General features: G+C 38.2%; 3 protein-coding genes across 3 annotated transcripts; 2 read left to right on the top strand and 1 right to left on the bottom strand.

Annotated features, from left to right (window-relative positions):
• The first annotated feature begins 34643 nt into the window (after positions 1–34643).
• LOC113291816 (putative F-box protein At3g16210) lies at positions 34644–38093 on the top strand. The gene is made up of 2 exons (XM_026541307.1): positions 34644–34889; positions 37786–38093. The coding sequence occupies exons 1-2, from the start codon at positions 34748–34750 to the stop codon at positions 38091–38093; spliced, it is 450 nt and encodes a 149-aa protein (XP_026397092.1). The 5' UTR covers positions 34644–34747.
• Positions 38094–45358: 7265 nt separating this feature from the next.
• Positions 45359–48730, top strand: LOC113291815 (F-box protein CPR1-like). The gene is made up of 2 exons (XM_026541306.1): positions 45359–45803; positions 47700–48730. Exons 1-2 carry the CDS (start codon positions 45359–45361, stop codon positions 48635–48637), a joined length of 1383 nt encoding a protein of 460 aa, XP_026397091.1. The 3' UTR covers positions 48638–48730.
• Positions 48731–49053: 323 nt separating this feature from the next.
• Positions 49054–50061, bottom strand: LOC113291814 (nicotianamine synthase-like). Its single transcript, XM_026541305.1, has one exon. The coding sequence runs from the start codon at positions 50059–50061 to the stop codon at positions 49195–49197; it is 867 nt and encodes a 288-aa protein (XP_026397090.1). The 3' UTR covers positions 49054–49194.
• Positions 50062–72089: the final 22028 nt, after the last annotated feature.

The raw sequence follows: 72089 nt of genomic DNA, 5'->3' as shown, positions 1-72089 counted from the left end.
TTCGTTCTCGTCTTCTCATAAGTAGTGAGGATGAATTTGTCTGGGATGCAAAAAAATTTTAGATGATGCTAGAAAAGATTTAGGCGTAAATGTTAGTCTCCAAGTTGAACATACAACCTTGATTAGAGACATGATTTCTGACAGAGAAGGTTGCTAATTGCTCTTCTTTACTAATCTTTTGCTTCTTATGAATTTTCATCAAGTTAATAATTAATTTTATTTTGTTCGCTGATTCTGAAAATAAATATCGTGAGAAGATTGAAGAACTTGAAGCTGAAAAGGAGGAACTCGCAAAGAATCTTTCTTCTCGCAACGACAAGTATTCTAGATTGAAGAATCAAATCAAGATCACCGTTGCGAATTTTCAGAATGACGCTATGCATTTTCGCAATCAAACCATCCAAATGGTTTGTGATGATCATAATATCCCACATTCTGATTATCCTTGTCTTTTAGAAGAAATCCCACAGAATACTCCCAGTTTGATTATCTCTGATAGCGAAGCTGGCGATGAAGAGTCTGATTGTGATGGAAGTTCTGATGGTGATGAAGATTCTGACGCAGATGGAGAAGGAAACAAGTCTGATGAAGATAATGAGGATTAACCAAGAAATAGTCTTTACTTCTTTCTTTGGTTCTTTGTAATACATGTACACTTATTTCTTCTTTCTATATATTTGTGTTTCTTTCATTTTGACCTGCGTAAATGAAAACAATTCTTCTTTGAAATATAATTATTAACTCTTGAATTTTTGAGTAAATCTCTCATATGGAGATAAATAACATTTTCTAATTTCATACATTCCCATATTTGCCTCTGTTATTTGAATCCAAATGAGAGATTTCATAAAATTTTTCTTATTGTATAATTTCACAACTTTTTGCGAAGTGAATTTTGTTTCTTTTCAAAATCTCATTCCTGTGTGGTCTTATTTTTCCTTCTAATTAAAGGTCTTATTACGCCACCTCTTGTCATTGCGACAAAATCGAAGGACGTCCTTGCATTTTCATACAAAAACCCATTGATCTTGTCTTAACTTTTTCTTTTGTATTATGGCCTCTTCAGGAATGTTGCGACAATATGACATGCCTAAATATTCTTGCGAAAATAAAGCCCCATGACATTGCCGTCTTGCGACGAAATCGCAGGACGTCTTCGCACTTTCATGCGAAAACCCATTGATCTCGTCTTATCCTTTTCTTTTGTATTATTGCCTCTTCATGATTATTGCACAAATATGACAAGCCTTAATATCCTTGAGAATAAAAAGCCTCATGACATTTGCGTCTTAAGACACTTATCAGCTCCCTAATGGAGGGTGCCGCCCTTATCTCCCCCTGGTTGCCCCTTCAAGGAGGCGTACTTCTACCATACAAGGTTAGCTCCTCCCATCCAGTCTTAACAACAACCAGTTGTTTTCGCAGCCTCTTATCCCTTTTACCTATAGGGCTTATGGTTACGAGACTGCACCCTAAGTGGGGTTTTCTTCAGGCCGAGTGCAGTAAGCCAAGACTTGTCAAGAATGGCAAGGACGCTTCAAACGCCCCGGCACTCTTGACTCAACCGTGTACCTCGGCGCCTTGATCAGATCTGCACTCCTTGGGAGAGTCCTTATTACCTTAGTCGCCCAACCTAAGTCATATGCTTAAGTTGAGAATCCAAGGTGCCTCTCCCGGATGGGCTTCATTGACCCCAAATCTCCATGACTCAGGTTCCGGTGGCGGTGTAGCCTTTCCCTGATCATGCAATAGGTACCCCCTTATATGACGTACTTTAGGTCTTACATTTGCCTCTTGCGAAATTGTATTCGCGAACTAGGGTGTACGCCATAAAGGTTCGCCTCTTTCTCTTTTGTCATTCTTCTCTGATTATTTTCTGTAAAATTCATTATCTCTGCGAGAGTCTCGCAAAAATATATTGTATCTGAATTTCGCAATCTCAATTTTGTTGTTCAATCAAATGTATTTTTGAGAATTTTACTTATTGCGAGATTATCGCAACAACTTAATCATTCATACATTTCTTGTTTTTATTACTTTGCCATCCTCTGCTTTTTATTATTTTCTGCTACTGCTTCCTTGGTATGGTATGTTCATCCTTTTATTCTGAGCTAGCATTAATTTCGCAACATCTCTTCTCCTTTCTTTTCGATTGTATCCACCATCAACCTCTCACTTCTTTGTATCTTGATTTTGTGTCGCCAGTTTTCCTTCTTGTTTGCTCTTCCTTCGCAAGATTCTATCTCAGTTTCGTAACATTCTTTCCTTCAACCCAATCTCCCTTTATGATTCCTACACCATTGGGGTGAGGGAATTTGATGCATTGGTGGAAAGTTGAAGCTACACCTAGAATCCCATGTAGCCAAGGTCGACCAATTAATGCATTGTAGGGTGATTCTACATCAACGACACAGAATGAGATTTCAGAAGATATTCCCTTCAATGGAATTTGCATAGTAACCTCCCCTTTAGGCTTGTTAGCAGTACCATTAAAACCATATATCTTATATGTTGATGGTATAAGATCATCATCTCTTCCACCCATGGTTTTATAAGTATGATAAAATAAGATGTTCACAGAGCTTCCAGTATCGACTAGAATTCTATTGATTGCCCATGAATCTTCAGCTTCATCATCCTCATCTTCTTTCGGTTTTGGATTAATTTCTAATTTTATTACCAATGGATTGTCATGCACCTCTTCTCCTTCGGGAATTTCTTCTGCGGTAAAAGAAATGATCTGTTTCTGCCATTCCTCTAGTCGCGAGATTTTCGCAATATTCATAATTTCTCTTCCATTATTATCTCTTGCGAACACTCTACTCAAAACATTATCATGAAAATCTTCAATTGTCTTATATGAATGTACGATAGAGTGACAGAATAGATTTTTTGCTTTTGCACCAACTTCTATGAAGAATGTTTCTTTCTTTTTCATCGTATTCACTTTGTGATGTTCTGGCGGTGGTGGTAATGGTTGAGATTGCGGATGCCCTACCAGAAAGTCGTTTAGTTTTCCTTGATCTATCATTCTCAAAATAATTCTCTTTACATTTCTGAAATCGTTTGTGGTATGTCCATGAAAATGATGATAAAAACAAAATTCATGACTTCTGTGGTTTGGGGGTGGTTCCGTTCCCATGTTCCATGGTGTTGGTATATTCTCCATCAAAATTATAGCTTCCCATATCTTCTCCACACTTGCATTTAGAGGTGGTATCTTGATTTCTTCCCATATTACCTTGTGACCTCCTTGTCCTCTATTAAAGTTTGGTCTTTGACCTCCATAATTTTCTTGCGGTTGATCGAATCTTTGAGTCTTGTTATTTGATGAGTGCCAAATATTGTATATATTTATCCCTTTTTGTTGGCATTTAACTCATCTTTTGTGCATTAATTCTACATTTTATCCCATATTCTGCATTTTCATTGTTTTCAAGAATAAATATTTTTCTTACTTAATTTTGCATTTTTAGGTAATAAATAAAGTCTGGATGACTTGCGGAGCAGAAAAGAGCTGAAGAGTAGTGAAAAGCCGGAAGAAATTACGCAAGGAAGACGCAAAGAATGGTGCGCACAAGACCAAAAAGCTAGGAATGGGCTCAAGAAGGAAGAATTGTTCTTAAAGAAGATATGGGCTTGGCATACCCAAGGCCCAAAACCCTTACCCAAACCCATTTTCTATATCCATACCCGCCTCCATTCTCAGCCGTTAGATTGGATCCATCTCATCATCCAATGGTCGCTTCTTCATCGTGCATCAAAATCTGAAGTCCCTGCAAAACACCATAGTGCCTAAATTCCAAGCCTTCAGATTAGATCACATTTAGATCCTACGGTCGCTTCTTTGCCTGCGCATCAAATCTCGATACTTCCGCTTAACACTTCAACACCTAACCCCATCTAGAGCTGTTAACTTCGTTGTATTTTACATCCTACGGTCGCTACAAGCTGCTTCTTCCTTATCCGTCCGATCCACCTACCATGTCCATATCCAGCGGCTTCAGATCGCGGTACACCCATCTTGATACACCCGCCTAACACACTAATACTCGAACCCTATACCCTAAACCAAACATCACCTAATCTCTTCTCCATCGACTCCATCTTCTTCTCCCCCATTCCTCTGCAGAAATACCCATTCCGCCACCATCACCTCCACCTGCTACTTCCACTGCCATCGCCACCACCTACACCAACTGCCACCAACTACCCCCCATATCTGCGAAAAAAAAAACCCATCCACCTAGCCTTTATTGTTTCATCAAACCCAGACTCACGCCTCTGAACCCTAGGGTGTGGAGTTGATGAAGTAATTCATACTAGACACAAAGCAGGAGCGTGAGAAGAATCAGAGCAGAGAGATAAAGCATGGGTCGACGATGTGGTGAAGACCTGTCAATCAAATTAGGTAAAAAAATCAAACCCTAGGTCTGTAAAATTAGGGTTTTTAATTTAGGGTTCATAGGTCCCTTTTTGTATAAATTGAACACAAGGGTGTCGAATAGAAGGTGTTCTTGGACTAGCCAAGTAACCAATTAGGTTCAATTTCATTTTCTCAACTGTTCAATTTAGGGTTAATTTTAATTTTAATTTCAATTTTATTTAATTTTCAATTTCTGTTTTATTTCATGTTTAATTCCATGTTCATTTAATTTATGTTCTTATGATTTCTGTCTGTTTCTAATTTCAATTTAGTTTTGTGTTTAATGTTAGTTCACTTTTAGTGTCAACTGTTAGTTCACTGTAGTGTTTAAGGTTTAGTTCCTCAAATGTTAAGTTTGTTCATTGTGAAGTGATGGAATGTTAGGCTAGAATCCTTAGAGCATTGTATTGATTGAGCAGTGGGGAGAAACTAGTGCTCACTAGTGACTGTGAGCAAACTGGTTCTCTTCCCAGTCTAGTTGTATGCCTAGGCTCAATTGTTTTGTCAACTGTTAGCTTCCCAAATGTTAGGATTAGTCTACTGTTGTGTGTCAATGCTAGGTTAGAGCCTTAGAGCATTGAGTTGATTGAGCAGTGGGGAGAAACTAGTGCTCACTAGTGACTGTGAGCTAGCTGGTTCTCTTCCCACTCTAGATGAATGCCTAAAGCCATTGCCTTGGCTTTGCTTTTCCTTCCTTTTTTTTTACTTCACTGTCTTCTTCACACCCCTGCCCTTGGCTTAGGCCTTGGTTCCATTGTTCTTGTTTAGTTTCATTGCACTGTCACTTTTCCTCATTCCTTCACTGCCACTGTTTTACTTTCACTTGTCCTTCATTTTGTTTGCTATTTTCTCCTGCTGCATTCACTGCCTTGTTCTGCTGCTGCTACTACTTGCTGTTGTTGTGCTGCTGCTGTGCACTGCTTCTGCTGCTGCTGAAGCCACCACCACTGCTGCTGCTTCCTCTCAAAGGCCCAGCCAACTGAGCCCAAGGCTCAGTTCACTCCAAAAAATAAGGCCCAATTCACTGTTACATTGAGCCCAATTCACTGTGAAAGCCCAGCTCAACCCAAGGCTCAAATCACATCACAAGCCCAATCCAAATTCAAAACCAAAGCCTAGTGCACTGTGAAACCAACTAAGCCCAAGCCCAAATTCAAAACCAAAGCCCAGTGCACTGTGAAACCAACTGAGCCCAAGCTCAGTTCATTTCATTAAGACAACACCCCAATTCATTCCAAAGGGTATTCATAACCCATTGGTGCCACAACCCTTTGATACCTAAAGCCCAATAGCCAACTAGAACCCAAAATAGCTAAACACTACAAAACACACCCAGTCTCTGTGGATCGACCCGTACTTGCACGAGCTACAACCGACGACCGTGCACTTGCGGTATTACTGTAGGCTCGTTTTCATTACACTCAATTTTATACGCTTTCCCGGGTCCACCAAGTTTTTGGCGCCGTTGCTGGGGATTGGTGCTGTGTTTTTCTTGTTGTTTTATTAGCTATTTTTGCATTTCACTGCATAGCATTTGCATCTGCATCTGCTTCACTTCATTTGCTGTTGGACCTGCTGTTCTGAACCTGTTTTTCCTTTGCTGGGACGCCACCAAGGAAAAGAACCAAAGCCCAACTGGGTTTTTGCAACAATATCAGAGCAGCTGGGCTGTGCTTAAAAGGTAACCCATTTAAGAGAACCCGAATTGTGGGCTTCCAATTTTTTAATTGTGGGCTTGTAATATTAAAGCCAATTTTTGGGCTTCTCTTATTTTCTGTTGGGTTTGTAATAATTTATTTGTGGGCTTGTTTGTTTACATTGATTATGGGCTTGTGTATTTAATTTTTGTGGGCTTGTTTAAATTGGACTTGTATCTTGTATTCTGGGTTTAAACCCAGCTGAGCTTGTGACCGATCACGCTAGGTTAACTCGTTAGTGGGCCGAGTACCCAAATTCTAGGCCGAGATTTTGGACTCAGTTTCACCAAACGTTTTCAAACCAGCTGAACCACAGCAAACACAAAACCAACAGTGGGCGTGCTCCCATTTCAAAAACCAAATTTTTTTTTCTTCATTTTATTGTTCTTAAAAAAAAAAAAAAAAAAAAATCCAAACCCATTAAAACCAAACATTTTTCCCAAAAATCCAAACCCATTAAAACCAAATAGTGGGCTTTGTGTCTTTTCAATATGGGCCAACCTCGTGCTCTCCATGAATACATGTATCCGACAATAAAAATTCCATTATCATGTATTGTATTACCTCAAACCAATAACCCTTTTAAAATAAATGCAAGCATGATACAAATACTTCCTATATTTCGAGGGTTCGATTCTGAGAACCCCTATACTCATGTAAGAGAGTTTGAAAAAATTTGTCGGACTATGCAACCTGATCATATGTCCGAAGACTCTCTGAAATTGCGTTTGTTTACATTTTCTTTAAAGGAAAGGGCCAAAACATGGTTTTACGGTTTGAGACCACAATCAATCAACACTTGGGACCAACTCACAGATCTATTTTTCAAAAAATTCTTTCCACATCATAGGACCATCGCTATTCGTCAAAGTATCAATTGTTTTGTCCAATTGGATGAGGAATCTGTTTTTCACTATTTTGAACGTTTTAATGATTTGTTGAGCGAATGTCCGCACCATGGATTTGAGAAGTGGAGACTTGTCGTCATCCTCTATGAGGGACTAGACTTTAAATCTCGAACCATGGTTGAGTCTATGTGTAATGGTGAGTTTATTGATAAATCTGTGGATGATGCATGGAATTTTTTAGCCGAGATTGCAGAGAAAACCCATCAATGGGAATCCGTTAGGGAAACAGGAACAACACCACATGATATGAGTCACCCCCTTGAATTAGAGTTTTATTCTTGTAATAGCTCCGACCTTAGGATTGAAAATTATCCTAGATGGCAAAATCCCTATCATGATGATGATGATGACTATGATGTTATGTTAGAAGAACATGTCTATACTGAAAATGTTATGGAACCTTTGGGTTCAAATACATTAGGCTTCTCTGCCCCGACCTTAATGCATGATATTTCTTCTAGTATTCCATGTGATGTTTCCCCTGATGTGCCGATACACGAGAATAAATCTGTTGATGATGTTGATGATTCTGATTGTGATCTTGCCAATTTGATTGATGATTGTGAGCATGATGTGACATGTGTAGATGAGTTAGGAGATTTTGATTTGATTGATAATGATATGCCTATTCTTCTACCTAAGTCACAATCTGATGGCCTTCCACCCAACCTAGATTTGGTTTGTACCCATATTGTCAAACCGATTTTTCTGAAAATTCCTAATCTAGGTTTGGAACTGTGTGCTTCCCAAGTCCTTTTGGACTATTTTGCTTCTAAATATAATACATTTGAGGAACCACAGTTGGAATTAGCATGTTTTCCCGTCCCTAGCACAGTTCACTTTGAGTTAGACCTTGTACATGATGAACCCCCAAAACTGCGAGATTTTGTTTCCAAAATTTTATCCGTTGAAAAATCCAGGTTTGGGGGTAGCTCATTTTGTTTCACAGTTTCACTTGCGTTTCTATCATATTATTATTGTGTGAAGCTGTTGAAATGTCTACACTTTGTCTTTTGGGTTGATCCTCAACTTTTTAGATTGTTAGTGTATGGTGAATTTTTTGTATATAATCCAGTAGATAAAATTTCTTAAAAACCCTTTTGTTCCTTTTGTATATATTTTGCTAATCCAATATGATCTCGGCTGACATATGATGGATTTTTGCCTTGAATAACGGAGTTCTAATATTGCTTTCGCCGAAATCGGGTATTCTCTTTCCTTTTTCTCTACTCAACATGATCCTCTTCATATGTTGTATTATAATTTTGTTCATATTTTGAAACATTGAGGACAATGTTTAGTTTAGGTTTGGGGGTGAAAAGTAGATACTTTGATAATATGCCATAATTGAAAACAAAACTCCATCTTTTTGAAAAAAATTGAAAAATTCCAAAAAAATTGAAAAATCAAAATAAAAAATTAAAAAATGAAAAAAAAAACATAAAAATGGAGCTCATTTACCTTGAAATGTTGACTCTTGTGCAAATATGTAATTATTAGGAGTCTTAGTCTAGATATTTAGGCACCCTGATTCTAGCACAATTCACATAGTGATAAGAAATTTGCACGCGCACGATCTACCAATACATGTATGGCCTCGATCTTCAAGGTGTTTTATAGGAAGTTACGATTGCCAATCACTTTAGAATACTGAACGAAACTTGACTAGCTTGTTCTTTGGTTGGTTGGGATAGAAGGTGGAGGTTACATTAAGAAAGACAACCATCGAATTTAACTGGGTGCATCAAAAAGGGCTACCTCTTGCAAAGTGTCATGTAATCTTTTGTTTCCTTTTGTATATGTATCAAAAGTGTTTTCTTTTGCAAAAAAAAAAAAAAAAGACGATGTATATATTCAGAAAAAAAAAAAATAAATAAAAAAAAATCAAGTATTTATCAATTCCATCCTCTCTTGTTCCAAAAATAAAAGAGAGTAGTCAATGTAAATAAGAGTCATGTAAAGAGTCATTTTGTTGTTTCATTGTAATAAGCAAGGAGGGTGTATGCCATTGATGTACAACGCGAGTAATTGTGAAATACCTCCAACTCATTCACAATTCTCGTAAAGTCCGGACAGCTAGCTAGATTTCGACCTTGGTTCTTAGCCTGAGAAACTATCTCTTGGTGATTAGTAGTCATAACTTCAGATCTTTCTTTACACATGTGTAGATACACTTTACACTCTTATCACATGTCTTTTTTTGTTATCAGTGCTAGGATTGTGCCTTTGATAGCTAGATTGACATCTCCATTTTGCTGTGAGCTTAACTGACTTGCACATGTCACATTTGATGGAATCTGAGCTTATATTTTGACCTAGAACTTTGTAGGTACGTTCTAAGCAAACCTTCACGAGACTTCAACTCGTCCACTAGGGACACTTAGTGGTTTAAAAGGCTTAGTGCATATGCTAAATGCATTCGAGAGACCAGCGACAGTGGTATAGGTAGGATTTCCTTAGTTTTGTTTTACTTGAGGACAAGTAAAATTCAGGTTTGGGGGTGTTTGATGAGTGCTAAAAAGTGCATATTTCTATATATTTTTCTTGGCATTTAACTCATCTTTTGTGCAGTAATTCTACATTTTATCCCATAATCTGTATTTTCATTGTTTTCAAGAATAAATATTTTTCTTACTTAATTTTGCATTTTTAGGTAATAAATAAAGTCTGGATGACTTGCGGAGCGGAAAAGAGCAGAAAAGTAGTGAAAAGCCGGGAGGAACTTCACAAGGAAGCCGCGAAGAATGTTGTGCACAAGACCAAAAGGCTAGAAGTGGGCTTGAAGAGGAAGAATTGTTCTTAAAGAAGATATGGGCTTGGCATACCCAAGGCCCAAAACCCTTACCCAAACCCATTTTCTATATCCATACCCGCCTCCATTCTCAGCCGTTAGATTGGATCCATATCATCATCCAATGATCGCTTCTTCATCGTGCATCAAAATCTGAAGTCCCTGCAAAACACCATAGTGCCTAAATTCCAAGCCTTCAGATTAGATCACATTTAGATCCTACGGCCGCTTCTTTGCCTGTGCATCAAATCTCGATACTTCCGCTTAACACTTCAACACCTAACCCCATCTTGAGCCGTAAGTTTCATTGTATTTTTGCATCCAACGGTCGCTCAAGATCTGCCTCCACCTAGCCGTTAGATCCAACTCATCTCATATCATCCAACGGTCCAGGTTTGCAAAACATCAAGACTCGATGGATCCGCTCAACACTCTAGAACCCTAACCTATTTACCCTAAACCAAACAATTCCTAAGAGAAACTCTATCGAGTTCTCTTCCTCCTTCCCATCTTCTTCACCCCCATACCCCGTCTGCAACTCCACCACCTCCATCAACTCCACCATCTCTCCCACCTCACCTCTGCAGTACTATCACATCTTCACCAAACCCGACACGACCCATCCCCCTAATTCGAAGTGCTTTAACCCCTCTCACCAACTGACCTAGGTGAGGGTTGATAAAACACCTCAAATTAGGGAGCAATTGCATCAATAGGCGCATGGATAAGAACAGGAAACAGAGATGAAGCATGGGTCAAGGAGAAATCAGAGAGTTGGTGAGTAAATTTCGTATTTTCAAAACCCTAATTTCAAAATTAGGGTTCACAAAAATTGGGTATTTTGTATGATATAAATAGGGGGTGATGTAGAGCAGAGAGAGGGTGTTCTTGGTTAGCCGAGATACCCCCTAATTGGGTTAATTTCAGTTTAATTCCAATGTCAATTTACTGTTAATTTAGGGTTCTTTAATCTTTAATTTGCAATTTCAATGTCCTGTTATGTTATGCTTTTTGCAATTCTATTTTGCACTGTTATGTTCATGTTCTTGTGTATGTTAATGTTCATGTAAATCACCATGTTTGTTAAGTTCTAATTCACCACTAGGGTGAGAAGTCAACTGAACTTTGTTGGTTAGCCATTTGGGTTAGACCCTGTTGAGCTCAAAACATTTAGGTTAGTAACATTCCAAAGGTTCACTGGCTTGTGATTAGTGGTGCTTTAAACAGACCATTAATGCTAGGAGTTAGTCATAATCTAAGGGATTCACAAAGCCATATTAGTTAGAGACCTAGACCCTAAATGACCTGTGATTTCCTATGCTTTAATCAGATAGACAATGCTAGGGGTTATCCAAGGACTTTAGGTAGTTAACTAACCACATGACAGGGATGTAACCAAGGTGAACTAGCTAGGTGAAGGAGAATTCTCATCCATCTTCATACACCTCCATCTTCAACTATTTTGCTTGTTTTCTGTTTTCTTTCATTTATTTTACCTTCATTGCTCACTGTTTGTTTTCCCTCATGCTCACAGTGGTGTCTTAACACCACAATCTTTACTTGTTTCACTCACTGTTTACTGCCTCCATTCAGCTCCATGTTAGCTTAGGAAGCATCTAGAGAAGCTAGAAAACAACATTTGCTCCCCCTTGTCCCTGTGGACTTTCCCTTTCTTCCCATTCTAGCTACAATTGACCCTGTATACTTGCAGGTCAATTTGTAGGTTGTTTATAAAACCCACCAAGTTTTTGGCGCCGCTGCCGGGGACTCGGTTGCGGCGCATATGTTGTTTTTTCTTTCCTTGCTCATTTGCTTGCTGCTGCTTTTAACTTGCAGCTGCACTTGCATCATTTGCTGTTTACAGGGAATTTTTGCTGTTTACATCTTCATCTAGTTGTTGGCTTGTTGTTCTTGCACAACATCAGAGCATCTTCTTGCCTGTTGCTTTAGTGCACTGCTGTGAACTGCTTAGCCCATTTGCACTGCCTCTGATGTTGCTGGTGAACTGGTGGAACTGAGGCTGTTACTCTCCTTGTTGCTCTGCTGCTGAACTGAACTGCTGCTGTTGCTGTGCTGTGGTGTTGCTCCTGCTGGTGCCAGGCCAAAGCTGCTGCTACCCCCTGCTGGTCCTGCTGTTGCTATGATCCAAAGCCCAACTGGGCTGATTCCAAGCAGCTGAAAAAGAACAAAGCCCAACAGGGCTTTGCAACTGAAATACCCAACTGGGCCTCAGAAAAACCAAAGCTTAGGATGATCCAAAGCCCAACCGGGCTTTTGCAACCTAACTGAGCAGCTGGGCTGTGCTTAAGCAAGTAAGCCTAAACCCATTAAGAGAACCCAACCTGTGGGCTTCCATTTTTAATTTGTGGGCTTGTAATAATTTTTGTTTTTCTTTATTTTTTATTTGGGCTTGTAATAATTTTTCTTTTTCTTCTTTTTCTTTCTTTTATGGGTTTGTAATTATTATTGTTGTTTTTATTTTCTTTTATGGGTTGTGCTAATTTATGCTAGGATAATTTCAAAAAAAAAAAAAAAAAATTTACTTTACTTGCTCCCAAATTCTAAAACCAAATTTTATTTTGCTCCCACATTAACAACCAAATTTTTCTTCTTCCTCCTTATCCCGACAAAACCAAAATTCTCCCATAAAAACCAAAAAGTTTTCCAAATCTTTCCCTAAAAACCAAAATTTTTCTTTTTCCCATCAAAAACAAATGTCTCCCGCCAAAACCAAATTTTTCCAAAAAGTCCAATCCCTTAAAAACCAAATTTTGGCTTTGTAATATAGTTACTTAGCTTTTGAGCCCAATCATGTCTAGATCTTGGTCTACAGTTGGGGAATACAACGAATCCCTTAGAAAACTTGCGTGTGGACAAACTTCACGTTATGAACCTCCCATAGACCATGATGTCAATAGTCATAGGAATTATTATGGACATTTTCAAAGTCCCGAGCCTCAATACATGAACCCTAATGACTATTCACACATGCATCATTCGCCACAACGTGAAAATGAACATTTTGCTAATACCTCACTCACACAATCATCTCTTGTGGATCAATTAGAAGATCGAATCGCAGCTTTAGAAATGCAATCACATGAGGAATCTGTCACATCTAATTTTCTTAGGCAACCTGAAATCTATGCATGTCCCGCATGTGGTAGTTTAGACCACCCTGTTGAGAATTGTCATATTTTGCATAATTTTAGGCAATCTAGAGAAAATCCAAGGTATGAAATGCCCATAAATTGTGAGAATGGTAGTCATTGGGACCATAATCAATCCTTTGAGGGTTGCGATCAATCTTTTATAAACCCTAATGACCATGCACACATGTACCAATCACCACAATTTGAACATGAAGAATTTTGTACTCCCATGAATTTAGACTCCACCACAGAAGCTTTCAGACTCAGTGAGCAAAACTTCGATAGATCTACATCACGAATTCAGGCATATTTAGATCAGATTTTGCTTCACCTACAAAAGGAGGAAATTCATGAGGAAATGTATGTTGTCCCTAATGAAGTGCCTAGTCCCATTCATGTAAATGATGTTGAATATGAACCTAATTTAGAGGAACATGAATCGACTAACGACACCACCACTTTTAATGAGGACCAATATGCATGCTACCATGATGATGATTATGATGATGTGTTAGAAGAACATGAAAATATTGTGGAACCTGTTGGTTCAATAACATATGGCTTCTCGCCCTCGACCTTCATGAATGTTGTTTTTTCTAATACTCATTGTAATTCATATGATTTTGATATTGACATGGGATTCGTACAATTATTCTGTGAAGATGAGCATGACATAGGAATAGTTGAATCTTCTGTAGACACTAATGTTATTATGCATGAAAATATAAGTGATGTGTCTGATTCTCTACCTAGGTCACATTGTGATATTTCTCCTGATTTTCCGATGCATGAGAATGAATCTGTTGATGATGTTGATGACTCTGATTGTAATCTTGCCAATTTGTTTGATGATTGTGAACATGTTGTGACACTTGTAGAAGACTTAGGAGATGTTGATGTGATTAATAATGATGTGCCTATCGTCCTACATAAGTCACAATCTGATAGCCTTCCACCCAACCTAGATTTGGTTTGTACCCATATTGTCAAATCGACTTTTCTGAGAGTCCCTAATCTAGGTTTGGAACTGTGTGCTTCCCAAGTCCTTTTGGACTATTTTGCATCTAAGTATAATATCTTTGAAGAGCCACAATTGGAATTAGCATGTTTGCCCGTCCCTAGCACAGTTCACTTTGAGTTAGACCTTGTACATGATGAACCCCCAGAACTGCGAGATTTTGTTTTCAAAATTATATCTTCTGTAAAATCCAGGTTTGGGGGTAGCTCATTTGGTTTCACAGCTTCACGTGCTTTTCTTTCATGGGTGAAGTTGTTAAAACCGCTACACTTTGTCTTTTGGGTTGATCCTCAACTCTTTAGATTGTTGGTGTATGGTGAATTTTTTGTATATAATCCAGTAGATACAATTTCTTAAAACCCTTTTTATTCCTTTTGTATATATTTTGCTAATCCAATATGATCTCGGCTGAAATATGTTGGATTTTTTTTCCTTGAATAACGGAGTTTTAATTCTGCTTTCGCCGAAATCGGGTATTCTCTCTCCTTTTACTCTACTCAGCATGTCCCTTTCCATATGTTGCATTTTAATTCTTTCCATATTTTACATTGAGGACAATGTTTAGTTTAGGTTTGGGGGTATAGAGTAGATACCATGATAATATGCCATAATTGAAAACGAACTCCTTCTTCTTTTGAAAAAAATCGAAAAAATTCAAAAAAAATTAAAAAATGAAAAATCATAAAAATGGAGCTCATTTACCTTGAAATGTTGACTCTTGTGCAAATATGTAATTATTAGGAGTCTTAGTCTAGATATTTAGGCACCCTGATTCTAGCACAATTCACATAGTGATAAGAAATTTGCACGCGCACAATCTACCAATACATGTATGGCCTCGATCTTCAAGGTGTTTGATAGGAAGTTACGATTGCCAATCACTTTAGAATACTGAACGAAACTTGACTAGCTTGTTCTTTGGTTGGTTGGGATAGAAGGTGGAGGTTACATTAAGAAAGACAACCATCGAATTTAACTGGGTTCATCAAAAAGGGCTACCTCTTGCAAAGTGTCATGTAATCTTTTGTTTCCTTTTGTATATGTATCAAAAGTGTTTCCTTATTCTAAAAAAAAAAAAAAAAAAAATCAGAAAAATACAAAAAAAAAATAAAAAAAAATCAAGTATTTATCAATTCCATCATCTCTTGTTCCAAAAATAAAAAGAGAATAGTCAATGTAAATAAGAGTCATGTAAATAGTCATTTTGTTGTTTCATTGTAATAAGCAAGGAGGGTGTATGCCATTGATGTACAACGCGAGTAATTGTGAAATACCTCCAACTCATTCACAATTCTCGTAAAGTCCGGACAGCTAGCTAGATTTCGAACTTGGTTCTTAGCCTGAGAAACTATCTCTTGGTGATTAGTAGTCATAACTTCAGATCTTTCTTTACACATGTGTAGATACACTTTACACTCTTATCACATGTCTTTTTTTGTTATCAGTGCTAGGATTGTGCCTTTGATAGCTAGATTGACATCTCCATTTTGCTGTGAGCTTAACTGACTTGCACATGTCACATTTGATGGAATCTGAGCTTATATTTTGACCTAGAACTTTGTAGGTACGTTCTAAGCAAACCTTCACGAGACTTCAACTCGTCCACTAGGGACACTTAGTGGTTTAAAAGGCTTAGTGCATATGCTAAATGCATTCGAGAGACCAGCGACAGTGGTATAGGTAGGATTTTCTTAGTTTTGTTTTACTTGAGGACAAGTAAAATTCAGGTTTGGGGGTGTTTGATGAGTGCTAAAAAGTGCATATTTCTATATATTTTTCTTGGCATTTAACTCATCTTTTGTGCAGTAATTCTACATTTTATCCCATAATCTGTATTTTCATTGTTTTCAAGAATAAATATTTTCTTACTTAATTTTGCATTTTTAGGTAATAAATAAAGTCTGGATGACTTGCGGAGCGGAAAAGAGCAGAAAAGTAGTGAAAAGCCGGGAGGAACTTCACAAGGAAGCCGCGAAGAATGTTGTGCACAAGACCAAAAGGCTAGAAGTGGGCTTGAAAAGGAAGAATTGTTCTTAAAGAAGATATGGGCTTGGCATACCCAAGGCCCAAAACCCTTACCCAAACCCATTTTCTATATCCATACCCGCCTCCATTCTCAGCCGTTAGATTGGATCCATCTCATCATCCAATGGTCGCTTCTTCATCGTGCATCAAAATCTGAAGTCCCTGTAAAACACCATAGTGCCTAAATTCCAAGCCTTCATAATAGATCACATTTAGATCCTACGGTCGCTTCTTTGCCTGTGCATAAAATCTCGATACTTCCGCTTAACACTTCAACACCTAACCCCATATTGAGCCGTCAGTTTCATTGTATTTTTGCATCCAACGGTCGCTCAAGATCTGCCTCCACCTAGCCGTTAGATCCAACTCATCTCATATCATCCAACGGTCCCGGTTTGCAAAACATCAAGACTCGATGGATCCGCTCAACACTCTAGAACCCTAACCTATTTACCCTAAACCAAACAATTCCTAAGAGAAACTCTATCGAGTTCTCTTCCTCCTTCCCATCTTCTTCACCCCCATACCCGTCTGCAACTCCACCACCTCCATCAACTCCACCATCTCTCCCACCTCACCTCTGCAGTACTATCACATCTTCACCAAACCCGACACGACCCATCCCCCTAATTCGAAGTGCTTTAACCCCTCTCACCAACTGACCTAGGTGAGGGTTGATAAAACACCTCAAATTAGGGAGCAATTGCATCAATAGGCGCATGGATAAGAACAGGAAACAGAGATGAAGCATGGGTCAAGGCGAAATCAGAGAGTTGGTGAGTAAATTTCGGATTTTCAAAACCCTAATTTCAAAATTAGGGTTCACAAAAATTGGGTATTTTGTATGATATAAATAGGGGGTGATGTAGAGCAGAGAGAGGGTGTTCTTGGTTAGCCGAGATACCCCCTAATTGGGTTAATTTCAGTTTAATTCCAATGTCAATTTACTGTTAATTTAGGGTTCTTTAATCTTTAATTTGCAATTTCAATGTCCTGTTATGTTATGCTTTTTGCAATTCTATTTTGCACTGTTATGTTCATGTTCTTGTGTATGTTAATGTTCATGTAAATCACCATGTTTGTTAAATTCTAATTCACCACTAGGGTGAGAAGTCAACTGAACTTTGTTGGTTAGCCATTTAGGTTAGACCCTGTTGAGCTCAAAACATTTAGGTTAGTAACATTCCAAAGGTTCACTGGCTTGTGATTAGTGGTGCTTTAAACAGACCATTAATGCTAGGAGTTAGTCATAATCTAAGGGATTCACAAAGCCATATTAGTTAGAGACCTAGACCCTAAATGACCTGTGATTGCCTATGCTTTAATCAGATAGACAATACTAGGGGTTATCCAAGGACTTTAGGTAGTTAACTAACCACATGACAGGGATGTAACCAAGGTGAACTAGCTAGGTGAAGGAGAATTCTCATCCATCTTCATACACCTCCATCTTCAACTGTTTTGCTTGTTTTCTGTTTTCTTTCATTTATTTTACCTTCATTGCTCATTGTTTGTTTTCCCTCATGCTCACAGTGGTGTCTTAACACCACAATCTTTACTTGTTTCACTCACTGTTTACTGCCTCCATTCAGCTCCATGTTAGCTTAGGAAGCATCTAGAGAAGCTAGAAAACAACATTTGCTCCCCCTTGTCCCTGTGGACTTTCCCTTTCTTCCCATTCTAGCTACAATTGACCCTGTATACTTGCAGGTCAATTTGTAGGTTGTTTATAAAACCCACCACCTGCGCATCAAATCTCGATACTTCCGCTTAACACTTCAACACCTAACCCCATCTAGAGCCGTTAACTTCGTTGTATTTTACATCCTACGGTCGCTACAAGCTGCTTCTTCCTTATCCGTCCGATCCACCTACCATCTCCATATCCAGCGGCTTCAGATCGCGGTACACCCATCTTGATACACCCGCCTAACACACTAATACTCGAACCCTATACCCTAAACCAAACAGAACCTAATCTCTTCTCCATCGACTCCATCTTCTTCTCCCCCATTCCTCTGCAGAAACACCCATTCCGCCACCATCACCTCCACCTGCTACTTCCACTGCCATCGCCACCACCTACACCAACTGCCACCAACTACCCCCCATATCTGCGAAAAAAAAACCCATCCACCTAGCCTTTATTGTTTCATCAAACCCACACTCACGCCTCTGAACCCTAGGGTGTGGAGTTGATGAAGTAATTCATGCTAGACACAAAGCAGGAGCGTGAGAAGAATCAGAGCAGAGAGATAAAGCATGGGTCGACGATGTGGTGAAGACCTGTCAATCAAATTAGGTAAAAAAAATCAAACCCTAGGTCTGTAAAATTAGGGTTTTTAATTTAGGGTTCATAGGTCCCTTTTTGTATAAATTGAACACAAGGGTGTCGAATAGAAGGTGTTCTTGGACTAGCCAAGTAACCAATTAGGTTCAATTTCATTTTCTCAACTGTTCAATTTAGGGTTAATTTTAATTTTAATTTTAATTTTATTTAATTTTCAATTTCTGTTTTATTTCATGTTTAATTCCATGTTCATTTAATTTATGTTCTTATGATTTCTGTCTGTTTCTAATTTCAATTTAGTTTTGTGTTTAATGTTAGTTCACTTTTAGTGTCAACTGTTAGTTCACTGTAGTGTTTAAGGTTTAGTTCCTCAAATGTTAAGTTTGTTCATTGTGAAGTGATGGAATGTTAGGCTAGAAGCCTTAGAGCATTGTATTGATTGAGCAGTGGGGAGAAACTAGTGCTCACTAGTGACTGTGAGCAAACTGGTTCTCTTCCCAGTCTAGTTGTATGCCTAGGCTCAATTGTTTTGTCAACTGTTAGCTTCCCAAATGTTAGGATTAGTCTACTGTTGTGTGTCAATGCTAGGTTAGAGCCTTAGAGCATTGAGTTGATTGAGCAGTGGGGAGAAACTAGTGCTCACTAGTGACTGTGAGCTAGCTGGTTCTCTTCCCACTCTAGATGAATGCCTAAAGCCATTGCCTTGGCTTTGCTTTTCCTTCCTTTTTTTTTTACTTCACTGTCTTCTTCACACCCCTGCCCTTGGCTTAGGCCTTGGTTCCATTGTTCTTGTTTAGTTTCATTGCACTGTCACTTTTCCTCATTCCTTCACTGCCACTGTTTTACTTTCAATTGTCCTTCATTTTGTTTGCTATTTTCTCCTGCTGCATTCACTGCCTTGTTCTGCTGCTGCTACTACTTGTTGTTGTTGTGCTGCTGCTGTGCACTGCTTCTGCTGCTGCTGAAGCCACCACTGCTGCTGCTGCTTCCTCTCAAAGGCCCAGCCAACTGAGCCCAAGGCTCAGTTCACTCCAAAAAATAAGGCCCAATTCACTGTTACATTGAGCCCAATTCACTGTGAAAGCCCAGCTCAACCCAAGGCTCAAATCACATCACAAGCCCAAGCCCAAATTCAAAACCAAAGCCTAGTGCACTGTGAAACCAACTAAGCCCAATCCCAAATTCAAAACCAAAGCCCAGTGCACTGTGAAACCAACTGAGCCCAAGCTCAGTTCATTTCATTAAGACAACACCTCAATTCATTCCAAAGGGTATTCATAACCCATTGTACCACAACCCTTTGATACCTAAAGCCCAATAGCCAACTAGAACCCAAAATAGCTAAACACTACAAAACACACCCAGTCTCTGTGGATCGACCCGTACTTGCACGAGCTACAACCGACGACCGTGCACTTGCGGTATTACTGTAGGCCCGTTTTTATTACGCTTAATTATACATCATCCCCGGCCTACCAAGTTTTTGGCGCCGCTGCCGGGGACAACAATTTCACACACCTCCGGGCCCACCATTATTTCCTCCACGATTGTAGAAATTTCTTTCTCTTTCATACTCTTCTTGATCTCGGCTCCGCATAGCTACCAACTTCTGTTGATTGTTTCCTGTCACCTTTTCTTGTTGTACTTGCGAAGTATTCGCCACTGTGTTTATTAGCTTGGGTAATAAGCTTGCATTCGCTGTTTGTGAGCTGGTGTTCGCAAATGGATATGATTCCATTTCATTTTGTCTTTCCTCTAAAGCAATGTATTCTTCTTGAAGTTCTTGCAATTCAGTCATTGTAATCGTATTATTGATTCTGAAAATTTGGACATACAACAAGTTTGTTGCAAACATAGCATTGATAAATGATAATATGAGATATCTCTCATCTTCACGGCCAGCCATTTCGCTACACATAGTTCTCCATATTTTAGTCAAGTGTTTGAAACTTTCGCCAATCCTTTGATTTAATCCAAACACATCTTCTATACCAGGTCGTGAGGAATTATTACTTATATATGCTCCCAAGAATGTGGTCTGCAAATGATTGAAGGATGTTATTGTATTCTTTGGTAAACCTTCAAACCATTTTAACGCTTCTCCTATTAAACTGGATGCAAAATATTTGCACAATACCGCATCATGATTTTCCCATTGTAACATGCACCTCACATAAGCTTTAATGTGCCGAATTGCACAAGTTGTTCCATCGAAAATTCTGGTTAATGCAGGCAAATTGCATTTCGGTGGTATTCCTCCTAATTGTACTTCCCTTGTAAATGGAGTTTTCACAGCTTCTTCTATTGATTCATCCAATTGCCTTCTACCTAATTCTCCTCTGTTATTTAGCATTCCTCTCATTTCTTCTAATTCTTTCAAGATTTGTTTATTTACACCTGAATCTTGACCCATTGGTCTCTTTAATTTTTCTTCTCTTCTTCTGCGTTCAGGTCTATCTTCTCTTGCGAAATTTTGTATCTCTTCTTCATTATTTTCATCTCGTCTTCTTCTGCGATTCTCTTCCTCATCTCTATCTTGAATTCGCAAATGATGATGTCGTTCATTTTCCCCTCCATAATTTTGTTCATTTCTTATCAATTCAATTCGCGGTCTTTCAACCATTCTCTTTACTCTATCATACTCTTCATTGAGATTATCGTTATTCCGGTTTTGTGTGCGCCTTCTTTCTCGATTATCATGATTGTTCTGGCGAATTGTCTCCTGAAGCTCTTTTTCTTCCATTTCCGATATCAATCTTTCACGCTCGCAAATTAAACGTGCTTGTTCAACATTATGTCTCTCAATTTCTTCTTCAATTGTCTGTTGATTTCTTTGAGTTTCCCTCAAATGTAAAATTCTTCTTCCTTCCTCTTGATTTCCTTCACCATCTTGGTTATTTTGCCTCTGATTTTGCCCGTTCTCTTGATTTCCCCCAATCTTCCCATCATCAAAAGTTTCATTTTGTGGAATGTAACGATTATCAGTTTTTTCTCTATTTTCGCGATATTCTTCATTAGGATTTGATGTTTCTTCTTGAATATTATTTCCAGCATTGATTGTGGGTGAATTTCGCCTCATTTATCTTCTAGTCGATCTTGAATATGATTTTGTGATACTTCTCGATCTTCTATTCTGCAGTCTTATATTCTCTATCCTTAATTCGTAATTTTGCCTTGTTAAATTCGCACGTTCTTCTGCCTCAGCTCTTCTTTCTTCATGTATTCTTCGCCTCAATGTTTCTGACGCTCCAATTTCCTCATCTCCATGAATTATTCCTTCATCTACTTCTTGATTTCTCTCTTCCTGTCTGTAATTTCTATTTTGTTGCCCTTCTTCTATTTCTTCTGCTGAATTTGATCGCCAAGTGTGTATGCTCACTCTGTCATAATCTGTACTCCTCTCTTGAACTAGTGTTTGTTGAATTGGTGATCGAATTAGATTTTCTCTATTATTTCTCATTCTAGTAGATTCTCCCATTTCACTTCTTTCTCTTCCAGCAATTCTTTTGCTTCTTCTAATAGTAGTTTGTTGTTCGGATGTATTTCTTATTCTATCCATTTCTTCAATGCTAACAGTATTGCAAGAAATTATGAAAAATTCTTAATCAATCACTTTAAATTTTCTCAAATCTCAATATCAACCTTTAGCTTTTTCTAGAATAATCTTCAATTTTTCCCGGTTTCTAGCGCCATTATGTAGTTGCAGGAAATCCTACACTACACCCCGCATATGATTTCATTGTTGATCAACTCATTTTTAGGTTAACACTCTTAATTTTATTGATAAATATTTGGATGTTCTTACAAGAAAGATAAAGAAATCAAGAATGGTCTCTGCTCTGGACTTTCTCTATCCTATTTGCTTGTTTCTTCTCCAAAAAAGATCTCTCCTTCCTTCACAACTCGAATGACTATTTATAAGGAAATACATAGTGGATGACAGCTAATCTGTCCTTTATTTTAGGATATGGTTTGCGATATTTTTTGAACCTTACAAATGTTAATTTCGCAAGCTCTCTAATTTTCGCAGGACTATCACATCTTTCTCATGATCCTTGCTGACGTCGTTTCTGAATTTGTTCTGCGACACTATTGTGCTGTACCAGTGATAATTTCGCTGAGACATAATTGTTGCGAGATTCTGATCCTACATGTCTCAAGAGTAGGAGATAGAGTAGATAGACTTTTGAGTGACAAGATGATTTCAAGTCTCCACATACCTTTTGGTCGGATGAAGTTCCACTGGTTCCTTGAGTAGTTCTTCGTCTTTGCAAGATAATCGCCATGGAGTCTGGAGCTCAACTATTCCTAACTATCCTAGACCGATACTTAGTCATAAGTATATTAGAAATCAAGACATATAATTTTGATCACTAATATTGACAAACATGTTTGAGATAGCAACACATGCGAGTTCGACCGAGAAATGCTCTAACAATCATCCTTCGACTCGAAAGTATTATGTTAGTATGGATGTTACGTTCTCTGAGCATGAGAAGTTTTATTCTACATATGTACCTAGTTATCCTCTTCAGGGAGAGAATAGTAACAAAGAGTTGAGTTGGACGGATATATTCTCAAGTAATAGTGAGATAAACATCCTTGAAACAGAAGCAAGTCGAAGAATTCCTTTAGTTCATGGTGAGGATACATGAGGTGATTCTGTGCGAACCCCAGGGTCAGCTAAAAAGTCGAAACTCATATAATACAAGACTCCTCTCTTTCTTCACCAACAGTACCTACATCCAGTTATTCTCCGGCTGAGATTCCCGAGGTAAGCATAGATACTATGGTTAGTACTGACAATACATGTGAGTTAGTTGATACTGACAGGTACCAATTGCCACAACGAATTAATCGTGGAGTGCCACCAGATCAATTTTCACCCGAAGCAATAAAGAAGGTGAAATATCCTATTTCCAACTACATGTATACTCATAGATTGTCATAAGATGGCAAAACATTTGTCAGTAAAATGGTAGATGTTACTATTCCCACAACAGTAGAAGAAGCATTAGCTGATCCGAAATGGGATAGTCCTATGAAAAAGGAGATGGTCGCACATGAGGAATATGGTACATGGGATATAGTCACACTACCAGAAGGGAAGAAACCAGTTGGGTGCAGGTAGGTATATGCTATCAAGCATAATCCCGATGCTTCGATTGCTAAGTACAAAGCAAGACCGGTGGCTAAGGGATTTACCCAAACTTATTGCATCGATTATCAAGAGACATTTGCTCCTGTTGCGAAATTTAATACTATTCGGGTCTTGCTTTCTTTGGCAGCAAATTTAGGATGGCGTCTACAACAATATGATGTAAAAAATGTCTTTTTGCATGGTGATTTGAAAGAAGAAGTGATAGACACATTTTTGTGTCTAAATTGATCTCAATACTATATATTGTTGGCACTCGATTTCGTATTTATTTACAGTGTTTTTTCTGTTTGTAGGTATTTTTGGGGAATAAACATTTTTGGAAGAATTGGCTTAAAAGTGTTAAAGGAATCCTCATTTCAGATACGAGCACCAATCTTGTTAAAGGCACCCAACAAATGGATAGAGGCACCCTCTCCTTCTTCATTTTGAAACAAATTCACGGAATTTATGGGATATTTTAAAGATTCGAGGCAAAGATATCTTCTTGCCTATTATACATAAAGTTTCCATATCTTGAAGGTAAAAGAGATAATATATTTATGAGTTGGTTTTTATTGAAAAGGAGAAAGAAAATCTGGGGTTTTATTTAAAAAATAAAAAAAGATAATATCCCTAGGATTTTATTCTAGTAAATAAAGAAGATTTGTGATAACGGAGAAATAAATTATTCATGAGATATCTTTCATTAAAGAGAAGATCTGATGGAGTTATGGAAGAAGATTTTGAAAAGATGTTTGAGTAATGGGTTATTGTGTATAAATAGGGTGCTAGTAGGACCAAACAGAGGGATCGAGAGAGGGGAGTTTTGGGAGAGCAAAATCATTGTTTTATTCTTCTCATTACATTTCATCATCTCGTAAACACTTTTTGAGCCATGAATAAATATTTTAAGTGTGTTTTCGACGTGATGAGCTAAACCCCAACACTGAGACGACGGAGGAAGACGAATTTCATACATGGGTAAAATTATTTAATTCTTTTTAAGACTTTTGCATTAATTTTAGTTGAAATATGATTTGAATTAATTGGTTGTCATTTAATTTGATGAGGTATGCTTAGCTTAAATGTTTTGATACATCATGTTTAGGATTTACAACTAATCTTTTGAGAATCTACCTTGGCAAAACCAGAGTCCATGTTAATTTTATTCGTTGAGCTTTAATTGTTGAGAATAAATAAATTGAACCCTGTGTTATGAATTCGACGAAATCCTAGTCCAGTAACACTCTTCATCCCGTGACAATATTTTGCGTATATTTTTTCTTTTCTTTTAGTTTATTAATTCTTAAAATCAATTCATCAAGTCCGAGTGAACGACAACTCTATTTACCACTATATAAAATTCGATAAATTTTTGGCGCCGCCGACGCGGACTTGTGTATAGATTTGTTTTTAGGTTTCTTTTTTTTTATAATTTTTTTTGTTCTTTTTTATGCGTTTTGGTATTTCTTGTTTGCTTTCAGATTTGGAGCTGAGCTAAATAAAAAGAGACAAAATGACGAAAAGAAAAGCGCAGCTAAAGAAGGAAACAAAGAAGGAATCCAAAAGGAGTGAAGAAGAAGATTTTGTATATTATTTATTTTATTTTTTTTAGAAACTGTAATTAAGGTTTTTTTTTTGTAATATTTTATTTTTGGACATTTTTTTTCTTTTCTTTCGGACATTGAACATTAGACTTTATTTTTAAAACCCTAAGGAAGGGTTGGTTTAAATATAAACTGCACAGGGAAGGACGACGGTTACGATACTGTCTCGGCCCCTCGGGTTCGTACACTGACATTGGAGTCGGTGGCCCGAGTCGACCTCAACGGTTCATCCCTCGTCTGGAACGGGAGGTAAGAATTCTAAACACCCGCGAATCCCCTGTCAGTGGGTTTACTAGATGATTTTTATGAATATATGTTGAGGACCTGAAATCGGATTAAACTTTCTAGTAAAGGGAAAGGCCTGGCCAAATCAAGATAAGGACTCAGATTTCATCACCGTTTCCTTCTTGCCCGCCTTAGGAACACGTAACCTACGCGAACCTAAGCTTAAAATACTGACTAGAACGAGACCGATATGGTAACGAGCTTAATAGGAAAGTCATTCGAAAAATATTGGTTAATCTTTTAAGCATACTTCGAAGTTCATGATGGTTTCTGTGAGTTGAATGCGTGACTGCGCCGCCTTGTAATTCCGGTGAGGCCTTGGGTATCAAAGCTCCACTGAGCTTCCCTTGCCTCAATTCAACTTACTTTAACTCGGATTGATTCCAGAGGGGTTTTATCAAATTGGAACGAATTCCCTTTCGAAGGATTAGAAGCTGGTCTAGAAACAATCTAAGGGATCCATCATGCTTTTTGTTTGCTAGATAAAATAGGTTTGTTATGGTCGAGTCATCCTTGTTTGTGCTTGTGTAGAATTCCCTTGCAGTTAGGATGTCAAACTGGTATTATAATAGCCATCACAATGAATATGATTATCCAACTGAACAATATGGACATTACTCTTACCATAGTGTGAATAGTCGTTGGGAACGCCAACCTTTGGAAAGATATGGGTCATACCCTGGTGATCCCAATTACTATCCACACGTGCATCCGTCTTACGAGCAAGCAGATTATAGTACTAGTTCTTCGTCTCTAGAGGATACAATCAAACTATTGAAAAGTAGTCCTTTTTATGATCCCCTCTGTTCCTATTCCTCCTTTAGAAGAGTCCCTCAGGAAGTTAGCTGAGTCGACGCATAAGTTAGCTGAGATGAATAATATAATTATAGACGAAAGAACTACAATAATGAGTGAACCTTCTTTAGAAGACCACCTCAAGCGGATAGCTGAGACGAACGAAAGAATTACTCGAAATTATATAAATTTCCAACACAGTGTTCCCAGTTTTACCCTTGAAAATGAGGATAGTTACTATTCACCTAATCAAGATGACGAGGATATAATTGGAGACACTATTTTAGATGAGTTTCGATCTCTTTCATGTTATTATGATGAGGATAGTGTTGATGGAGAATCATACTTATGTAGGAATAGTGATCAGGAAATGGTTACTCCAATTGAGATTTACAATGATAATATTATTTCTAGTTCAAGTCCAAATAATTTTAATAATTATTCACCTATTCAAAAGGAAGAGTATTTGACTAGAGATACCCTCGTTTTAGACGATGTAGTATTTCCTGTTTACAAAGCCGAGAATGATTTAGAGGAACGAGTTTATTCTGAGAATAATGTTTTAGAGTCTAGCGATTTAGAAACAATAGTCTTAGACGAAGAATATGAACTCGTAGAGCTTTTAAATATGAGTGAGGATGCATCACCTGAGTATAACCTAAAACAAGCAATTGACCATTTTCAGGATTCCGATAATCTAGAAATTAGGGAAATTGTAGTTAGTCTATCTAGAGACACCCAAAACTCTAAGTTTGGGGGTGATTATCATTCTCCCTGTGCTTTAACTTTAAATCTTAGAAAGTTCCCTCGTGTAGGACTTGACATTTGTGCCTCAACCATCTTACAAGATTATATTCATACTCTTTTTCCTGAACCTAGTTGTGTCCGTAAGAGAGCTCAGTTGTTAGAAACCCATCCTCTGGTTGATGTGGTTAACCCAGGCTATGATACCAAAATTGACTTTGTTTTCCCACCAAAAACCTTCCTTCCAATTGTGGGAACATATGAGTTTTAGATGTGTCAGTTATTAAGTTTTGAGACTAAACCGAATTACTTTAGAAAATTAGGGTCGACACATTTGCTTAAGAATGACCACTACTGTGGTCAACAGTGTGAGTCAAATCTGATTGACTTAGAGGATCCCCAATTATTCAGGGTATTGTTATGTGCTTCTAAGTTCTTAGTTGAGTATTTTCAGACTCTACAACCTGATCTTCAGGATCCTGACTTTGAGGAACTCCAGCCCATGAAAATATTTTATCTAGACCCAGTTATAAAACCTGAACCTGAACCACAGCTAGATGTAGTTGTCTTAAACAGGAAACTAGACAAGGGTGTGCTTTATTTGCTAATTTTCTTGGCATGTTGCAGATTCCTTTTACTTGTGATAGCCCTATTTGGTTTTGGTGATCCGCAGTTATTCCGGCTATTACTCTATGATTCCATAAGGTGACTAATCCTTTCTTAGTCTGGCTGAAGACTTTAAACTTAGCACTTCTTGGAAGGTAACCCAATATTCTTGCGACACGGTAATATCTTTCCTTATCTCTTTTGCTTGAAGTGTTAATAGTTTCTCCTTGTTCATGGTTTTAATTTTATCTTTAGAAAATTGAGGACAATGTTAGATTTAAGTTTGGGTGTATGGGAGGAACTTTTTAGTTGCAATAAATAAACTCCAGAGCCTAGAAATCTATGCTTATTAAGGTTTGGACTAACCAATCTAAGTGGATGGGAACATCTTTGTTGTAGGAGTTGAGGAACCAATATGATTAGATGGAAACATCTAAAGAGTCTATTTATAAAAGCACAGAGCTCAGGTGTTAGAATTAAAAAGAAACATGGTAGTTTCTCCATATCTCGTTGAATCCTTTTCACCTTCTGTTTTTGTTTTTCTTTTCTTATAAGTGATTGGGTGAAATAGAGTGATTGAGATACCAAGAAAAAAAAAATGAAAAAAAAGTGAAAAAAAAAAATCGAATGAAAAATGAAAAAAAAAAATTGAGACCAGACCATCAGACCAACCGGAATAAATTCAATAAAGTCGACCACTGGTGCCCTTGTATATGCCAGTTGTGTTGACCTAGAGTTAGGATTATCAACCGCTGGTTCCCTTGTATATGCCAGCTGTGTTGATATTAGTCAGACCGGTATCTCAGTCCATTAGGATAGGTTCACCTTAGTCTACATCAAAACCATCTACGTTTTTCTCTACATCCATCTTCTTAATCTTTCCATGCGATTGGTTGATTCCGGTTATGATGTACAGAAACTATCTGAGTAGAGATCTGTCACTTAAATGAATTTTAGTATGCTTGAGTGCAAACTCGTGTACAACAATTGGAATTTCGCATCAGGGTACTTCCTCCTGTAGTCAATGAGAGTATTCCAACCAAGGAGATTCTTTAGTGCCTTCCAAGGTTCTGCGTAGATAGCTAGGGTATGGAGTAAAGGTTTTGTGGGTACACCTCTGGTAAACCCTCCGGAGACAACACTCCGCCGGTAGGGCCATCTAGCGGTTTAACGGCTTGCTGCACGTGCTAAGTGTAGTCATTTTATTTTTCTATATTAGATTTGCTCGAGGACTAGCAGATAATAAGTTTGGGGGTATTTGATAGACACATTTTTGTGTCTAAATTGATCTCAATACTATATATCGTTGGCACTCGATTTCGTATTTATTTACAGTTTTTTTTTTGTGTTTGTAGGTATTTTTGGGGAATAAAATTTTTTGGAAGAATTGTCTTAAAAGTGTTAAAGGCATCCTCATTTCAGATAAGAGCACCAATCTTGTTAAAGGCACCCAAAAAATGGATAGAGGCACCCTCTCCTTCTTCATTTTGAAACAAATTCACGAAATTTATGGGATATTTTAAAGATTCGAGGCAAAGATATCATCTTGCCTATTATACATAAAGTTTCCATATCTTGAAGGTAAAAGAGATAATATATTTATGAGTTGGTTTTTATTGAAAAAGGAGAAAAAAAATCTGGAGTTTTATTTAAAAAGTAAAAAAAGATAATATCCCTAGGATTTTATTCTAGCAAATAAAGAAGATTTGTGATAACGGAGAAAGAAATTATTCATGAGATATTTTTCATTAAAGAGAAGATCTGATGGAGTTATGGAAGAAGATTTTGAAAAGATGTTTGAGTAATGGGTTATTGTGTATTAATAGGGTGCTAGTAGGACCAAACAGATGGATCGAGAGAGGGGAGTTTTGGGAGAGCAAAATCATTGTTTTATTCTTCTCATTACAATTCATCATCTTGTAAACACTTTTTGAGCCATGAATAAATATTTTAAGTGTGTTTTCGACGTGATGAGCTAAACCCCAACACTGGGACGATGGAGGAAGACGAATTTCATACATGGGTAAAATTATTTAATTCTTTTTAAGACTTTTGCATTAATTTTAATTGAAATATGATTTGAATTAATTGGTTGTCATTTAATTTGATGAGGTATGCTTAGATTAAATGTTTTGATACATCATGCTTAGGATTTACAACTAATCTTTTGAGAATCTACCTTGGAAAAACAATAGTCCATGTTAATTTTATTCGTTGAGCTCTAATTGTTGAGAATAAATAAATTGAACCCTATGTTATGTATTCGACGAAATCCTAGTCCCAGTAACACTCTTCATCCTATGACAATATTTTGTGTATATTTTTTCTTTTCTTTTAGTTTATTAATTCTTAAAATCAATTCATCAAGTCCGAGTGAACGACAACTCTATTTACCACTATATAAAATTCGATCAAGAAGTCTACATGACACTACCTCCAGGTTATAGTGCTCCAGATAATGTTAATGTTGTTTGTAAGTTAAAGAAGGCTTTATATGGTTTGAAACAGTCTCCTAGAGCATGGTTTGGTAGATTTCGTCTTGCAATGAAGAAGTTCGGGTATACACAGAGTAATGCTGATCATACCTTGTTCCTTGAAAGAGTAGGTGACAAGGTAACCACACTTATTGTCTATGTAGATGATATGGTGGTAACAGGAAATGACCCTGAAGAGATGAGTAATCTGAAGAGTTGTTTGAATTCTGAGTTTGATATGAAGGACTTAGGAGGCCTTAAATATTTTTTGGGAATTTAAGCCATGCGTTCTGAGAAAGGTATTTACTTATCTCAGCGAAAATACGTGATTGACTTTGAAAGAAACTGGTATGCTTGGTTGTGAGCCGATTGGATCTCCTATGGAACAGAACCATGGTCTCGAAGAATCTTCCGATCAAATACCAACAAACAAAAGCCAATATCAAAGGTTAGTCGGACGCTTGATTTATCTTTCCCATACAATACCGGATATTTCCTGTGTTGTTGGTGTCGAAAGCAGATTTATGCATAATCCGGGTCAACAACATACGGATGCAATCATAAGGATATTGAGGTATCTGAAGTACGCGCCAGGTAAAGGTTTGATGTTCTTAAAACATGGACATCTTGATATTTTGGGTTACACTGAATCGGATTGGGGAGGCAAAGGTGACAAGAGAAGGTCAACTTCGGGGTATTTTGCCTTTGTTGGAGGTAATTTAGTGAGTTGGAAATCTAAGAAACAAAAGGTTGTTTCTTTGTCCAGTGCTGAAGCAGACAGAGCAATGGTAAAAGGCATTTGTGAATTGTTATGGTTGAAAAGACTTACGGGGGAGTTTGGTTTTTCCCATGAAAAACCCATGAATTTGTTTTGTGATAACCAGTCAGCAATCAAAATCGTAGAGAATCCGATACAACATGATCGAACTAAGCGTGTGGAGATTGATAGGAATTGTATCTATGAAAAATTTCAAGAGAACATAATTGAAGTACCGTGTGTTCGCACTACCCAACAATTGACAGATGTTTTAACAAAAGCAGTGCCAAACACTATTTTCAACGATTCACTTGTCAAGTTGGGGCATATGCAACATGTATGCACCACCTTGAGGGAGAGTGTTGAATCCTACCTTAGCTAGTCAGTAGGATAGCCTAGCCTTTACATAAAAGTCTTCCATTCATTTAGTTTTCTGTCTATACTCCACCCAATTACAGTTGGGGCTTCTCTTATATTTACTTCTTGTATTTACTTCGTTGACTACATATACCTCCTATTTTGGAGATGAAAATACAATGAAATAATAAACATGAACCTTCAGTTTGAGTTGTTATCAGATCTTCCATGGTGAAGCTGATTACTTCTTAGTAGAGTGAGTGCTTCTATACTTCGATCAATCAATCCACTGTCTTAAGGTTCTTTTACTCGTTCTTATTACGGTAACAAGTAAGCTTTTCCTAAATGTATTACGTCTTTCTTCTGTTTTGTGATAAAACGTTTCATTGTTGCTTGCTTTATATCACTGATCCCTTGTGATATTCTCTGATCCTTTGTGACCCTTTATATCACTGGTCGTTTTTGCTTTTCTTCCATACTTTCGAAAATTGGAATTGCTATCCTCGATCTACTGAGGACGTGACTGAAAATTAATTACCCCTTCATTTTTTTCTTGAATCCTTGATATATGTTTGTTTACCGTGTTTTTCAACATTAGAAAATCACTGAACTTGTAAGTCAATATACTATCTTGATTTAACTTTGCCTCTACTGCTAGTTTCAACTAAGTAGTAATATTCAACTTTTTATTATGGCTATGGATGATGAAACTTATGCTCTTGTTGCGCCGGTGACGAATACGGTGTTGTCTCCAGAGCCAATTTCAATTCCCTACGGGGTTAAATTGAATGATAAAAACTTCACCCTTTGGTCCCAAATTCTGACTATGTTTATCTCAAGTAGAGGAAAAGGGAGATACTTAACTGGATCTACTTCAAAACCTGTTGAACAAGGACCTTTGTATGATGATTGGGCCATGAAAGATTCGCTTGTGAAAGGCTGTCTTGTTGGTGCCATGGAACCAGAATTAATGAATGTTTTCTTTCGTTTGCCATCTGCAAAAGAGGTATGGGACGCTGTGTCTCATAGATACTATGAAGGGGCTGATAAATCATCTCTTTATCATTTATCCCGTAAGGATATGGATACGAAACAAATGGGTCGACCGGTGGCTACGTTTTTTTTCAGAACTTACTACTATTTGGCAAGAACTTGACTATCGTAAACCAATTATTTTTACTCAGGCCGATATAATTAAAATTCGTAGAGAAGAAATTGACGAGGAAAGAGTTTATTTGTTTCTATCCGGTCTTGATGATGTGTATGATTCTATTATAGGCGAGATACTTCGTAGTACTCCTCTTCCAGGACCCGAAAAGGCTTATTAATATTTTAATTAAATAAAAACATCGCTATTGTATGCGATTTATGGGTTTTCCCAGTTTCAGTTTCATTATCTCTCTAATGGTTCTCTTAAATCCATCAGAGGTTTTCATAGCTTTATAAGCGTTTCTACCGATTGTTACAATAATTGTTTCAAGTACATCAAAGACAATTTCTTCCGGCTTGACCTATCTCTACAGTTTCATGAAGATCAATGGCTACCGGATTTGATTGTAATAATGATGTTTTGTGCTTATTACTCCCTTTTAGGACAACATCTTAATGAAGAAGACAGTGAAGAAGAAGATAAATTCTTCAAATCAAAATGGCAGAATTCTAATTCAAAGGCCATCCCTCAAGTATCATCAATTTCCTTTTTGAAATTCACTATTTAATACGTTTGTCTTACAATTTGCTTATTATTGTGATACAAAAAATATGTATTTTATTATGTTTTTCAATGATGTATCTGAACATGATGTACATGGCCGGTCCTGATAGGTAAGCAGGACAAGCCCCACTTCAGGGAAACAATGGTCCAAGGGCAACAAAAAACCTGAAATGTTATTCACGTAAGTTATAGTGACAACACCTGAAATGTTGTGCACGTATGTTTAATTTCTTTTGACCTCATTCTTCTCTCTTCTCTATTTGTTTCATTGTTTCGAACTTTCTTCACTCATCGCATCTGTGTGCATCACCTTTAGTAGGTACTATGCTGCTAGAGTGTTAGCACTTAGCACCCGCCTCTTTTTTTCCTCCTTTCCCACAACCATCATCAACTCAGTTTGGGTATTATGTACTGATGTAATGTTGTAATTGTTTTTCCCTAATTTTTATTTGATCAGTTCTTTTTTTCCCTAATTTATGTTTTTATACGATGGATGAACCTCCGTGTTGATAACGAGTTTCTATAGTTTTGAGTAATTATGATGCTAATTATATTTAATTCTATGAAATGAATCCAATGCCCTTTAATTTCTAGAATTTGTGCATTATAATAACACATTCTAGTTACATCTTTTATTTACTGCTCTTGTGGAAAAAAAATTTTATAGGGGCAAAAAAAAATTATTTTGCTTCGGGGCAAAAAGATTTCAGGAACGGCCCTGATGATTTATACAATCTTCAATATTAATGAAATTGAGAGGGTTACATCTTTTCCCGTCAAAAAAATAAAAAATAAAAAGTATTTACAATTATTTTAGGGTGCGGCATTGATTTCTTTCCTAAAACTAAGGAAATTATCTATAACTAATCAGGATTTGCAAAAATTTAGGGGAGGCGGGAGCCACCCGTACGTTACACATAGCTCCGTCCCTGAATATATTGATTGTTCGTCTTGTTGAAAATGGGTTGTTTTTACATATTGGTTGACGGTTGTTACTTATTTGTACTTGTAGGAACTTGCTAAAGCAGACTCAAAGTGAAGTGATCCAGGCTTCGACAGAGCCAGAACACCGTGAGTAGCATGTACCATTTAACGCATTCAAGTTGTTTGAAGTGAACATATAAAACTTTCTTAAAAGTCGTCTTCTAACGTTTATTATAAATAGATGAGAGTGATGTCGTAGCCTCCTTTTTTTTTTCTTAGGAGATAAATGGTAAGTATACATATGCTAACCTTAGTCTCTTGTGCCATTCGTTAAAAAGAGAACCCACCTCAGTGTAACAAAGATGACAATATGGACGCTGAAAGGACAAACTTAGAAGATTATTGTGATGAAGCAGATACACATATATAAAGATTTTGTGAGAACATCATTATTTTGGTTTCGTCGATCTGTTCAAACTCATTCATGAATAATTAGCTAGGAACAAATAACGTACCACACAGAATGAGGCAAGCATCCCCTGATAAGTGTAATGCCTTTTTTCTCATATAAAGCAAATTGATGGACCAAGAAAACAGTAATGATAGTCTATAAAGTCGTGAGATACTACAAACTCATTATTAATGCAGGATTATGGAACCAAAGATTCTCGGAAAAGATGTTATGCCGTCACCCAAGATAGATGCGGCCTATATGCATGCACAGCATGAACATTACAGCGTTAGCGTATCATTAAATTTTGAAGATTATATAAGAATCTGTACATCCACGTATATACGATTTTCTTTTTCTTGAATACCTAACTTATCGGATGGTTTACTACCAAGTTCAGTTGTTCACATCAAAATCTTGTTGTATATATATTAGAATTCTTTGTTCGTGTTGACAGTGTAGTTTTTAAACATAATAGCTCTTTCCATTAGAGAACCCGTGACAGAAATATTACACCTTCATCGTTCTTTTCTCTTCTGTGAAACAAAATATATTTCTTGTTCGACAGGCAGTAAGAAGAGCAGAAATGTCAAGGCTTCCAGAAGGGATCCTCGAGAATATCTTTTTACGGTTGAAAGTGAAGAATCTCTTACGGTGCAGGTGCGTATGCAAGGCTTGGCGTGACCTGATCTGTAGCCCCAGTTTCATTTATAAACATCTGAATGTTAGTAATAAATTGTGGGTATCGAGGGTTCATAGGTCGATCAGAGAAACAAATTACAGATAATAAGAACACAAGATCTTAATGTGGTTCGGCACTAACGCCTACGTCCACGGACAAATCCCCGAAGGGAGAATTATTATTGATCTCCAGATGTTTGATCATTCTGGGATAATTTCGGTTACATTAGAACACTCGTATTTATAGAGTGGTAAACTATAAGTGTTGTTGACTAATTACATGATAAGAAGCATATCTAGATAACAAATTGGATTACAGCATATCTTGGAAGCTTCTCTTCACTTATCTTGATTAAGTCCATGGTAGTTAGATTGGTGTTATCCTCTTTTCCAGTAAGTGTCTTGACTGCTTGTGTTGCCTCGGACCTTCACTGGACTTTAACCTCGGCTACTTGTGTGTGACAAACTCTAATATTCCAATACCCCCCTCAAGTTGGACACGGAATGTTTTGAAGTGTGCAACTTGAAAATTGTTGAACAGAACTCTGTATCCATGAACCGCCGATGATTATTAGCCATGGAACTTGAACTTGGACTTGAAATGACCCATGTAACAACACTTGAGATCGGATGATGAGAAATATGGCAAATTCAAAGTCTTCCACAAATCGTGAACCAGAATGGTAGATGATAAATGAGCAGTTGAACTACTACATTTATGAATTAGCTCATAAACTTAGGAGCTAGGTTGATCTTGCATAAAGATGTAAAAGAAGAGAATCGACCAGTGAAACTTGGTGAAATCATATTTATATCGCATAATCGATAACCAATCATCCGTTTTATTTTGCATCTCCTATTCCTCATGGAGAGACTTGTTTTGAATATGATCACAAACTGATCATTATTAAGTCTGTGGGTGTAGACATAGTCGGGAATCACACAAACCCTAAGGCGAAACCAAAATGGTATGGAAAAAACCAACTTGAGAGCAGGAAATAAATACTTGATGTAATACATTAATTATTAGTTGCTCAAACTAATAAAATTAATTTGATTGTTCAAATGATAATGTGGAATGAACAAGGCATAATGAACTAGTTACAACTAGTATAAGATACGTCCAGTTGAGGAACACAGATGGACGTCAAAAGAGTTTTTCGTGAATCAAAACTAGTTTCGAAAAGATTTTCAGGAAACCCATTGTGAATGGATTGTGTTGTATAAATAAATCCCCAACATATGGTTAAAAAACTCAAATGAAGAGTTTGTTTAGAAGAAATAACAGTTAGTCACTGAGATATAATGATAGACGTGTAACTGTTGAAGAGAGTTTTCAGGAATGAAAACTGATTTCGGAAAAGTTCCGAGAAAATCCATAGAGAATAGATTGTGATTATGATGAATATATCCCAAAAAATATGAGACATGATAACACGTACATCTTTCATAAAGATGCAAAGTTGATTTAGTTGGTAGTATAATGATCACTACCTATTTAAAGAATATCTTCTCATAAGATTAGAGCAAGATGCAGACAACAAGATCTTGGAGATCCTGGATTATGATCTAAATGTAGATATATTAGTTCATTAAAAAGACTTTTTCCTCACTGAATACTACTGATTTTCAAATATTTTATGGAAACCAATGATTAATGGGTTGAGATTGAATGAATAAACCCTCAAGATATGGGTCAAGAGCTGAAAACAAAATAAGGTCCAATTAATATGACCCGTAACAAAGATAGCAGATAAACTATAAATCGGAATTGAAACACAATCTTTTGCTCATAATTATGTTACAATAGAAAGGTTTCGAGTATGATAATAAACTTGATCATCATTAGGTCTACAGTAGTATCCATAGTCGGAAAACATTACAAGAAACTAATGATGTTGATTGAGAACAACCAAACCAGCTTGGTTGAAAGCCTGGACAAGACCAGATCAGAATATTGGAATAACAAAATTATACCCAACAAGAAGTTGATCTGTAGCGAGAAAGATAGTAACTCATTGATAAGTGAAACAGGTTATTCTAGCTTAGAATGAGAACCTAAAATCCACTTACATCTGTGGATGCATTAGAGACACGCCAAAAACAAGACTAGCAAACATCGTCTGTAATGGGAATACTCTACCATTTACAACACGAGAACAAAGAAAAATAGCCACTTAGACCTGAAAAACATAAAATTAATAATCACCCATTGAGAGAAAATAGACGACTATTAAAGATTTTAGTCCGAACAAAATCGGTGAAGTGATAACAAAAATAGATTGAAAGCGGAAGCATTTGAGCGGATCTCCCCGCTCTGATACCATAACAAATTATGGGTATCGAGGGTTCATAGATCGATCAGAGAAACAAATTACAGATAATAAGAACACAAGATCTTAACGTGGTTTGGCACTAACGCCTACGTCCACGGAAAAATCCACGAAGGGAGAATTATTATTGATCTCCAGATGTTTGATCATTCTGGGAAAATCTCGGTTACATTAGAACACTCGTATTTATAGAGTGGTAAACTATAAGTGTTGTTGACTAATTACACGATAAGAAGCATATCTAGATAACAACTTGGATTACAGCATATCTTGGAAGCTTCTCTTCACTTATCTTGATTAAGTCCACTTCTTGATTAAGTCCATGGTAGTTAGATTGGTTTTATCCTCTTTTCCAGTAAGTGTCTTGACTGCTTGTGTTGCCTCGGACCTTCACTGGACTTTAACCTCGGCTACTTGTGTGTGACAAACTCTAATATTCCAATAGTTAGTATCCAAGACAACAACTGTACACTTATGTTCCTGTATTGGCCGGGTAATAAATCGAATCTGTTTTACACAATAGATTATAATCCATTAATGTCATCATTAGCATCCTCGCCAGCAGAAACATATGAATGTTATGAGGCTGTTCAGATATTAAATTGTACAGATAATACGATTAGGATCTTGGTCTCTTGTAATGGCTTACTTTGCATATACAGTAGTAACACTCCTGATGATGTTTCCTTCGTCATTACCATTTGGAATCCATCTTCTAACGAGTACAAACAATTACCTAGACCATCAAAAAAAGCATGCTATGACATCGATTATTATGGGTTCGGCTATGATTACAAGAATGACGATTACAAGGTTGTAAGAATCGTGGACTATTTTCTGGAAACAGGTGCTAAGTCTGATGTTGAAGTTTATACATTGCGCTCGGATTCATGGAAAAGCATTGATGCTATACCTTAATATTTTCCTAGTGTTCATAATTGTGGGGTGATTGTGAATGGAGCTCTTCACTGGATAGGAGTTGGAATCGACCACAGCAGGGAAACCATAGTTGTTATACCATTATTCTAGTAGCAACAACCAAACGAACAAGATCATTGGATCTTGTTCTAAACCATAAAACAGCAAGTAGAAGATGAATTTAAACAAATAAATAACAATAGTTTCACACGACAATAATTTACGTGGTTCGACATCGAAGTGTCTACATCCACGGGAGGGTAAAAGAGTTTTATTATGATTTTTTATCTGTTACAAGGGTGATGAACCCCATTAATGATGATGAAGTTCAGTGAAAGTTTCAATAACGAAGGTATAACGAAGATGTAACGAAGGTATAACGAAGGTTCCAAAGGTAAAATGAAGGTAAAACGAAGGTATAACGAAGGTATAACGAAGGTTCCAAAGGTAAAACGAAGGTTCCGAAGGTAAAGCGAAGGTAAAACGAAGGTAGAAGATAGAACGAAGGTAGTAATACTACCCAGCTATTATTCCTCTCTTCAGAGGTATTGGGTTTCTTACTCCTCCCTCTTTCTTCCACCCTCCGAAAATCCTCCCCCTCTCTTCCTTATCTTCCCCTATTTATAAGAAAAAGGGATGTTAGTTATTTACAAAAATGACATCCGCTTAGATTCTAAGCTAACTTAGAACTGATTCGGTGTGCGCCGTTGTATGCTTATATCCATCTGCGACTTCTAATCACCGTCCACGTGTACGATGCATGTTTTGGTATCTACAATTTGCCCCTTTTCTTGAGGTTCGATGATAAGCGATCCTTAAGAAAAATTCCTCTCACCATAATCGTTCATGCTTCGGTTGTTGTTTCCTTCGGCCGCTCCTTGTCGAAAGGTTCTGCACTCTTATCGTACTGGTACAAGCACTCTTCGTGGCATGTTCTTTGTTGGTATTTGGCATTGAAATTTTCAATACCAGGCTTGGTGCTTGTCCGTTGCATGCTTCAAGTTGAAAATGCTTTGTAAGGCCGGTTGAGCAGCAACAACCTATACATCGTAGCGTCGACAACTTTTACTTCACAGCACCGTATTATTTGGGGTCACAGGACCTCGTAGGATTACTCAAATTTATCTGGCACAAAAATGTAAGTGGACGACATTTCGTATCTGTTTTTTGTATTATAATAAATAAGGTAAATTCATCTTATGAGCAGTAACAAATTTATTAAGTATTTGTATGGTTTGATCTTGCCCCTGCATTATGGGGAATCGTAAATCCATTGTCGCTGAGGTAAGATGAGTGTTTGAACCTATCACCCCGTTGGCCAATCTCGGGCCAGGAGATTACCGAACGGTGGGGGTTGAAAATATCCCGGAGACGTGGTGTAAAACTGAATGTTTTGCAAACACCCGTTCCGCTGAGCTGCCAAAGGCATGTCATGTTGGGCATCTCTTTCTTATGGAAGCCTTCCCCCTGGTCGTACACTCATAGACGCTTATGGGGGAGTCCGGAGAGATTGCGTGTAAACGCTTTACCCAGTATGAAGATATGAGACCGGTGGTGCTTGCCCCGGTTCTTCATTATATGCATTAGTATCCAAAAACGTATCCAATTTATGGGAATGTATGCATTATTCAGAATTGAAATGTATCAAATGCATATAACAATGTATGCTAATATAAACAAGATGCAAGGAGTCTAAATATTTGCAAACTCTTTTATTGGGTGTGATGTATGCCCCGTTTTGGTTTTGGAAGCTGGTTGCCGAAGCTTGTGAAAGCAAAAGTAATCGCCCCGCTGCTGTCAATGGTTGCAAGGCTTATGCTATATGTGTACCCCTTGTGATTGGGACAATAGTTGTCTTCGCGCCGCTGGGGTGTGTGGATATGTATTTCTATATACAAATTTGGCATTGTTGGGCTTGAATTGCATCCTTTAATTATTCCGGAATTGAGCCTTGTAATGGTCAGTGGTGGTGCGCCTTCAGCTGCGTCCCCTAGTTGAGCAGATGCTAGCTACTTTGCTAACTGCTGCAAATTGAGAAAACTCACACACTGTTGATGGCGCTGATGAACTTTTCTCGTCCTTGTTGTGCCTTTTCATCCTTGCTTCGGCTTGGGTGTGATGAGTCTACATCTTATAAATCAAGTACCTACACAGATAAAAACCGAAAAGAACTTGGGATTTTACACTGCATCCGTGGTTACTTCATCTTCTCATACATATGAGCTTTGGGCATTTGAGGTCTCCCACAAAATTCTCAAATCATGTAAACTACGACAGTCTGAGGAAGTATATATAGTACGACAAAGTATATATATACTGTCATGACTGTCGTACTTTGCGTATGAATGGAAGTATAAGAATCATTCTTATAAACAATGAAGCATCAGCTCTCATATCATACTAAGCATTGATGCTTAATGTAAGGCAAGTCTATCGTACTGATACAAAGCTTTCGTCATTAGCTTCGTAATTTGAAGGTTTTGTCATCAGCTTCGTATTTTGAAGCTTCGTCCTTAGCTTCGTGTTTTGAAGCTTCGTCCTTAGCTTCGTGTTTTGAAGCTTAGCTTCGTCCTTAGCTTCGTGTTTTGAAGCTTCGTTAATTATGATGACGCGTTTTGAAGCTTCGTGTTTTAAAGCTTCGTGTTTTGAAGCTTTGTGTTTTGAAGCTTCGTCCTTAGCTTCGTGTTTTGGAGCTTCGTCCTTAGCTTCGTTTTTTGAAGCTTCGTTAATTATGATGACGCGTTTTGAAGCTTTGTGTTTTGAAGCTTCGTCCTTAGCTTCGTGTTTCGAAGCTTCGTCCTTTAGGGTGCTGTTGGTGTTGCTTTACACGCAGACAGATGCTCCCTTCGTCTAGGTGAGTATCTATGGCCGCCGGAAGAGATAGTGTCTGGTTATTCAGAACTTTTTGTAATCTGCACGTCCTTCTGAACTTTGTGAAGATTGTGTCATTATTGAGCATCTGTCTCTAAAGAAACTTTGCATTATCGGAATGGAGGATTGGAGCCATTGGATTTGAGCCATCATCGTCGTTATCGGATTCGAACTACACGAGGCGGACTGTGCTTCGGGTTGTTTTTGTGGGCGTGGTGCTTTCCTGGTCATCAGTTCATCTTCATGAACTGACTTCCTCGGTAGATTTACTGTATATACACAACATTGCTTCTTTTCATCCTTTGTGAAGACTGTGTCTGCATTTGATTATTCTTACATCTCAGCAACAACTCTAGGCAGCGGCTTCAGGTCGTTTTTATCTTGAATTGCAACATTTAGCTTGGTGTCTTGTTGCTCTGGAAGGTACTCAATCCAGCCGTATCATCTACCTGCCTAAGAATGGATAAAAAATAAGTTGATTTTGAGTTGGAATTGTGACTTCTCTCGAGTGGTTCTTCACTATCATAGCTTGGTGATCTTCAGCTTTGCGTCGATGAACTTTGGATATTGTAACAAGACTCTAGCTCTTAATTTTCACAGATCATTGTCGTCGGACCATGGATCTTCGTTTGGTGTTGCACCGGTTTTGATCGTTAGTAACAAAATTTCACACCACCATCATTGGATTTGTTCTTCGGATTTTGTATCATCGTTCCCAGAATTTGCATAGCGGCTGTACTGCAACATTGGGTCGGACGGAAGCTAGCTGGGAAATCGGAGCTGAGCTAAGATGCATGCGCTTTGTAATCCCCATATGAAGACTTCGAATGACTCCACAAACTGAACTTTATATTCTAGGATATCTTGTGCATTCCAATATAGGGTTTGAACAGCATGGCATGACAGTAACTTTCGAAGATTACTTGAACTTCAACTTCTTTTAGTCGTACTCCACCGTTCTTTTAGCTTGGCGATCTATCTTGCTTGGAAGCTACAGCATCGGATTAGGGGATCGTAGCTATTGTCCGAGTAAGGGACCGAAGCTGCGTCATCGGGGTTATCAACGTCATCAGATTTGTTCTATAGATACTTCTGTCTTTGAACTTGCTTGCACCATCGGGTGGCCTTTGGTTGGTAACTAATCCTTTGTGTCAGGACCCTGCACTTGGATCGCCAGCGGGATGTTGGTTGATGTGAGCAGCTTGAATGTCAGGTGACTTTTACGTCTTCATTGTACTACCTTTTGGATGTAATGATACTCCTCCTCAGAGATTATGTACCTACATAAAATCAGAATTGAAACAAAGGGTCTTTTTGCTTGGCTTGATCGTCCCAGGACTTTGCTTCATCGGCACCAGCCCTTGCATCTTTGACTTCGGTATTTGTATCATCTTCATCAGCATCGTCGGTTTGCTCACACCTTTGTCATTAGTGACGTCATCCATCTTTGGTCCATCATCTTCGTATTTTGGCTCTTCATTTTCGGCCTTGGATCATCATGGCGAGGCTTTGTCTCTTCGTCATTGGAATTGAGACATCACTGCAAGACTCGCATCTTCGGCATCAGTCTTTGTTTCATCGTTATAGTTTGCGCCAACATCGTCGTCGGACTTGAGCTGTGCTAGGCTTGGGTTACGTAGAGGGACTTATATGTGCACGGACCAAGCTTTGAATGCCTTCGTCATCCACAACCGACTTTGGACCATCACTGCAAGACCTTGTACCACCTTCTTCGTTTGACTTTGTATCGAGTGGATGATCGGGATTGCATATTCAGACCAAGCCTGCGTTGTCAGACTAGGACTACATCTTCGGAACAAAACTGGGCTTCGTTTTCGCAAGACTCTGCACCATCGTCATCGTTGGCCTCCAACTTTGGTTCATCTGCGCATAACCTTGTATCATCGGCTGACTTTGATTTGTCTGCATGAGGATTTATATCATCGGTCTTTTTGCATTTTTTTTCATCCTGGTTGGCCTTGGCTTCTTCATCTAGCTTTGCAGTCTCGTCTTGTTTGTAGAAGCATCATCGACGGTTAGCATGTACGAAGCATCTATATCATCGGCGCCGCAGGCTTCGGATAATTGCAAGTTGCTCGTACGTCGAGTCATACTTGGTTCATATTACAACATTTCTGCATGTCGGCTTTTACAGCTCCAAATTTGCAGCAGCAGTGACGATGTCTTGGCTTCATGGTGGCTTAGCTATATCTTTCCACAACGACGGGTATTTGTTGTGAGTCACAAACCTGCATAGAGAATGAACACGGAAACTTGGACTGACTGAATCCATTAAAGTAAATGTATCACGATATCAGCTTGTATACTTCATTTTATTTGCATGTCAACTGCATATTTTGGTGACTTTGTATTTCAGGTAGCCTGTGTATTCAACTTATACAAGTTGTTGGACTTCGGGTTCACTTGGATCATCGGCATCACTTTGTTCGTCGGAAAGGAGCTATTATCGGCTTCCTAAGCATTTGTTGATCGTTCTACTTGAGCATCATATTTCGGATCGAAGCTTTATCATCGGATTTTGGATTGTAGCTCTATCTTCATAGATCCTTCGTTGTGATGTTGGTACTGCTAATTTAAATTTAAGTGTTGCACTGCAGTGGAGGGACTATCTTCCGGTTCTTTTTTTTTTTTTCTCATCGTCGGATTAAGCTTCGTCGCACTTTGCACCACCATCGTCATCGCCCTTTGCACCACCATCGTCCTTGAGCCAAGGTATGCTACCGTTATATAGCAGTTGCATTACGACTTTGGATTGGTCCGAAGCTATCTTCGGAATTAAGCTTTGAGTACTTCGTGTCAGCCGGCTCATTAGCACCAGATCTTTATCATAGTTTGGCTTTACGTCCTTGGCATCCGACCTTGAATCCAAACTTTATTTTCTTAACTTTCCTCCTGTGATGCTGGTCCTTTTGAAAAAGGACAGGACAAAGACATAAAGTAGAGCAGGTAAAGACATAAAAAAGATAAAGTCATAAAGTAGATAAGATAAGGTAGTTTGACCAATAATCTGACATCTCCCGACAAGTTTCTAAAAAATGAAATAATAAAGAGTTTTTAATCAAAATTTCTTGTAATCTGTGATTTGAAAATCACTTTTTCTTTTTGAAAATTATTTGGATTTAAACACTACTAAGTTGAAATGAATTCTTTTTTTTTTTTTAAATAAACGATATTTACCCTTTAATTTTTAGATCTAAACGAAGGATAACCAGAAGGAATAAAAAAGAACGATTTATGGAAGCATTTTTATAAACAGGTCACAAATATTTTCATTATTCAAAAGGACACATACGTAAAAAATCAATTCCCAAATAATGATTCGTTGAATCATTATCACAAATAGTTGACAATCACAGATCATGGCTCAAACGGCGAAAACAAAGCTTTTAGGTAGCTAGAATGTTGTGTTACTAAAAGTTAAATCAAAAGAAGAGATGGTACGACAATACCACTTTATAGTAGCAAAATTTAATAACTAGAAATCTTAAGAGTAAAAGCAAAGAGAGATCAGATAGTGGAAAAGCTTAGAAGTTGACACAAGGGTGTTGTCAGGTGGTATTTTTTAGTTGAATGATACTCAACTAAACTTTCTATGTGGAACACCAAATCAGAACAAATCTCCATTGAAGGAAACAAGAAAGTGAAAAACTAATTCCAGAGAATAAAAATCTAATAGATACGGAATAGGTAGAATAAATTCTTTACCCATTCCCTGTTTCTAGCGCCAAATTGTTACTACCATTATTCTAGTAGCAACAACCAAACGAACAAGATCATTGGATCTTGTTCTAAACCATAAAACAGCAAGTAGAAAATGAATTTAAACAAATAAATAACAATAGTTTCACACGACAATAATTTACGTGGTTCGACATCGGAGTGTCTACATCCACGGGAGGGTAAAAGAGTTTTATTATGATTTTTTATCTGTTACATGGGTGATGAACCCCATTAATGATGATGAAGTTCAGTGAAAGTTTCAATAACGAAGGTATAACGAAGATGTAACGAAGGTATAAAGAAGGTTCCAAAGGTAAAACGAAGGTATAACGAAGGTTCCAAAGGTAAAACGAAGGTTCCGAAGGTAAAGCGAAGGTAAAGCGAAGGTAGAAGATAGAACGAAGGTAGTAATACTACCCAGCTATTATTCCTCTCTTCATAGGTATTGGGTTTCTTACTCCTCCCTCTTTCTTCCACCCTCCAAAAATCCTCCCCCTCTCTTCCTTATCTTCCCCTATTTATAAGGAAAAGGGATGTTAGTTATTTACAAAAATGACATCCGCTTAGATTCTAAGCTAACTTAGAACTGATTCGGTGTGCGCCGTTGTATGCTTATATCCAGCTGCGACTTCTAATCACCGTCCACGTGTACGATGCATGATTTGGTATCTACAATAGTAGCTTTTGATATTAGTGAAGAGACATTCAAGGATTGCGGAATAATAGAAGGGCCTATGATACAACCACCAGAAATCTATGATGAGGAAAATAATAATAACTTGGGTGTCTTAGGAGGGCTGCTTTGTTTACTTTACAAAGAATTTGAAGTTCGTGTTGATGTATGGGTGATGCAAGAATATGGAGTCAAGGAATCTTGGAATAAACGTTTCTCCATTACCCAAGAGAACGTTACCAGAAACGTTTCGTTGAGCCTAATATGGGACTTCAAGAACGGTGATCAGATTCTACTAGTGGGCGATGATTTGTTAGTTTATTATGATGTGAACCGTAAAATTGAGAGAAAAGTGATGATTCGTTGGGCTGGAAGTCTTAAAGGAGTAGATAGTTTTGTGCCTAGCCTAGTCTCTCTTCACTCTGGTACTTATGTGCAAAGAAAGACGAGCTAAATATCATATGCACCTTCTTCGTATTGCATTTTGCATGGAATCTCAGATGTTGAGGGCCTGCAACTGTTTGAAAGGTTGAAGAATTTCCACCTGTGAGAGGTGACCATGTTCGTTGTATGTTCCGTATGCTGTGTTGGATTTTGAGTATCTTTTCGTAATTTTAAGTTGTCTTTATATTAGTCTTGAGTCTCTTGACCATTCAGAAGGACTTTTCTATAAATCTATGGTCAATTAATTAATTAATTAAATAAGTGATCTTCGTACTTTTCATTTTTATCCCAAATAAGTGATATTTTTTTTCTTTTTTTATTTGGTGTACTTCCAAAATAATTCTTATGTTGTTATATTATATTTTTGTGAATGTGAATACAATCTCTTTGATTTCCTATCGAGAAACCATTCTGCTCCTGTTGTTAGAGACTCAAGAGATACAAGGAGCAATGTGTCTCATTAAAGTGTGGTCTAATACAGGATTACTACGTTTTCTTTTTTATGTTTTACAATGATAGTACTAGGTGAAGCGCATTCTGTTTATGAGTTTGATCCATGCAGAACGGACTCACAAGGTGTTGCAGCAAGGATTAAAGACTTATTTAAAGGCCATTTAGACCTTGTTTTAAGCTTCAATACCTTCTTGCCATAAATCATCCCTGGATTGAAGATTACCTGCACTGCAAGGATTTCATGAATTTTATGAACAAAGTACAGGTAAAACAGATAGCCATTCTTTAGCAATTTGATTACTTTCGCTTATTAATATTTTCATACATTTGGTTATATTTTTGTGCATATGCATGGCAAACACGGTTTCAAAGTGCCAAGACCCAGTATTTGAATGAGTGCTAAACACCAAGTGAGAAATTTCAAGATAAACAAAACCCCTGATACCAAAAGGGTGTCAGAACCAAACAGATCAGTGCGCGCCTTACCAACATTAAAGATAATCGCAAGCTCCTTTTCCTGCATTAAGTACAGGCTCTCCTACATTTTCGCCAACGTGTAATCCCCCAACATTTTGCTAAATTTTAGAGAGCCTATGTCATAATCCTACAAGATCTATAAGAACCTTTCATAGCTAGAAGAACCTTTCATAGGTCATGCATATATTCGCTGCAAATGTGGGAGAACTGGGTGGGAACCTTCATCTTAATGTTTTTGGGAGTCAGCCAATTATTAATGCAGGATCATGGAGCGAGCGATTCTCGGACAAGATGTTATGCCATTACGCAAGATAGATGCAGCGTATACGTACACATGCAGCATGAACATTACGCGTAGACATTAAATTGTTAATGCAGGATTACGAAGCGAGAGATTCTCGGACAAGATGTTATGCCATTACCCAAGATACATGCGGTGTATATACATGCAGCGTCAACATTACCGCGCAGATATTAATTTTTGAAGATTATCAAAATCTGGACAGCAAAGTTTCGTCGTTCACATTAAATTTTCGTTGTTTATATATCAGTATTCCGTTGCTTTCTGCTATTATCATTAGAGAATGTGCCAGAAAAATATTACCTCTATGGCGATACATCTCTCCAGCTTCATCGTTCTTTTCTCTTATGTTAACAAAATATAGGTAGTATTCTGCAAATACTTTTCTATATCCTCCTCTTGTTCGACAAGAAGTAAGCAGAAGCAGAAATGTCAAGCCTTCCGGAGGAGATCCTCGAGAACATCTTTTTAAGGTTAAAAGTGAAGAATCTCTTACCATGTAGGTGCGTGTGCAAGCCTTGGCGTTCCCTGATTTGTACCCCCTCTTTCATTTATAAACATCTTAATCTTAGCATCCAAGATAACAACTGCACACTTATGTGTCTGTATTTGCTGGGTACTGAAATTTATCTGTTTTACACAATAGATTATAATCCATTAATGTCATCATTAGCATCATCGCCAACAGAAACATATGAATGCGATGAGGCTGTTCAGATGGATTACCTATCAAATCCTTCAGATTCTATGCTTAGGATCTTGGGCTCTTGTAATGGCTTGCTTTGCGTATACAGTGCTTGCTTACCTTGTGATATTACGATTTGGAATCCATCTACTAAGGAGTACAAGCAACTACCTGAACCATCAAACAGCTCAACCTATAACATCGATTATTATGGGTTCGCCTATGATTTCAAGATTGATGATTACAAGGTTGTAAGAATCGTGGACTATATTCAGGATCAGGAGGACCCTATTAACTCTGATGTTGAAGTTTATACGTTACGTACGAATGCATGGAAAAGCATTGGTTCCATACCGTATTATTTTCCTAGTGATAAATATTGCGGGGTGATTGTGAACGGAGCTCTTCACTGGTTAGGAGTTGGAATTGACGACGGCGATGACCTCATAGTAGCTTTTGATATTAGTGAAGAGACATTCAAAGGGTTGGCAGTAGTAGAAGGGCCTATGCTACATGCACCAGAAAGTGATGACGAGGTGGATAATAATAGCTTGGGAGTCTTAGGAGGGTCGCTTTGTTTGCTTTTCAAGGAATACGGTGAGCGTGTTGATGTATGGGTGATGCAGGAATATGGAGTCAAGGAATCTTGGAACAAACGATTCACCATTACCCAGGATATTGCTACAGAGAATTACTCGTTGAGGCTAGTACGGGACTTCAAGAATGGTGGTCAGATTCTACTGATGGCTGATGATTGCATAATTTATTATGATGCGAAACGTGATAGTGAAAAAGAAGTGGTGATTCCTGGGGATGGAATTTTTGTAGGAGGAGACAATTTTGTGCCTAGCCTAGTCTCTCTTTACTCTGGTACTTATGTGCAAAGAAAGACGAGTTAAATATCATATGCACCTTCATATTGCCTTTTCCATGGAATCGCAAACGTTGAGGGCCAGCAACTGTTTGGGAGCTAGAGCATTTTCTACTACCGGTGACCATGTTTGTCATGTTATTCCTTATGTTGCTTTGAATTTCGAGTATCTTGTCGTTATTTTATCATGCAGTGTGTCTTTTTATATCTGTCTTGAGCATTTAGAAGAACATTTCTAGATTCTTTTGTAACTTTATGGTTTTGATTATCATTCCAATAAATTAGCTAATTAAAAAACATTTCAAAATTTCTTTTTTCAAGGAAAAAATGACACTGACTGGATTCACACTGTATTTTGCCCTGATTTCCTTTAAGACATGGATGGAACATAATTTTATAAGTATAAGTTGAAATCAAGCTTACATCTCACACACTTGAAAATACAGAAATTTATTTGAAGCAGAGGCTTCTCCACTTCCACATTAACCTCTACCAACAGAAAGAGAAAAAAGAAAAAACAGTAAAAACAGAAACCCAGGTGCTCACAGTAAGTGGTCCAAGCCTCATTGATCAATAATGAACTAGCTAGTACAGCTTCACTTCATTCTTAATCTTACGGGCAACAAGCACTGAATTTATTACCTCGTCCATTGGATGAAAAACTGCGAGAACCTCAAAACCAGGTAAATCACTAGGCTCAACAATGGGATAGAGAAACCCACGAGCACCATGAGCACTCCTCAACATCAGTAAGGACCCTGGTGCCATGTGCTTAGCCAAATGATCAATAACTTTGCGCTTATCCGCTTTGTTCAAACCAACTAAAGCAGCCAAGAACACAACTTCATAGTCGTATAAACCGTTGGTGACATCCATAATATCAGTATCATGAAATAACATACGCTTCGACAAGTCAGGATCTGCAGAGACCAACTTAGAAGCCAAAGCATTGGCAGATATGTCGATATCGTAATTGTGGAAGGTAGTGGTCTTCAGGTGGTTTGAAGCCAACACAATGGAAGTAAGAGGCATCGGACCGGAACCAATGAACGCGATGTGATTAGGATTTGGGTTTGTGATATAATTGCTTAGTATAGTGTACTCAAGTCGGCCAAGTTTGACATAATTTGTGTAGTATGGAAAGGTGTTGATATGATCAAGCGGGTTATCGAAAGCACCTAAAAGGTTCGAATAATGAGCTTCTAGGAGGCCTTCAGCTTGCCCACAGAGACGAATGAGTTCGGAACGGATTCCTTGGTCTGTGACTGATAACTTGGTGACATCAATTGGAGATGGTGGAATGCAAGTTAGGACCAGTTGAGTGAAAAGACTGTTGACATCTTTTGAAGGTTTGAGGCTCTCTAAGGTTGATAAGTTGTTGTAGATTTCAGAAACATTCTGAATTAACAACTCTTCTTCGTTGCATGAATTCAATGAACCTAATGAACCCATAATAGTTGTGTTGGTATGCATAAGATGTTATGCAGTCAATATTGGATCTGCATAAGATGTTATGCAGTTAACTAAAACAGATTAAAGAAGAAACACAGTTTAACGTGGTTCGGCTATAGCCAACGTCCACAGGAGAAGAATGATTAGGGTTTCTTATTATCAATGGAGGTTTTACAAGACGTGTATATATATATCCTATACATGCCACATATTCGTATAGATAGCAACATATCTAGAGAATATTTTCTTGCAGTGTAAGCCAATCATAAATAGAGAAACCAAATATTCTCCTTTTTTCCAACACTCCCCCTCAAGTTGGTGCGAAGATATCAATGGAGCCCAACTTGGATAGAATTCCATTGAATTGTTTGACAGGTAAACCCTTAGTAAAAACATCTGCCAGTTGTTGATGACTACGAACGAAGGGAGTGCATATTACTTTGGCCAATACCTTTTTTCTAACAAAATGACAATCCACTTCTATGTTATTTGTACGCTCATGAAAGGTGGGACTTGATGCGATTTGTATCGCTTCTTGATTTTCACAAAACATCTTAGCTGGCTGAGGTGACAGAAAACCCAAATCTTTAAGTAATGCTCGCAGCCAAACAATCTCACAAGTTGTTGAAGCCATGGCTCTGTATTCTGCTTCAGCACTTGATCGAGAAACAACATTTTGTTTCTTGCTTCTCAATGTAACCAGATTACCACCAAAGAATATGCAGTACCCTGTTGTTGATTTACGATCAACTGGACATCCAACATAATCAGCATATGAATATGCTGTTATACAGTAGCAAGAAATTGAATAGGATTCATTCTTTGTCATCAAAACTCCTCTTCCTGGTGATCCTTTTAAATATTGTAGAATCCTAGTTACTGCATTTAGATGTTTAACACGAGGTGTATGCATATAACGACTGACTAAGCTTACTGCATGTGCTATGTCAGGTCTGGTAACAGTGAGATAAATTAACTTGCCTACTAACCTTTGATATGACCCAATATCACTTAACACATCACCATCATTATCAAGTTTGTTGCCAATTTCTGTAGGAGTATCACAAGGCTTTACTCCCATTTTTCCTGTATCCTTCAGCAGGTCCAACACATATTTTCTTTGATTCAGAAAAATACCCTTCTTTGATTAAGCAACTTCTAATCCCAGGAAATACCTCAGTATTCCTAAATCCTTGATGTCAAATCTGGAATGAAGCACTGCTTTAAGATTTCTAATTTCTTGTTGATTGTCTCCTGTAATCACAAGGTCATCAACATACACTAGAACTATAGTTGTACCAAGATTACTTATTTTAATAAACAAGGAAGAATCGGCAGAGCTCCTTTTGAACTTATTCTGGATGAGTACTGAACTTAGCTTTGCATACCATGCACGTGGTGATTGCTTTAAACCATATATTGCCTTCTTAAGCTTGCAAACCATATTGCTCTCTCCTTCTCGAGGGTGTCCAGGTGGTATACTCATATACACCTCTTCTTCTAGATCACCTTGTAAGAATGCATTCTTCACATCCATTTGAAACAATTTCCAATCTTTATTAACTGCAAGAGACATAAGAACACGAAAAGTATTCATCTTTGCAACTGGTGCAAAAGTTTCTGTGTAGTCTTCTCCATATCTCTGAGTAAAACCTCTTGCCACTAATCTTGCCTTATAACGCTCAACAGTTCCATCACTTCTGTATTTAATTTTGTACACCCATCTACATCCAACAGTCTTCTTCCCGGGAGGCAACTTGACAATACTGTATGTATTATTTACATCTAAGGCACGTAACTCATTCTCCATTGGTGCCCTCCATTTTGGATTAGACTTTGCTTCATTATAGTTTTTAGGTTCTTGATGACTGGATATAGCACTTAGAAATGCAGAGTGTGAAGAACCTACATGATCATAAGTTAAATGTGCTTGTATAGGATACGCGGAATGATATGTAAAGAAATCTTTGTATTTCTCTGGAGCCTTCTTCTCACGACTTGAGGTTCTGACAATTGGTACCACTGGTTGTGGAACCATAACCTCAGTTTCTGGAACTTGATGCGGCACATCTTGTAGTCCTGTATTATCATCAGTAACATAACATTATTGTCTGAAGCTTCTTCATGAACTGCTTCATTATGCACATCCAACACTGCAGTAGGTAAGTCCACCAACTCTACCCCATCACCATTATCTCTGTGGGAATCTGTTGCAGTAGGTATCTCATTAATAACTGGAAGTGGGCCAAATCTGTATAACACTCCCCCTGAGACCGACTGCCAGAATCACACTGAAAATAAGCCACTGTTCATCAAACACAACATCACGAGAAATCTGTAGCTTTCTAGTGGGTGGATGATAACAAATATATCCTTTCTTTGTAGAAGAGTAACCAAAGAACACACACTTAGTTGCCCGTGAATCCAGTTTATCACGATGCTTTGCCTGTAAATGTACATAACACACAACCGAAAACTCTAGATGAGAAATGCAGGCTGATGATGTTTTAAAACCTCTAATGGAGATTTGAACTCAAGCACACGACTAGGCAGACGATTGATCAAGTAAGTGGCCGTCAGAGAACCATGAGACCAAATTTCTTTGGAACATGCATCTGAATCATAAGAGCACGGGTTGTTTCCATAATATGACGGAGTTTCCTTTCAGCAACACCATTTTGCTGTGAAGTACCAACACAGCTAGTTTGATGGATAATACCATGACTACGCAAATAACCTGGAAGAGGGCCTTTGACAAACTCAGTGCCATTATCGGATCTAAAAATTTTAACCTGTGCATCAAATTGGTTGCGGATCATACAATGAAAATCCACAAATACAGATGAAACTTCAGTTTTGGATTTGAGTAAATAGATCCATGTAGCACGTGACCAGTCATCTATAAAGATAACGAAATATTTATACCCATCATAAGCATCAATTGGAGCAGGACCCCATAAATCAGAATGAATTAATTCAAAAGGCATTGTAGCTCGAGTCACAGAAGTAGGAAATGGAAAACGAGATTGTTTATAAAACTAGCAAACATCACAGACTTGAGATTGAACAGAAAAAGTGGAAAAAATCCTAGACAAAACACGACTGGAAGGATGTCCAAGTCGTTGATGATAAAGAAACTGCGGAGTTGATCTGTGAGTGAGACATGCCATGTCACTAGAGCGTAACAGGTACAATCCATGAGAAAAGATGCCTCTACCAATCGTCTTCTTCGTCTGTCGATCCTGAAAGATGACCGGGGTAGGGGTAAATGTAACATCACAATTCAGAGAATTAGTGATTTGACCAACAGATAACAATTGAGTAGGAAACGAGGGAACAGCAAGTGCATTAGATGGCGGACAATCTGGAAAAAATGCACTTTCCCACTTCCCATCACAGGAGCAGTAGATCCATTAGCAACAGACACATTTTTATGAGAGCTGCGAATAAATGCATGAATTGACGAAGGATCATTTGCCATATGATATGTAGCTCCTGAATCAATAATTCAAATTTGACGGTTGGAAACAGGCGTAGTAAGAAAGGCTAGCAGGTTACCTGAAGTATGGTTGGCCTTGTGCTCATTCTTATTACTCAACTGGTGAAAGAAATCCTTCAACTGGTCTATGGTAAAGGATGAATTGTCAGCTACAGCAGCTCGAGCAAGCTTATTTTTGTCAAAATTAGCTTTAAGATGAGGATAAATATCCCAACAACGATCCTTGGTGTGACCAGTTTTATTACAATGATCACAATAAAAAACTTCTCTCTTACCCTTAGCACGAGAAGTCTTGTCCTTATCAAATGGCATGGATCTTCGTTTATCATCTCTGGAGCTCAGAAGAGCACTGGATTCAGCAGCATCCAGGTCTACAATGCTTTTAGAAACAGGATTAACTTTCTTGCGTGTCTCTTCACGTTGCACAGTCGGACAAACACTAGACAAACTTGGCAATTCAGCACTCATGAGAATAGTGCTTCTAAGAGATTCATACTCTGATGTGAGGCTACTGAGCACATCAAAAAATTTATCATCCTCAACCCTCTTTAAGAGAATTTTGGCATCAGTTGTATGAGGACGATATGTATCCAGTTCATCCCACTTCCTTTTTAAATAACCAAAATGCTCAGTAAAACTTTTCGTACCTTGTGCAGCCTCAGCAATCTCACGCTTCAGCTCAAACACCCGAGCAGCATTATTCCGTAAGCCATACAGACTAGCAACAGACTTCCACAAATCCTTTGCAGATTCTGAAAACGAGAAAATTTCCGAAATATGTGGTTCCATCGACTGGAGAAGCCACGTGCGAACCAGTTGATCATCAGCAATCCAATCTTCATACTTTGGATCTTTAGCATCTGGACAAGTACTATTCTCACCAATATACCCAGACTTTATTTTACCCTCAAGAGCAAGAGCAGCAGCCCTAGACCAGCTGACATAATTGACATCATTCAGCAAGACAGAGGTTAAACGCAAACTAGTATTATGATATGATTGTGCCATAGTAAACACACAGAGAAACGAAACTTGATTACAGAGAAACGGCCAGGATCGTTAACGATCCCCTGATACCATGTTGGTATGCATAAGATGTTATGCAGTCAATATTGGATCTGCATAAGATGTTATGCAGTTAACTAAAAAAGATTAAAGAAGAAACACGGTTTAACGTGGTTCGGCTATAGCCTACGTCCACGGGAGAAGAATGATTAGGGTTTCTTATTATCAATGGAGGTTTTACAAGACGTGTATATATATATCCTATACATGCCAGATATTCGTATAGATAGCAACATATTTAGAGAATATTTTCTTACAGTGTAAGCCAATCATAAATAGAGAAACCAAATATTCTCCTTTGTTCCAACAAGTTGAGTGTCAAAAATGTTGTTAAGACTACTAATGAAGAGCAAACAATCTTTCTCCAAATTGAGTTTGAAGAAAATTCTTAGTGTTCTGTTTAATATTCCAACCACCGTATTGGTGGCTATTTATAAGCAACAATTATGTGACCTAAGGAACGAGTTGGTTAAGCTAACACATTAGAATTTGAGCTTTGCTACAATGTAATTGTATCCTATGTGACACCACAGAGGGGTCATATTTTATCATATGTACAATTATATATGCTGAAAATAATAGAAGCGTTATACGTATGTTGACTGTTGTCATTGTACTCCTAGAATAAGAATAAACATTAAGTTCCTAATAGAAAATGCATATAGAGTATCATAGAAATATGATACCTTAATGTGTAGTACTAACAAGAAATGAATTATATTATGGATGTGTAGCGGAGTAATGTCATCATAGAAAAGCAACCAAGAATAACCCTCAAAATTGGAATTCATATACAAACGGTATATCTGTGAGTGTAATCCTTTTGTGCCCCATATTTGTATCCTCTGTGACATTTCGGCACATACAAGCACCTAAACTTAGACTACAACCCGCCTAGTTATTTTTCGGTCTCACTTATGTGGTGTCATCTTACTTTAGTGCTTCAATTATGTAGTTTTCATTGCCTAATATGCAGGGACGGACCCAAGAACTCTTAATTATTTTTTTTGTCCCGGCTAATAACCTTGTCGAGCATAACATTTCACGTTTTTAGGCTTTTGGACTGTGAGGTTATCCCAGATGTAGGTCCGTCAGTGCTAATATGTTGGCTCCCTTTCCAGCATTATACACTTTGCCGATATCGGAAATTTCCATTTTATTATTTTATGGTTCAGTATTTTATCTGGGTGTTTATTTTACTTCAGCTTCGTAAATGCAAGGAGGAAATGAGGAGAGTAACTTGTTTGATTTGTTGTTTGTCCTGGCTAGGAATTTTTTAGGCTTCTCTTAAATGTAGCCCACACTTTTATTAATTATACCCCAAAAAATTAAAGCTAAAATAAGAAACCAAAGTTACCAAACATGTCTTAATCTTTTTATTAACTAGTATTCGGCACGCACATGCAAGCTTAATCCAGGTTCATCAGAAGTAAAAGAGTGGGTATGTTCAAACAACATAAATTACTATTATACCCTCACAATATTTATTTTTCATCACTTCTATTGGCAGAGAATAAGGGCAAAATCGTCCAAATAAAAACTGCAGCTTCACAACGCTGTTCATCTACAATGCTAAGGGGTGTTCCCTTTGTAGTAGTAATAGATAATTCTACTTCTTCCCTAAATACGAACCCTAACTTTTTCTTTTTTAGATCCAAACTAAATTATACTTCAATTTATTTCTAATTATTCTCTCATTGCCCAACTATAAACCCTAATTGTACTTTTCCCCAAAACAAAGTAAACCAAACTTTTCACTTTTCCTCTAAAAAAATGTTATCTATGCTAAATCCTGATTACAATAATATCGATTTATGTTATATATTCTAATTATTCCCTTAAAAATTGAATGCGAAATTGGAGGATAAAAAAAACAATTGGGGGATATAAGAAAAGGACAAAAAATGGATCCAGATATCAATTCGGGGTCACCCCTTATCTAAGTATTTACGTATTACCTAATCTACCCCTCACTAATCAGGATTAGTGATTAATAATGATTAGTAAAATCATAAGATTTTTGATAAATGATTAGTGTGTGTTTTATTTGACTTTGGGTGAGTGAGGTGAGAGTAGAAGGAAGGAAAAATATTTTTGAGTGATTTTTTTTTTTATGAAAATGGAAGATGATTTTGAGGAGAGAATTGCAGCTTCTGAATCTTTAGCTCAACTACAACAAGGAGCTAACGACAACAACTCTCAATTGCAACTCTTTGTTGAGCCAACACCCTTGAATGATGATTTTGACGAGTATGGAGAGTTTTTCGAAGAAGCTACACAAGAAAGTAAACTTGCACAACATGCAAGCATCCCAAATACACAGGTAAAGCTGCTAGGAGGTTGAAAAATCGATTTTTTTCTTTAAACCCGCCATTTTTTCAACTGTAAAACCTAGGTGCTGGCATAGAAATGGTATGAATACCATGCCGACAGGCTCAATACCGGCATGGTATTCATACTACGACCATGCCGGTAGAGCGATATCCCCCATTTTGAATATTGATCCGACATAGTATTCTATCAAAAAACTATGCCGGTACGCAGTTAACTTTTTTACCTACCAAGGAATATACTACTGAATATTCAACCGGTATGGTTTCATTGATAGGTTTTTATGCCGGAACTGCATGAAAAACATACAGGAAACATTTCCGTATAAAACCAAATACCGACATGGGAAATTAATAAACATCAACGCCGGAACTACATACCGGCGTGGTACCATCAATATCGAGAATGCCGGCAGCGCAACCGGCGTTGTTAAGTTTCAATTTTACAATGCCGGTACCTACCAAAAAACATACAGGAATAAATGTTTTCCAAAGATAAATATCGGCATTACATATCAATTATTTTTAATGCCGGAAGCGTGTACCGGCTTGGGACAATAAATTACAAGAATGCCGGCAGCTTGGCTTCCGGCGTTGCTGTCTCACTACAAAATAGAAGGCCTCTTGGGACGGCCAAAAAGCGTCCCAAGAAGCCCTAAAACCGTCCCAAGAAGCATTTGTGACGGTTTTGTGTCTGTCCCCTATTCTACCGTCACTAATACTTTTTGGTCATACTTTCTTTTAGGGACGGCCTAAAAATAGCCTTAAATTAATTATCCCGTGACCTATAGGGACGGTCAGACCATGAACGTCCAAAATAACCATCTCTAGGGACGGTTTTGAAAAAACGGCCGTCCCTAAAAGCCACCTGTTTTGTAGTGTCTAATGAATCTTTTATGCCGGAATATGTTTCAAATTTGGTCTTCAGTTTTGATTAAGTTCGGCAATGCCGGAACATTGGTCGAGCATGCCGGTACGGGTTTCCGGCATAGTGTTTTAATTTCGTTTGGAACTAATTTTCATTCGATCTTTAGGTGGTGACATTTATTAATCCAACAAATGTAAATCCGCTTCATCGGGATACGTCGGAATACTATAAAATACCTCCGGTATGTGACCAAAGAATACTTTTCACCTAGTGTCTTGAACTTCACCAATGGATTGCTAGTAATAAACCTTCTAATGAACGTGAAATTGATCTTATGTAGGGAATAATAGATCGAAATGAAGCAATCGCTTGGGCTAAAGAGACGGCTCTTAAGAACATGTCTGTGTTGGTGAGGAATACCGAAGGTTCAAAGAGGCATTTTGAGATGGCTTGCGAAAGAAGTGGGAAATACAAGGAGAAGAATATTCACAAGAGAAAGGATTATGTATATCCAAAAAAGATTAATAGGGTATACAAGACTCGTACGAGGAAGAATAATTGCCCGTTTAAGCTTGTATTCCGTTTAAATGACATGAATAATCGGGATTGTGAGGTTTTGTATGGCTGTCATAACCACCGGGATACGAAAGATTTTGTTGGTCACTCCCCAGTTGCGAAGCTAAAACCTCATGAGTTCGAGGAATAAAGAGACTGACCAAAGCACTTATCAAACCGAGACAAATTCTCAGAGGCTTGAAGGAAAAGGATGCGTCTAACGTGTCTTCTCTACGTACAATTTATAGCGCACAAGCAACTATTATAAGGGTAGAATTGGAAGGGAGGTCTGTTATGCAAGAATTTGAGAAGATAGCTTGGGATTACAACTACACGCGTATCATTAAAAGAGGGCCGTACGAGAAGCCCCTTCAAATATTCATTTCGCATCCTTTGCTTTCACAATTGGCAAATACATGTTGTGGTGTTCTTTTGATGGATTGTACCTACAAGACAAACAAGTACAATATGCCGTTGTTCAACATCGTGGGGCAAACCTCGGACAAGGTAACATTCACATTGGCTTGGTGTTTAATGGAAAATGAGAGGGACTATAATTATAATTGGGCATTACGACAATTGAAATTATTCTTCCTGGAAAATCAACTTCCGAGGGTCATCGTAACCAATCAATATGGCGCATTAACGAAAGCAATATTCGACGTCTTCCCGGACGCACAAAATTTCCTATGTACATATCATATACGTCAAAATATCATAAAAACTTGTCATGCCTTGTTTGAACCCACTAAGACGGATATTAAAAAGAGAATGATTGTTCAACTAGAAGAAGATGTTAGAAAGAACAAACTATCCCCCGAAGAAGAAGAAGATGAGAGAGGCAAGATAAAGGAGCGAGTGGAAAAAGAACATGCGGAAAATCATAAAAAGTGGTTGGAATTTCTAAGAGATTAGGACAAAGATTATTGGTCTCTTACCGAGGTTATGTACGAATAGAGATTGAAGAAGTTTATTGCCGATTGGAATGAAGTTTATCCGACTTCCGTCTGGTATTGTCGGACTCAATGGTTGGATAAGTTCAAGGAAAAATTTGTGCGTGCATGGACAAACCGGTATAGACACTTCAAGAATGAAGCAACTAGTGCAGCGGAGTCCGCTCATGGGAGATTTAAAGATCTCATCCAGTCTGGTCAAGGCAATGTGGTTACGGTCGCCGAGGCAATGGAGCAATACTTTAAGGCTGATATCAATAGGATCAAGGAGGCTTTTGAGAAAAGCTCAATGGAGAGGATGACTCAATTTCTTCGTTATGGTAAGTTACTCCAAGGAATAAAATTCAACGTCTCTCATTGGGAAATAAAACATATGATGAGACAAATGAAATATGAGAAAAATCACGGAAAACCGGTGATGTGTGTATTTGTCCCGACATGTCTTCATTGGGGCTTCCGTGTCGTCATATGCTTGTGAAGTATGAAGAAGTGATACCTGTTGAGGTTATTGATCCGTTTTGGAAGCAACTATCTTTCGACCCTCCCCCTTTGGGAGATCCCGGGCAATCTCCATGGGATACGAATGAAGCAAATGAATTCTTCGAAGCTTACTCACGTGGCACATCGGTAAGCCGGCAAGTCTTGTTGAGCCAACTAAGGCTAATTACTCGTCCATGGATCGCAGAAAGCAAAGAGCCAAGAAAGGGAGATCCAATAGGTATACCACAAACTAAAACGTCAAGGAGAAAACAAAGGATAGAATTGAAAGAAATGACTCAACGTGAAGAAGAACGCGCGACAACTAAGAAACGAGATCTAACCGCATGTGAGATTTCGGAACAAAGGTTCGTGGAAGCTCAGGTTCCAAACAAAAGAGGTAGGCTGAGGAAGGAACCGTTATCAAGTCAACAACAAACGAAGGATTCTGTATCCACATCAAAAGCCAACTCATCGGAGGTTCCAATGAAGAGGGGTAGGCCGCCAAAGGTATCAACATCAAGTTACAAAGAACAACAAGGTGAGCATTCCTAAGCCATACCCATAGTTGATCTAGTGGAGGTTCCAAAGAAAAGGGTAGGCCTCCAAAGGTATCAACATCAAGTGACAAAAAACAACAAGGTGAGCGTTCCGAATCCATACCCATAGTCAATGTAGCGAAGGTTCCAAGGAAAAGGGGTAGGCCTCCAAAGGTATCAACATCAAGTGACATAGAACAACAAGGTGAGCATTACGAAGCCATACCCATAGTCGATCTAGCGGAGGTTCCAAGGAAAAGGGGTAGGCCTCCAAAGGTATCAACATCAAGTGACATAGAACAACAAGGTGAGCATTTTGAATCCATACCCATAGTCGATCTAGCGGAGGTTCCAAGGAATAGGGGTAGGCCTCCAAATGTATCAACATCAAGTGACATAGAACAACAAGGTGACGAGTCAAAGGTGGTGACAAACCCAAGTGATAGCAAAGTTGATGTAGTTTTAGTTCCAAGGCGAAGGGGTAGTCCAAGGAAGTACGGACTCCCATCACATATCGAAGACAGTGCAAGTGTAGAGATTGCAGAGGATGGCTTGGATATAATCAAGTTAGAAAAGGGTAATATGAATATGTATAAGGATCCCAGAACAGGTAGGGCAATTAGAAGTTATCATACCAAGATACAGTCTTACATAGACCAACTTCCTGAGGTTATTTGCGAGTATATTGTATATACGGATGATGTCGATGGAGATGGAAATTGTGGCTATCATGCTGTGACAGAACAATTAGGAATCTTTGACACGGCGGTTAGTAGAGGTATGACACTATGCCGATATGCTAGAACGAGGATGACCGAACAACTTGTGAACAAGAGGAGCTTTTATGAGAAATTTCTCGGTGTAGGCGAGGGGTTTGATGATATGCATGCCCAAGTATTAGGGCCCGAGCAAGAGATGAACTTTCTTCCTTCTCAATATTGGATGAGAATGCCGCTTTGTGGGCATCTAGTGGCGGATACATTTATATGTGTTGTTCATTATTTTACCCCCACCGTAGAAGTAACATTTACCCCAGAGTGGAAAAAATGTGAAGGATCCCTTAAGAAGAGAATAGTTGTTTTGGCGTTCGTGAACGGTAATCATTTCGTTATTCCAAAACTCAAGGACAATTGTCCATTGCCACCTGTTTGTGGGATGGTAAAAAACAAGGATCTAGATCCCAATATTTATAAGGGATGGATGGCATTATATGAGGAGAATCACCAATTTTGGGATGCGTTGGCTTTATGAAAGAAACCTCTTCAAGAGGAGGAGATTCAAGTTAATACGTGTGGAAGCGATGATGAGTAATTTCGATATATGTGGTTCACTAATAAGCAACCTTTTGTTTTTTTGGAGTTTGAATTGTAAATACCGGTATAGTTGTGTTTATAATTATGACGTCGGAACCATGGTGCCGGCGTAGATTATTGTTTTGAAATCATGCCGGAAATACAGAAAAAACATCCAGAGAAATCAGTAAATTCGCCGACATAGAAGTTAACATAATAACAGTGCCGGTTTTCTGTGAAAAACATATTTTCCAAAGAGATTGCTGACCACCAGAATAGTATCCAAACACATTTGAATGCCGGAACTCTTTCATTTAGGAAACCGACATTGATTTTACTCTTTTCGAGCATGCCAGTACTGGAGAAAACTTAGAAATTTATGTTATCTTGCCATATTCAAACTCTGTAAAAGAGTTAATTTGACACAAGTTTATCAACATAATAAATATAATAACAATACTAGATTGTATACAAGAACAAACTCCAAAGTTATGTGGTTCCAAACCGAAAACAAATTAAACATAAACCAAGTCAAGCAAAGAGTTTAGCAAAACACACAAACAAACACATTGTTCAAGACTCACAAACAAACATAAACCAACACTAGATTGTTCAAACCAAACTAATACTATAGAAGAAACACACGACCACTCGGTCTTGGCTTCTTGTGTACCCTCTTCTTCCTTTCGGCCCACAAGTCTTTTGCCGCTGGATCTTCAATTTTGTCTATATTTTGCTCGACGTTCTCCATTTCTTTCTGGGTCAGCACCTCTCCTTTCTTGTTCTTTTTCTTAAAGAACTTTGACAAATTTCCAATCCGCCGACGCTGTTAAGGAAATTTTAAACATGTACTTAGTATGTACAATTGTATAAGTTCATAGATATAGATGAAAAGAATAGTAATGAACAAGACGTACGTACCAACAACGTAACGAGCTGTAGAAGTGCGGGTACAGTTTCCGGAGTTGTGGAGGGACGTGTTGGTGGTGTAGGAACATCTACGATATCCGGGCGTACAACATAAGGATGCGAGAACTTCCGATGGCCTCTTAGGAAGGTTGGTTCACTCTCATAACCGTTCTCATCCAATTCCCAATCAGCCCTATCCAACACAAGTCCTTGTTCTTCCCTTTCACTTCAATGTGCAAGAATAGGTTTAGGGTCGTAAACTATGAGAGTATGGTTCTCATTTGATTGGCATTGAGGAAAGTCATGAGAGAATTTCTGATAAGATGTATCTGTGAGATATTTCTGCTTTTACCCAAGTTGGCGCATTACACGGCGAGGGTTGTGCATAACAAATCCTTTTGGATGAAATAACGGTCCGTTGTAAAATGAAACATTGTCACGTCTTTGCAAGTAAACTCCTCTAGAATTCCTATATGGGTCAAACATGACATCTTGGACAGCCACCGAGTCCAAAGCCAATCTCATTGCACATAACCGTTTTTTGTTATTAGGCCTCGGGGCATTGTTGAAGAAGTATTTCTGACCTACAGGCCTATTCTGTTGATATTCAGTGAAAGCACTCAATCCTTTATACCATATGAACAATTTTGGGAAGTGTTCATAAGCCCACACCTGTACCAATGAAAAGTATAAGAAAATAATGATTGGAAACTAACAAATTTAATGAAAACAATCACAAAATAATCAGTTGTGTTTTAGGATTTCATACTAGTCGAACGATGCCATTTGTTATATATATGAGATTAGGTACTATACTAAGCTATTTATAGATAATTATTCTAGAGTTTAGTGTTTATAAGTTAAGAGGCTTAAGGAGATATATAAGAACACACCAGTTTAGGACCTTTGGGGTCCAAGTATTAGCTTACTTTATATAAAGAAAAACCCCAACGACTATTTTTTTTTTGAAAATCACCAAAACCGGCATTGTAGTAATTGTGACATAAGATGTCGGCACCAAGTACCGGTACCGTGTTTCCATAAGATAATCATGTCGGTACTAGGGAATTTATTTACAGAGATTTGTCCAAATATGCAACCACTACCGGCATGGTTTTACAACAATATTCAATGTTGTTAGAGGGAACCGGCATTGGATCTATAATAGCGACTACGCCGGCATTTGTGAGATTCAAAAAAAAAGGCTAGTTTTTTGAAAAATAAGACCGCTGGTGATTCATTTCTATATAATACTCCCCATTCCTTGGGAAAAATCTACACAAACCACCCACCAAATAAAATATCCTTCTCTCAAGAAAGCAAGCACGGTTAAAGATTCACAAGGGATGGGAGATTCATCATCTATCTCTATTTGCAAAGTAAGTAGATTAAACATTATTAACAATATAATCTTCACTACTATGACGCAAAACTAATATAATCTTCTCTTACAGATTCATCATTGCAAGTGTCAAATTTGCAAGTCACCTTCTCATCTAGCCATGGACTGTCCTTTTATTTATTCAAAGTGTAGAAGCTGTGATGAGACACGCCGGTTTTGGATTGAAAAAACTGAGAAAATGGAAGAATGTTTCTAAGGTGTTTGAATCACCCAAAGTGCGATGAGTTTCAATGGTTTGACAAAGCTTTTGAACTAGCAGAGTCAAGAGAAAACCACAAGGGCCAATGCAAGCCTATCGATGGGTGTGATGGGTGTTATATGAAGGGAAAGGAATATGTTGAAAGAGAAGAAGAACCAATGAAGATGATCCTTGACACCCCCATCCCGGACGATGTATTCGAACAGATTCGGGAAACGCTCAAAGATTCTGCAATTGTTGAAAAGGGATGGAAATAGATAATCTTTAACCAAATGTAATCCATTCTATATTTTTTAGAATGTTTTAATTTAAAGTTTCAAATCCAATGTAATAGACTACTTAGGAACGAAATAAAAGAGTGTTTGAAATGGATTTATACTCAAAACTAGCAGAGTGCCGGCATAGAAGCAACCAAGCTTACAGTGCCAGTTTTCTGTCAACTATGAAAATTTGGAAAAAATCATAAAACCGGCATATATGTTAGAAAAACGACTATGCCGGTACCTTCCAATATCTATACAGGAACATGAAATTTTTAATCTTCTAGTTCTGGTATGGTTTTATAAAACATTTCATTGCCGGTACGAGGAACCGGCAATGAACTGTAATTTTCGTGCATGCCGGAACGAGTACCGGCGTTGTTGAACCTAAGCTTTTCTATGCCGGAAGCAGTCGTAAATAAATCTTGCAAAAATAACATTTCACTAGAAATCTAAACATGTTCAACATAAAGCAATCACTAGAAATCTAAACACGTTCAACATAAACCAAACAACTGGATTCTGCTTAAATGTTCTTAATCCAGGTAACATAAACTAAAAGCAAGCCAAACAACTAAAGAGTTAACCATGAGGTACAAACGAAAACAAGTTCGGAATTGTTCAAGACGTAACAACCACCATCCAGAAAAAGAAACACAACTAAATAGTTAATCACTTGGTCTTTTGCTTCTTTTGTGCCGGTTTCTTCTTTCCCCGAACAAATCTCTTGCACTAGGGTCGGTTTCTTCAATTTTATCAAGCTTCTCCACGACTTCCTTCACCTCTTCATTGGATATCCCCTCTCCTTCATCGTACTTGCAACATAACTGCTTCCTCAACTTGCCAAGCCGACGCCGCTAGTTTCATACATACATCACATAATTAGTATATATATGCTAATATAAGATTATGTGTACATTAAACGACTAATTAATTAACAATACTTACTGAAAATCCAACGGTCTTATTAAGTTGGGAGATCGTAGGTGGTGCCTGTGTGGGAGTTGGAACGGGAGGGTGTTTCCGGGATGGAACTTGGACGTCATCCGGGCGGACGACAAAAGGATGTGACCATTGCAGGTAATCTTCCATGTAGTCGGCATCAACCTCATAACCGTTTTCCGCAAGCTCCCACTTATCCCACTGACTAATATCTACCAAACGACGTGGTTCCCTATCCCTTCAATCTGTTGGATCCGATTTTGGACCATACTCTACATGCAACCGATTAGGAGTTGAAAAGCACCGAAAAAGGTCAAGAACAAAATATTGAAAAGAGTCCGTCTCGAAATGTGATAATTGCTTATATCCAAGTTGGCGCATCAAACGTGTAGGATTGACCATAACGTATCCTTTTGGGTGGAACAACGGCCCATGATAGAATGCAACGTTACCAAACCTCAAAAGTTGGTGGTTTCCTCTAACCTCCTTGTAAGGGTCGAACACAACATCTTTGGTACTCATCGCGTCCAAAGTCAATCTCATATCGATCAGTCGACCCATGTTACCGGGCTTCGGAGTATTGTTGAACTCGTATCTCTTAGCTATAGGCGTATCGGGTTCGGGAAGTTCTTTGATCTTCAAGGAGGTCCAGTCCTTGAACAAGGTTGGGAAGTGTTCATAAGTCCACACCTATTCCAAGGTGAAGCAATAAGTTTTGTTTCTAAGTTCACGATAAGGGTACATGTGAACAATATACATAATAAAATAAGTTTAAAAACAAAATTACCTGCAGTAGAGTGAAATTTCCGACAAATTGGTGGGTTTTAGCCTTAGAGGCCCTTCTCATCTCCGTCATCAAATGTGCCATTAACGTGGTGCCCCAACAATACCCATAGACATATTCCAACGGATCCAAGTACTGAAGGTAGTTCGCACTAACCCTGTTGCCATTAGTGTCAGGGAATACCCTAGTGCCCAAGATGTATAACAGGTATGCAGCGGCAGTATAACGAATTTTTTTAGGGTCCCATCCATCCTCCAAACTTCTTTTCTTTGTGTTTTCAAACTTCTTCTTAAGCAGCGTCAACTTGATTGTCTTTGTCTTACCAGGTGTGGATTCATAAAAGCTCTCCACAGAAGTTTTGTAGTCCCAAACAAACATCTTGTTAGTCAGAGCGTGCAACTTCGACCATTCTAGGTCCAGAGACTCAACTCCTTCTGCAATTGATTTGCCGATAACACTCAAGACTAGAATGTTCTGAGCATCTTCAGGGATGAAGGTCATCTCCCCAAAAGGGAAGTGCATGGTATCGGTTTCACCATGATACCTTTCGACGAAGCAAATGACAGTCACGGAATCAGGCTTCACATAATTTTCAACCAAAGCATATAGACCAGAATCCGTTACTATTTGTTGGACCTCTTCACATTCCTCGGACAATTTCCAAAAATCCGCGGCTTGGTTTCGGCAAACACGCACATCCTTGTTATGATCCTACAATTAGGAGACAATACAATTAAGATATTTTACGTAAATACACAACAATACATATGCACAAGATAGAAATGCTTACATAGGTTTGATAGATAGTACGAGCCCACGAGTGCTTGTATCCAAATAGTGTTTTCGGTTCCGGAGCTTCACCCCAAATTCTACCACGTTCAAGGTCAGGTATCATGTCATTAATATGAGGAAGGTGAGAACCTTTAACTTTCACTTTTCCTTTGCCCTTCTTTCCATTGCCTTGTGTTGGTTGTTGACTTGGCCCACCAACTTCGCTTTGGCTTGCTAATTGACTTGGAGGAACCACATTATCTTCATCCTCACTTTCCTCTTCATCTTGCTCATCTTGATCATCGTGCTCATAGATTACAACTCGACTACAGTCACCACCACTCTCCCAAATTATCCCTCTTGTCTCAGCCCCCAAACGCTTTTTGCGACCTTCATCTTTCCCTCGAGGAGGGAGAGATTGAGGAGTATCAAGACCGTCCTTCCTTCTTCTCTTAGTGATCGCATCTTTAGTTTTTCTTTTGCTAGCTTCCTTGGATTTTGACCTATATCATAAGCACACGAAATGAATGTGAGACAACTCACTTTCAGTTTTTGTACCGGCCTTAACTTACTTAAACTAACCACGCCGGTTAAATGTTCCGGCAGTGAACATTGACTATTGAGAATGCCGGTAGTCATATGTAATTCTCCTGGATATCAAAAGACTACTACCGGCACCCTCGAAATAAATTAATTCCATGCCGTAACTTTGTACCGGCAAACAAATCAACCTAAAAGCTGTGCCGGTATAGGTGACAAATTCTTAAGTTTTCCTGTATGTTTTAAGTCCACTACCGGCATGCTCGAATTATTACAAAAGAATGTCGGTATCCAAAACCGGCATATAATGCAACCAAAAATCTATGCCGGTACTGGTGACAAATTCATAAACTCTCCTGTATGTTTTAAGTCCACTACCGGCATACACGAATTATTATTAAAGACTGCTGGTACTAAAAACCGGCATAGACTTCGACCCAAATTCTATGCCGGTAGGAAAAATTTAGTTTCAGGTAAATCTGGGGTTGGAAACGGCATTGCATTCATCCAAGATTGAATGCCGGAACACAAAACCGGCACTGTATTCATACATATTTCAGTGCCGGTACTCACTGAAACTCAACTGTTTCAGTTAGGGTTCGCGATTCTAACCTAAACCCATTGCTATAAATCGATTTAAACACTCATAAAGTAGTTTAAAATCACTTACCTTCTCACAGAAGCCATGGTTGCGAGAGGTTGATTCTCCGAATCTTCTTCTTCTTGCTCTTGAGCAATCTTAGCAATTCTTTGTTCCTGTTTTTGTTGAGCAATCGATTTTGAGTTCGATTGGGCATTTGTTTTCTTTCGTGGAGGCATTGTTTATGATTCAGGTAGGTTAATCGACGAAGAAATTTTTGAATCGACGATTAATCGACGAAGACTCGATGAAGAACGATGAAAAAATTTTCAAAACCTAACCCTAAGAGTGCCGGTAGTGAATTGAGAGAATGGGGGATATGTTTTGATTATTTGATTTTTATGTTTTAATATTTTTTAGTTAATCAAAGGGTATTTTAGTATTTTGTTGCTATTTGGCGTTGGAAAGTGCTTTTGGGAGTCGGAGACAAAGAAGGAGAAGGATTAGGAGGCGATGGTGGGACACGTGGTTGTGAAGACAGGTGGAGTCAAGTCAAAAAACCACCAATCACGCTCCTAGACTGACAAGTCACAGTATTTAGCCAGTAGTAACTACTTGCTAGTAATTTGGTTGAGGAAGGGACGCGTGTCAACATAATAAATGATGAGGTACGTGCATTCAGTAATTCAAATTCAACTTTGGAATTAAATGAGTGGACAAGGAAGTGGCAAATCCATCCGTTACTAATAGTGTACATAATAAAGATGTGGAGGGGGTAACGCCATGTGTCAACGGTACAACTGAAATTGTGAATTTAAATATTGAAAGTATTGGGCCCAATCCAGACCAATCTGATTCTCTGTCTTGCGCCCCTGGATTTGGGCTTGAGAATGATAGCCAACATAAATTAAGTTTAGCTCAATCCTCTAAGAGCGTCTACAATGGACGACTAAACCCAAATATAGTGTCCAGTTGATAGGCGTAGTGGGACGGACCATCGATCAAAATTTGATCAAAGACTAAAATCCAGACCAAATTTGGTCTGCGACCAAGACCAAACCCAAATATAGTCGGACATTTATATAGTCCACGCCCCATAACCAGGCGGACGTATAGTCCACGCTCCACCCCAGACGGACAAATAGTCCACGCCCCACACCAGGCGAACGTATAATGCACGCCCGTCTTTTTTTTTTTTAATCTTTTGTGTGGGGCGGGCTTAATACCTCCGCCCCACTCTTTACAAACTTCAAATGCATGGGGCGCGCATAATACCTCCGCCCCACTTTTTTTTTTTTATTTTCTATTTTTTTTTCTACACCGGGCGAACGTATATTCCCCGCCCCACACCAGGCGTTGGTATATTCTACGCCCCACACCAGGCGTTGGTATATTCTACGCCCCACACCAGGCGTTGGTATAATGTCCGTCTGACCAAATTTAGTTTTTCCACCGTAGGGTCACACACCAGATTAAACCCAAAATTTGGTCTTTTTTTTTTCTCTTTGGTTTTTGGTTATACTCGCACCACTGCAGTTGCTCTGAGGAGTCTTAAAGGAACTGAAGGAGAAAATGGTTGACCGTGGAAAATCTTTCTCAAACAACTCTAGCTCAATTAACTGTGGCTCACTTAATTTCAAGGGTAATGATGAGACTTTAAAAGGCAGGAAAACTGTTAATTCAGACTATGAGAAAGAGGTGTCTGGACCACAGAATGATAATGCTACCGTTGGAAATGAAGATGATTTGGATTCAACCAGCCGCAGTGGAAGAAAGTTTAGCAAGGATAAAGAGGATGATGCAATCGTGGTTGGTGGGCTATAAGACGTATGTACAGGTCACGTTGATATGTGCGGTCACAACACATATCCAACGTACAAGTCCAAGACTGATATAGTCCAAATCTGTTGCACCTATCAAACCTGATGACTAGAAGAAGAAGTCTGTACATATTCAAGTCCTCCAACTAATAAGAAGATATTTGTTGTAACAAGTTATTTTGAATCTCCAGCAATGTCGTACAGTTTATTTACTTAGGTTTAGAATTCTTCTCTTGTAAATCATATATATAATGAATGAAAACTAATCTGCCCATTATTGTGACACAGAGAATTATCCAAACTTAGATTTTTGATGCTATCATCTTGATCCATCCTAGGACCTAAATTTATCTCTTCCGCATCTATCAAACTCTGATATATATTTTTTTCTCCTTCTTTCTCACAATGGTGGAATCTGCTGATCAAACACCTCCTCAAAGTCCTATCAATCATGAAACTCAAATCAATACTGAAACCCAAACTAATTCGTCAGGGAACATTCGAACCTTAGACCCTTACGTGATACACCCAAGTGATAATCCTGCTACAGTTTTATCTTCTCCTCTTTTGCAAGGTGATAATTACGGTTCCTGGGTTAGGGGAATAACCAAATCTCTTAATGCTAAGGGTAAGCTTGGCTTCGTGGATGGTTCGTTGCCTCCACCTAAGGATAAACTGCAGTATCAATGTTGGAAAAGGTGACACGATCTCGTTGGAAGTTGGTTACTGAATTCCTGTCAACCTGATGTTCGAGCAAGTTGTCTTTATGCTCCGTCATCTAATGCAATCTGGAAGGATCTCCAGGTGAGGTTCTGTATATCTAATGCACCTATTCTTTTTGTTCTTAAGTCTGCTATAGATGCTATTAGACAAGAATCGATGTCCGTCTCTATGTATTACACAAAGATAAAAACTTTGTGGGATCAATACGATTCTCTGGTAGCTGTCACCGAAGTTTGTATCTGTGGAAAGGGCAAATCCCTTTTGGAAAGATTTGAACGTATGGAGTTTCTCCAGGGCTTACATGACCGCTTCTCCAACCTCAGGAGTCAGATCCTCATGATGGATCCTTTTCCTACTGCTATGCGCATATTCAATATGGTGCAGCAGGAAGAAGAACAACAACACATTCAAGCGAGTCCTCTCCCTCACAACGAATCTGCTGCACTCAATACAAACCGGTATGTTCATCACTCTGCCTCATCTCAGTCTGCTGCTCGTCCATCTGCCAGTCAGAATAAACGCCCAAGGCCTCACTGCGATTTTTGCAATCGTCATGGCCATGTACGTGATCGCTGCTATAAGCTTCATGGTTTCCCACCTTCGTCAGCATCGAACCCTGTTGCTGCTAATGTTTCTGCTTCTCCGGAACACCAACCTGCACAATATCCTGTCATGCCTTCTTTTTCAGCTGAACAGTACTCGCGCCTGTTAGCTCTCATCATCACTCCAGCTGAAGACACTCCTATGGAGCCGAGAGTCAATTTTGCTGTTAAGCTTCTTACTGTTTTTTCTGAACCATGGTTTGTTGATAGTGGTGCTACGCACCATATATGCAACTCCCTTTCTTATTTCAGTTCGTACTCACCTGTTAAAACGTTAATTCAAATACAACTCCCAGATGGTACTTATTCCACTGTTAAACATATTGGTGAAGTCGTATTCTCACCCACTCTTAAGTTATCCAATGTTCATCATATTCCGAACTTCAAATTTAATTTATTGTCTGTCAGTCAGTTGACTCGAGCTCTCCATTGTGTGGTTCTTCTTACACACATGACCTGTCAACGAACAGAGTGATTGGTCGGGGTGATCTTCATGAAGGTTTATATCAGCTCCGGGTTTCTTCATCATCACCTAAATTTTTGTTTAATAATAAAACGCCATTCGACGGTTGGCATTGTCGACTTGGCCATCCCAGTTTAGATCGTTTTCGATATTTATGTAATTCGCATAATTATATGCACTCTACTTTTTCTACTGCTTGTGATGTATGCCCATTGGATAAACAATCTCGATTGTCTTTTAATAAACATAGTATTTCTTCTAAACGCTGTTTTGAACTTGTTCATTGCGATATATGGGGACCTTTTTCTACCCCATCTCTCACAGGTGCAAAATATTTCCTTACCATTGTAGATGATTTTTCCCGTTGCACATGGGTCTATTTAATGTATTCCAAAGGTGAAACTTGCAAATTCATAAATTTTTTTGCCAAGTATGTTGTTACTCAATACTCAACA

Source organism: Papaver somniferum, chromosome 6 (assembly GCF_003573695.1).
Source record: "Papaver somniferum cultivar HN1 chromosome 6, ASM357369v1, whole genome shotgun sequence".
NCBI lineage: Eukaryota > Viridiplantae > Streptophyta > Magnoliopsida > Ranunculales > Papaveraceae > Papaver > Papaver somniferum.
Note: the sequence above shows the minus strand (reverse complement) of the source record. Positions and strands in the feature narration are given on the sequence as shown.

Bases quoted from the DNA above. Each gene is read 5' to 3' on its own strand.
- LOC113291816 (XM_026541307.1), top strand. From the start codon at position 34,748: ATGTCAAGGCTTCCAGAAGGGATCCTCGAGAATATCTTTTTACGGTTG. The intron at 34,890-37,785 runs GTAATAAATTGT...TAAATTGTACAG, and splicing joins TTATAAACATCTGAATGTTA to ATAATACGATTAGGATCTTG.
- LOC113291815 (XM_026541306.1), top strand. From the start codon at position 45,359: ATGCATGATTTGGTATCTACAATAGTAGCTTTTGATATTAGTGAAGAG. The intron at 45,804-47,699 runs GTACTTATGTGC...TTTACACAATAG, and splicing joins CCTAGTCTCTCTTCACTCTG to ATTATAATCCATTAATGTCA.
- LOC113291814 (XM_026541305.1), bottom strand. From the start codon at position 50,061: ATGGGTTCATTAGGTTCATTGAATTCATGCAACGAAGAAGAGTTGTTA.